Here is a 63,541-nt window from a genome sequence, read left to right on the forward strand (position 1 = left end):
CTGATTTTCAGTGGCACTCACACTGTCTGGGTCCTGGCCACTGGTTCAGGGGCTCTGCATTTTATTTAATTTTAAATGAAGCTTCTTAAACATTTTAAAAACCTTATTTACTTCACATACAACAATAGTTTAGTTATATATTATAGACTTATAGAAAGAGACCCTCTAAGAACGTTAAAATGTATTACTGGCACGCGAAACCTTAAATTAGAGTGAATGAATGAAGACTTGGCACACCACTTCTTAAGGGTTGCCAACCCCTGGTCTAACTCATGATTTTTGAGCGTTTGGGGTTGGCAGTAGGTGTCTATAGCAGCACAAGGAATAGGAGGCAACAGGATGGTACATGTCTGGCACGGTGTCCACACATAAGGCCATCTGCACTGCCTGCCATAAGCTCATACACATGGCATAGAGCATCTGCCCAGGGGCCACAGCTCTGCAGCACAGCGGCCAAACACGGACAACCCCATTGTGCCCGGTGATAGCTGCCTGCCAGGTCATTCTTGAGCTGCATGAGGCGCAGGGCTGCACCCATGCCAGAGCAAGGAAGAGAGGGCTGAGAAACGAACCCCTCATTACCTCGGCTGTAGCAGGTGCGATGCCCCTGCTGTGCCAAGGCCATTCCGGGACCCCCAGGCAGGGCTCGCAGCCCTGGCTATAGACAGATAATCGGGCTGAGGCGCGCACATTAAGCACAAAGCTTCCAGATCAAGACAGACCCTCCACTTTATTCAGCGCACTTTAAGCACCGCCCCCATGTATCTTCTGGGAGACCCCTCCCCTCGCTCCAGGGCAGGCGAGCAGCCCTGCCCCCGCCCCCGTCAGAGGAGGAGAGCGCGCGCCCCGCGGGGAGGGACACCGCGAGTCCCTAACGGTTTCCAGCGCGCCCCGAAGGGGTGTGTCCCGCTCCGTGCCCCGCCCACTGCTCCCGGCGAAGTGCAGAGCGGGGAAGCCCGGCCGCACTGGGAAGCTGCTCCTGCCCCGAGTGTGAGGCTGAGCTGCCCGAGGCTGGGGCTCCGCGCGTTCTCCGGGCTCCCAGGCGGCGCTGCGCGATGGCGGAACAGGGAATCCAGGCGCGCCGCGTCCTCTCCCCCGGCAGCCGCCTCCTGTTCCTCCTCACCTGCCTCTTCGTGCCCCTCCTCGGGGTGCCCGGTCCGGCCGGCAGAGCCACCGCCGCCAGGGGCAGCGCCCGGACCCCCTACACGGGTAAAGGGACCACGGCTGCACCCTCCCCCATGTGGGCGAGCGGGCGGGGGTGTCGAGGAGGCAGTCGAGTGCATGTTAGGAGGGAAGGTGAAGTGGGGCTGAGGAGGGGGATAGCGGGTATGTTGGAGCTCGTGGAGCGGTTTGGGGGAGGGGGATGTAGGAGAGGGGGCCGTGGAGGGGTTTGGAGAACGGGGATGTAGGAGAGGGGGTCGTGGTAGCGTTTGGGCGGGGGTCTCAATGGGGAATCACGAATTATGATACTTTTTTAACATTGGGTTTCAAATAACACAAGCTGTGTGCAGGGGTAATTTGCTTCCAATAGATAAAAGTCTGAAACCTACAAGGGGTGGTATCAGGGTTATGCTCCTCGTTCTCTTAGCTCATCTTCTCTCCTCACTCTTTATTCTCCCCTGCCTTTAATCCCACATCTCTGAATAGTTCAGTTTGGGATTTTGTGAGATAACAGTGGTGCAGCATGGTGCACGGCTGCCAGTACAAACGCTGTTCAAGAAATGACAACGGATTTTGGAGTTAAACACAGTTTGCTTGGAAAATCCTGCAGGGATTTAAATAGCAACACATTTTATTTATTTTGCATGCTATGTCAACTTTTTGAAAGACCAGACTCAAACATTTAAAATCTGATTTGAAGGACAAGTCAAGGCTTGAGCACTAGCTTTGCAATCCTTAGGGACAGTGCAGAGGTAGCTCAGAGGAATTTTTTATCTGATTTTTAATTAAAGGACTCTAGAGAGACCATGATTAAACAGACACAGCTTTATTTAACAGAAGAGAGAGGGGGAAAAAACCCACTAACAACCTTGTTTAGAAGTTTTTCTTTGCCTTTGTCAAGCAAAAGTTCTCTGGGCGCACACATACGTATTTACAAATACTGACCACAGTGTCTCATTAGGTGGTTGTACAAACTACTCCAACTACTACAAATAACGAAGAATGCTATTGTCATTATATCAGACCTTAGGGTGTTTTTGTTTTGTGTTGTTTTTCTTCTCTGTAAGGTGTATTGCATTTATTCACAACTGATGTTGTCATGGATTTGTGATGTATTTGCTTTGTGTGTTTATCTATATGCCAGAGGCAAACAATATATTTTAGTAATTCTTATGATGCATGACAATTATTTCTTATTGTTGAAATACCATTCTTATGGATTTATGATAAAATTCTGCTTGACTTATTCATTGAGTTAACCCTGTTGAAGTCCCAGGGGCTAATCTCAAAGTAAGGATTTGATTTGTACAGTTTAAATGTATAAAACACTCCACAAAATAAAAATGTGTTGATAAAATTATGCAAATTTGAAAGAGTACAGTCAGCTCAAGCTTGTCCTAAAATACAAATGTTGTAAAATATTGCTTTCACAGAATGTAAGAGCAGCAGAATGTGCAAGTCTTCCAGACAGTTGGTTTTAGATAAATATTCTATCCATGGCAGTATTAAAAGCCTGAAAGTTAAACTCACTTGAAGCAAAAGTGAAATTGACTTAATTGATTTTCATTTTCTATACTGGGATGCAAAAAATAAACGAACAGTGCAAATAGTGAAATTTAAACTGGATTAAAACTGTGAATTGTAGTTTGAAACGTAACAAATCCTTACCTATGTTACTATCATGCTAAAAGTGATTTTTAAAAAAGTTACTGTGAATTATAGTAGTTGGAAGAATATGTTTTCACTAAATGAGTCTCATCACAATAGAAAGAATAATTATATAGAGCTGTTAAAAAAGGTCATAGTCAAGTACTTGTGTGGAGCCAAATCTTGCCCTTGGGTAGAAGCATGCAACTTTGTCTTCAGTGAGAACTGTCTGTTTGTATCTGAGGGGAGATTTTTTCTCTATTGGCCATTTTAACTACAATAAAATTGTAATTTACAAAAAAATAGAAATTGGTGGTAGATATTTAATTGTTTGAAAAATGTGGTGAATTGGGACAGTAAACTATATTATAGTATTGGTTTAGAATAGTATATTAAAATTGTGGGGGAAATCCTTGACAAGTTATTTAGTAAACTTTACAAGTTATTTATCAGATGTAGGTGAACTAAATTCCATATGACTCGGTTATTATGTATGCTTTCCAAACCTTTGAAAATTAAACTTCAGTTTTCTATTCATTACAATGCAGCTGTGTGAGTGTGTATGTTGTAACTTTCTTCCTGGAGTATCCCAGTTTTACAAACCTTAGTTGTTTGTTGCAAAACAAAATCAATGAAGTATTTTGTAATATAGAAGAATTTCAACCTAAAGGATAAGAATTAGTTTTCTGAAGTGAATTCTGAGAGAAGTTGCATCTATTAGAATTGTAGAACTAAGTTTCTTATATTTATCAGGTTACTTATATCATGATTCTCCTTTAAATGATTTTACTTTTTTTTTTTGAGAATATAAAAAAAATGAATCTTCCAGTAGATTGTAGAGAAATTCGGGATGGGAGCTCTTGTATAGTTCCACTCTGTCCAGAAATGAAAACCTTAATTTTGATATTCTGGCAAAAACATATGGAAAACATACTGGCATATCTTCTAAAATCTACTACTGTTCTTGCATACTGAAGAAGAGTACCTGATTTGTAAAAGCCATGGGAACAATACATACCTATGTATCTGAGATTAGAATCTAGTTGCATGAGCAGAATTTTGCTGTCGACAGATGATGTACCAGTGCACAACATCAAGGGCTGTACTGGCAACTTGCCAGGAGCCTGAGGACTGTACCTTATTTGTATAAGTATTTACAAAATTGTCAGTTTAATTCCATGATGCATACAGAAAAAATGAAACTTGTATAATAAAATGTTTCTAACCTTAAAATCCTTCATTATGGCTTTTCCTTTCACTCCTTCCACTTCCCACTTTACTTCGTTTGTATGCTTTTCCTACTTTTCCTCTCTCCTTCAACCTTTCAGATGTTTTTTTCCTTCCAGATTTCCCCATCAGTTGTTTAGTTGCAGCCTGCCCCAACATTCTGCATGTCCCTTCTTCTGTCCTCACTGCCAGGTCCCTGGTCAGCAAGAATTATGCCTTTTCCCCCATACTGTTCCTAGGCTATCCCATTGACTTCAGTGAAGCCAGGATTGCCACAGTGGCTCTGCCTTCTACTCCCAGGCTGCCTGCCAGCCAGCATCTGGCATTTGGTTTCTTCATCTACTGTAGCTGTTTAGCAGGAAGTAGACATCACTTCTGCTCCCCACTGAATTTATCACTGAGCAGAAGCAACTAATGCTAAACCAAAAAAGAATGTTGCTAGGGCTCTGCAAGGCAGTGCATTTTATCATATGCACAGCAGTGCTGCTGGTATTCAGCAACCCTGGAGATTGGTGGAGCAATAAACCTCTTGGCAAGCCATAGGTTGAGACATTGTTTATCATTTAATATTTACAGTAGTGCCCATGCTATGCTAAGCACATTACAGGCATTCAAGAAGGGGGGCAGTATAAGGTCTGAGGAGCTCTTAATCTAAGGACTGACACACATGGGCCAGGGAAAGAATAGGCACTCTATATACAAGTCATTCTCTGTAAGCAGCATGGCCATATACTATGATGATGCTGGTTATCAGCAAGGCTTGCAAAATCCACTAACCAGTGGTAAATAGTAAGCTTTCCCTGGTGCCAAGCCATTAGTAGATATTTTGCAGAAGTTTAGATTTAAAAGTTCTTTGCTTTTCTGACTGCAATAATAACCTTCTAAATGTGAACATCAAAAAAAATAAGTGTTGCCTTCTTTACTCCACAAACACAGCTCTGTTCCTCTGCTCATGTTCATAACTTTGCCAAGCAGTACCAGGATGAAACAAACCTAAAAAATCTGGTCAGTCACACAGCTGCCATTCAAACTTTTGCAGTTGGCAGTGTGAAACTGTCAAGTACATCCATTTCTCTCTGCTGCTGCCTGGGAAAAAGGAGTAGTAGAAGTATGCTCTGGAGTTATTCGCTAGGATTGAGGATAAATCTGTTCCCGCAATAGCTAGAAGGCTTGATGGTGGGAGAAGAAACAGAAGGCTCTTCCATTCCAGAAGCTAGAGAGGGTGAAGCTTCGTACTCATAAGACATTTACTGGCCAGAGACTGATACAAAAAACAAAGCCTCCCCCCCTGCATCCCATCCCAAAAAAGGAAAATAGAAATAGTAGCACCCTTTTATATCAGTTAGGCATGAAGGGGGGAAATCACCCCCCCTAGCCAATGTAGCCATACTAGCAAAAGCCCAGTATAAACAAAGTTATACTGAGGAAAAAGTCCTTTTGCTGGTACAGCTTATTTCATTTTGGGATCTGTTAGCTGGCAAAAACATTCTTACCGGTTCAGAGCAAGTCTACACTACAAAATTAAGTCGACCTAAATTATGTCACCGTACAGCTGCTACAGTAATTAAATCTCTTTTGCATGTCTGCACTATGCTCCTTGTGTTGGCAGTGTGCATCCTCACTGGCAATGCTTGCATCAATGCAGACAGCAGTGCACCCTGGGTAGTAATCCAACTGTGGAACTCACAACCATCTAGCGCAGGGTGTTTTGGGAAGGGTTTACAATGCCCCATTGGGGCAAACAAGTCATGCAGGGGTGATTGGGAACATCGTTTCAATGTTCCGTGATGTAGTTATCTGCATCCCATAATGTTTCGCACATTTTTTCAAAAGCCGTGCAAACCCGTGGCATCCGCCATCTCTCTGAGAAGCATGCACAGTTCTGCACTATTGTGATGAGCATTGCAAGCACAGCACACCTGATCCTGCAATATCTGCAGAGGAGCCATGGGGAACATGACAGTTCTTTGGAGATCAGCTTGCTGTGGGATATGGAAATCAGTCGGGAATCAATTTGAAGTTGGGAAATCCACCCTATGGGTTGCTGTGATGCAAATGTGCGGGGCCATTAATGGAGTCCTGCTACGAAGGACTGGGCAATGTGCAGGACATACTGGATGGTTTTGCAGCAATGGGGTTCCTGAACTGCGGTGAGGTGATAGATGGCACACATATCCCTATTTTGGCATCAGACCACCTTGCTACAGAGTACATCAATAGAAAGGGCTACTTTTCTATGGTATTGCAAGTGCTGGGTGATCACTGGGAACGTTTTACCTAGATCAGTGCGGGATGGTCAGGGAAGGTGCATGATGCACACATCTTTAAGAACACAGGTCTGTTCAGAAAGCTGCAAGCAGGGACTTTCTTTCCAGACCAGAGGATCACCACTGGGGATGTTGAAATGCCAATAGTGATCCTGGGAGACACAGCCTATCCATTACTGCTGTGATTCATGAAGCTATACGTTGGCCACCTTGACAGCAGCAAGGAGCACTTCAACCACAGGCTCAGCAGAAGCAAAATGACATTGGCACTGTCTACTCAGGAGATCAGCCCTCAGTGAAAAAAATATTGCAATGGTTATAGCTGCCTGCTGTGTGCTTCATAATATCTGTGAGGCAATGGGGGGGGGGAGTTTTTGCCGGGGGAAGAGGTGGAATGGCTGTCTGCTGACTTTGGACTGCCAGATACCAGGGCTATAAGAAGAGCTCAATGGGGAGCTATAGGGCTCAGGGAGGCTTTAAAGACCATTTTAATTGTGAGCCACAGTAACGTGTGTTGCTGTACTGTGCTCTGTGCCTGGCATTGTTTTTTTTGCATCCCGGTATGAACCTTGTAATGAATGCTGTGTGTGCAGTAATATAACATTGCCAATGCACCTATTGCTATTATCTGTGAATGATGTCAGCCCAAGCCAGCATATGTTGTGAACTAATAAAGATTAACTAAATTTCCATAAATAGGCTTTTATTCCAAACCCATGCTAACAGACATATTTATAATTGAATGAAACTATAAATGCAGAGAAAAGAACCTTTGAAGGGGGAAAGAACAGTCATTTTCATTTCACAAACACATATACCAACCGTGTCTCTCACAGGTCAGTGAATGTGCGGCTGTTACTGTCTGTACTCTCCCCCGGAGTGGAGTGGTAGGGGTAGTGCAGCAGCCCCAGATACCATGTGGGAATGAGGGGTGTAGGGAGGTCCTGGAATGCAGCTCTCTACAGGTTGCAGAGGGAGGCGAGCACAAGTCTGTTGAACTTGAAGATCAACAATAGTCTCCAGCATGTCTGTTTGCCGCTTGAGAAGTGCTAGTATATCCTGCTGCACATCTCTCCCTGTTCTGTTTTGCAGGGCCCTCTCTGCCTAACTCTACAGGGGAATGAGAAGCAGATAACTAATAGAATTGCTATTTCACTACCTCTTCTAACATGGTTAAAAAGGAGTAAATGAACAGATATGTCCCTGCAATATCAAAGCAAATTACATACTTACCAGAGGTTCTTTCTCCTGCATCAGACTTGCCCGCGCTGGCTCTAAGGACTGGCTCAACTGCTCTGGAGTCAAACACAGATCCTTGCTCACTTTGCTACTGAATCCCTGGTTGCCTGTCCCCCATACTCCTCCTCCTGCTCTTCCTCATCCAACAATTCCTCCTCACTGTTCACTCTGGGGTCTGTGACTCTGACTCCTCTGAAGTATTCATGGGGCTTTTGGGGGTGGTCGTGGTGTCTCCGCTGAGGATGACATGCAGCTTTTTGTAAAAGTGGCAAGTCTGTGGCTCCTCACCAGAGTGACTGTCAGACACCATTGCCTTCTGTTATGCCTGCTGCAGCTCCTTGGCTTTCATGTGGCACTCCTGCAGGCAGGGCCGGCTTTAGGCCTATTCCACCAATTCCCCCAAATCGGGCCCTGCTGCCGAAGTGCTGCCGAAGACTCGGAACACCGCCCGGTGAGTACAAGCCCCACGTGTTTTTTTTACATGTGGGCTTTTTTTTAATAAAGTCATCCCTGCCGGGGCCCCGTCAAAACTGTTTGAATTGGGCCCCGCACTTCCTAAAGCCGTCCCTGCCTTTGGGTCCCTCTTGTAGCCCTTCTCACCCATGCCCCAAGCGATTTGTTCGTAGATATTAAACTTTCTATGGCTGTATTGGAGCTGTGCCTGCACAGCCTCTTCTCACAGACTCAGGTCACCCACCATCTCCTGTGTATGCCAGGCAGGAGCACATCTGCAGCATGTAGCCAGCACTGTCAGCTGGGCAGTTGCTAGGTGAGCTCTCCACACCAAGCAAACAAGAAATGAACTTCAAAAATTCACAATGATTTAAAGGAGAGGGGCATATACTTGTGTGCCTGGTAGGGATGTAAAATAGTAACCAGTTAACCAGTAAGCATTAGTCTTACTGGTTAACCCACCCTAACTGTTAACCCCAGCCATGTCAGCCAGCCGCCGGCCAACCAGCCAGAGCAACCCCAGCCAAAGCCACGCCAGCTGGCCGGAGCGACTTCAGCCGCACGGGCCGGCCAGAGCAGCCCCAGCCACGCCAGCTGGCCAGATGGAGTGACCCCAGCCCTGCTGGCTGGCCGGCAGAAGCAGCCCTAGCTGTGCTGGCTGGCTGGCGGGAGCAGCCCAGCCCCAGCCGTGACAGCCGGCGGTGGGAGCAGCTGCACCGGCCAGCCAACGGGAGCAAACCAGCTCCAGCGGTTAACTGGTTAAACGATAGAATTTTAATTGTTTAAATGGTTAACTTTTTAAAACAATATTTACATCTCTGGTGCCTGGCCACCAGGCAGCGGAGTTCAAAACGATGACCAGAGCAGTCATGGTGGGGCACTGTCGGACACCTTCTGGAGACCATTAAAGTTTGACATAAATAACACAGTGTCTCCACTGACACTGCATTGATCTAACTACGTTGACCTAAGCGCTACGTCTCTTGCAGAGGTAATTATTAAGTCGGCATAGTGGGCGAGTTACATTGGGGGGAGCAACATTTTAGTGTAGAGGCTTACAGAGTTAGGGTGACATAAGACTTACAGGCCATAAACTCTCTCTCCACTAGGATTGGCAAACCCTTTCTAGTGTAGGTAAGGCCCGAGTAACTGTGGGGATGGCAGGAATGCCTGACTTTTTCACTGCCTTCCAAGTGTATCAATAGTCCAGGAACACGCACTCAACATTGTTTATTTCCATTAGAACATGTTATAAAAATTACAAATTACCATTCTGAGTCGTCGTCTTCTGCTTTCCCTAGTGTAATTATTTCATGGCATAGAATTTTTTGTTTGTGTTGTTTTGTTTCTAGTTTGTAACTTTTGTTTCTTCTTCGAGTGATTGCTCCTATGCATTCCATGTAGGTGTGTGCGCTGCGCGTGCACGGGTCTCCGGAACTTTTTTACCCCAGCAACTCCGGCGGGCCGGCTGGCGCCCCCTGGAGTGGCGCCGCTATGGCGCCTGTTATATACCCCAGCCGGCCCGTCCGCTCCTCAGTTCCTTCTTCCCGCCCGTGACGGCCAGTTGGAACTGTGGAGTGCTCCCTTAGTCCTCCACACCCCTAGCGTTTTCTCCGAATTTGTGTATATAGTTAGTGAGTTTATTCATAGTTTAGACAGTTAGTTAGTGTTTAAGGAATTAGGGGGGGTTCGCCCCTCTTTTTTCCTCACCCGGTGTGGGCTCATGCCCCAGACACTGGGATTCAAGCCGTGCTCGGCTTGTCAGCGGCTGATGCCCATTGGGGACGCTCACGACTCCTGCCTTCGCTGCCTCGGGGAGTCCCATCGCCCGGATAAGTGCCCCATTTGTGTGGCGTTTAAGCCGCGGACTCGGAAGGAGCGGGACTCCAGGTTGAAGCAGCTCCTCATGGAGTCGGTGCTTCGCCCAGCGGCGCCGACCCCAGAGGCGCCGAAACCGTCCTCGGTCCGCAGCGCACCGGCGGCACCGAGTCGGCCCGGCACGGATGCGTCCCGTCCTCCAAAACCGGCACCAGCGTCCCAGCACCGCTCCCCTTCTCCGGCGCGCAGAAAGAAAGCTGCGCCGGCGGCTGCGAAGACTCCGACCCTGGGACCGGTCACCCAGCCACTGCCAACACCTCCGGCACCGGCTGTGGTAGTGCACGCGCAGTGCACGGGCCTGGCAGCTCCGGCACCTGAAGAGCCATTGAGCCCGGCGCCCCCTTGCTCCCCGGCACCGTCCGAGGTCGAACTCGGTCTCCCAACTACGCCCGAGACGTACTCGCAGGCGAGGGAGCTCATCTCCATGACAGAGGCGCCGAGCCTCCGGCCCCCGGCACCGCCGGTGTGGGCTGTGCCCTCCGCGGGGAAGCCGGCCATGATGAGGCGCCCCGGCACCGACGAGCGGCGTGAAAGGGAATTCAGGTCTCGGTCCCGTTCCCGCAGCCAGTCACCGTCCCGCCAAGCCAGGTCCCGACGTCGATCAACGCCTCGGGACCGTTCACTATCTCGGCACCGGTCTCAGTCACGGTACCGCTCAGCATCGCGGTACCGATCCCGAAGCCCCAGTCGGCGGTACCGAAGGAGGTCTGCCTCTCGGGACCGTTCACGGCACCACAGCGACCGTAGCTCCTCTCGGCACCGCGGCGACCGTAGCTCCTCTCGGCACCGCGACCGTAGCTCCTCTCGGCACCGTGACCGCAGCCGCTCCAGGCACCGTGACCGCAGCCCTTCCCGACACCGAAACCACAGTCGTTCGCCTTCCCGGCACCAATGCGACCGATGGTCCCGGTCGTGCTCCCGATACCACGACGACCGGCACCGACCCATGGCGCTGCCAGAGGACAAGCGAGGGCCTTCGACAGGGCACTCATTCAGCGCCTCTGCCCCCCAGTGGTCGCGCCAGCCCTCCGTCGCTTCGCAGGTCTGCAGTGGCACGGATCTCAGGGCTGACCCCCGGGGACAAAACTATGGTCCACAGCAGTGGGGATTCTGGGTTCCGTGGGTGCAGTACGAGGCACAGGGCCTGCCCTTGACTCCACGGCCGCCGGGCTCCGAACGTCGGGTGCCGGAAGCAACCATCAGTAGGCCTCCCCCGTTGCCAGCGGCTGGGGCCTCTCTACCGGTCCCTGCGGAGCAGCCGGACACTGACGCGGCTGCTCAACCGATGGACGAGCCACCGCCGGAGCCGGCGGTCCCAGGTCTCTCTTCGTCGTCGTCGCCAGACGAGGCTGTAGCGGGGTCGTCTACGGCAGACCCCCCGCCGATCGACTTGAGAGCTCATCAGGACCTGCTCCGTCGGATCGCGCAGGCGATAGACCTCCCGGTGGCAGAGGTCGTGGAAAACGATGACCCGGTTACCAATGTGATCGGGTCAGAGGCTCCCGTGCGAGTGGCCCTTCCGTTCATACGCACGATCCAACGTAACGCCGCTACCATCTGGCAAACGCCGGCGTCCATCCCGCCCGCGGCGTAGAGCGCAAGTACTCGGTCCCCCCCACGGGATACGAGTACTTGTATACTCATCCGGCTCCGGACTCCCTAGTTGTGCAGTCGGTAAATGACCGGGAGCGGCACGGTCAACCTGCGGCGGCGCCCAAGTCCAAGGACGCACGGCGCATGGACCTCTTGGGCCGCAAGGTCTATTCGGCAGGGGGCCTGCAACTCCGCATTGCCAATCAGATGGCTCTGCTAGCCCAGTACACTTATGAGATGCTGCTCTCTCTCTCTAAATTTGCCGAACTCGTCCCATCGGCCTCCCGCCAGGAGTTCAACATCCTCCTCGAGGACGGTAAAAAGTCCGCGCGCTCCTCCATCCAGGCCGCGCTGGACTCGGCTGACTCTGGAGCCCGGACTCTGGCCTCCGGGGTGACCATGCGGCGCATCTCCTGGCTGCAGTCGTCCACCTTGTCCCCGGAGGTGCAGTACATCCTCCAAGACCTGCCATTCGACACACTCGGTCTGTTTTCCGAGAAGACTGACTCCCGGATACAGACCCTCAAGGACGGTCGTGTTGCTATCCGCAACCTTGGAATGCACACGCCAGCGACCCAGAGGCAGTCGTTCCGGCGGCAGCCGTTCCGGCCGTTTACCCAGGCCAGGTCTCGGCCCTATAATACTCGTCGGAACAACCTGACTCGCCGCCGACCATCAGGCAGCAGGCGCAACCAGTCCCAGGCGCCTTCTAAGGCCCCTCAAGGGCCTAAGCAGTCCTTTTGATGGGACGCCCGAGGACGGCTCATCAGTCTCTCCACCGGATCCTTCCCCATTATTTTCCGACCGCCTCTCCCACTTCCTCCCGGCATGGTCCCGCATAACGTCGGACAGCTGGGTCCTGCGTACGGTCCAATCCGGGTACCGCCTTCAGTTTGTTTCGCTCCCTCCCTCCCATCCACCCTCCCTGTCCCTCTTCAGGGACCCCTCTCACGAGCAAGTCCTCTTACAAGAGGTCGAGACTCTGTTGAGTTTGGGTGCCATAGAGGAGGTACCGCTCGACCGACGGGGCAGGGGTTTTTATTCCCAATATTTCCTCATCCCCAAGGCGAAGGGAGGTCTTCGTCCGATCCTAGACCTCCGGGAGCTCAACCGGTACCTGCTAAAACTCAAATTCCGCATGGTAACCCTGGGGACCATCATTCCCTCCTTGGATCCGGGAGACTGGTTTGCCGCCCTCGACATGAAGGACGCATATTTCCATGTCGCGATCTATCCTCCGCATCGACGGTATCTCCGCTTCATGGTCAACAACATGCACTACCAGTTTGTGGTGCTTCCCTTCGGCCTCTCCACCGCCCCGAGGGTCTTCACCAAATGCATGGCAGTTGTTGCCGCAGCCCTCCGTCGTCGTCGTGTACACGTTTATCCATACCTCGACGATTGGTTGATTCGCGGCCCATCACAACAGCTGGTAGCAGGCCAAGTGACTGATATCTTGGCCCTATTTCGAGACCTGGGCCTTCTCGTGAACGTCGAGAAGTCCATTTTAACTCCGTCTCAAAAGGTGGAGTTCATCGGAGCAGTCCTGGATTCTCAATTGGCCAGGGCCTGCCTCCCGCACACTCGGCACCAGGCGCTGGTGGCCTGTATCCGGGATCTCCAATCCTTTCCCGCAACGACGGCGCGGTCCTGCCTTCGACTCCTGGGCCACATGGCGTCTTGCACATTCGTGACCGCGTACGCCAGGTTACACCTTCGCCCGTTCCAGACTTGGCTGGCCTCCGTATACCGCCCGCATCGCGACCCCATCGATGTGATCGTCACTGTCCCGAGGCCTACCCTCGATACACTCAGTTGGTGGCTAGCCCCTCAGGTCGTGTGTGCAGGAGTCCCATTTCGCCCGCCGTGCCCCTCCGTCACCTTGACCACGGACGCCTCGGGCCTGGGATGGGGTGCACACCTTGGCGACCTTCACACCCAGGGCCTCTGGTCGCCTCCAGAGCTCTCCCTGCACATCAACGTCCGGGAGCTCCGAGCGATATGGTTGGCGTGCCAAGCTTTTCAGGCCCACCTCCGCGGGCGCTGTGTCACAGTGCTAACGGACAATACGACGGCGATGTTCTACGTCAACAAGCAGGGCGGGGCCCGCTCCTCCCTGCTTTGCACAGAAGCGCTACGCCTGTGGGACTTTTGTGTAGCCCACTCAATTCACCTGGCAGCGTCCTTTCTTCCAGGCGTACAGAACACGCTAGCCGACCGCCTCAGCAGGTCGTTCCTTACCCACGAGTGGTCCCTTCACCCAGACGTGGCGCATACGATCTTCCGGAGGTGGGGATTTCCCCAACTAGACCTATTTGCCTCCAAGGAGAACAGGAAGTGCCACCGGTTCTGCTCCTACCAGGGGCGCTCCCGCGGCTCCCTGTCGGACGTGTTCCTCTGCTCCTGGACGGATCACCTCCTCTACGCCTTCCCTCCGTTCCCGCTCGTTCATCGGGTGCTACTCAAGCTTCGGATGGACAAGGCCCGCCTCATCCTAGTCGCTCCGGCCTGGCCGAGACAGCACTGGTACACCCTGCTGCTCGAGCTCTCCGTCCAAGAATCCATTCCTCTTCCGTTGTGGCCGGATCTTATCACGCAAGACTTCGGCCGGCTTCGCCACCCGGACCTCCGCTCCCTACATCTTACAGCCTGGTACCTGACTGGTTGACCATTGCGGAGCGTGACTGTTCGCAGGCGGTGCAGCGAGTCCTAACTGAAAGCAGGAAGCCTTCCACACGCTCCACCTACCTCGCGAAATGGAAGCGTTTCGCTATCTGGTGCGACCAGAAAGACCTTAATCCCTTTCTCGTCCCTATTCCTATTATCCTGGACTACCTCTGGTCCCTTAAGGAGCAAGGCCTCGCAGTCTCCTCCTTGAAGGTGCACCTGGCAGCCGTGTCTGCGTTTCATCCACCAGTAGAAGGCCGCTCCATTTTCTCCACCCAGATGGTCTCTCGCTTCCTCAAGGGCCTGGACCGGTTGTACCCGCCAATACGGCGCCCTACCCCGGTCTGGGATTTGAACCTGGTTCTGGCCAGGTTTATGGGACCGCCGTTTGAGCCTCTGGCGACTTGCTCCCTGCTCTATCTATCATGGAAGACGGCCTTCCTCGTCGCTATAACATCTGCGAGACAAGTATCCGAACTCAGTGCCTTAACCATTGGCCCCCCGTATACCGTCTTCCACGCAGACAAGGTGCAGCTTTGACCGCACCCAGCCTTCCTCCCTAAGGTGGTATCGGCCTTCCATATTAACCAGGACATCTTCCTCCCAGCCTTCTACCTAAGGCCGCACGCCTCGCCTCGGGAGCAACAGCTTCACACCCTGGACGTCCGCAGGGCCCTCGCCTTTTATATAGAGCGCACGAAGCCCTTCCGGCGTTCGACCCAGCTCTTCGTAGCGGTTGCGGAGCGCATGAGGGGCGAGCCGGTCTCCTCTCAAAGGATTTCCTCCTGGGTGACGGCATGTATTCGAACATGCTATGAGCTTGCTCGTGTACCACCTAGCCGCCTGACGGCCCACTCTACAAGAGCGCAAGCCTCGTCTGCCGCCTTCCTGGCCCATGTCCCCATCCAGGACATCTGTAGAGCGGCCACCTGGTCCTCTGTCCACACTTTCGCTTCCCACTACGCGTTGGTGCAGCAATCGAGAGACGATGCAGCCTTCGGCTCCGCAGTCTTACACTCTGCCACGTCTCACTCCGACCCCACCGCCTAGGTAAGGCTTGGGAATCACCTACATGGAATGCATAGGAGCAATCACTCGAAGAAGAAAAGACGGTTACTCACCGTAGTAACTGGTGTTCTTCGAGATGTGTTGCTCCTATCCATTCCAGACCCGCCCTCCTTCCCCACTGTCGGAGTAGCCGGCAAGAAGGAACTGAGGAGCGGACGGGCCGGCTGGGGTATATAACAGGCGCCATAGCGGCGCCACTCCAGGGGGCGCCAGCCGGCCCGCCGGAGTTGCTGGGGTAAAAAAGTTCCGGAGAGCCGTGCACGCGCGGCGCGCACACCTACATGGAATGGATAGGAGCAACACATCTCGAAGAACACCAGTTACTACGGTGAGTAACCGTCTTTTTTATAGAGAAAGGAATTAATGATCTACTGATAAATGGTACATGGATTACCAAAGATCTCTTGCCAAAAAAAAAAATAAGGCAAAAATGTCTTTATAAAAAGACGGGCAGCAAGGATTGTCTGAAACAATTCTATAGTTTTCACTGGAAAGGAATTTTCTTTTAGAAATTGAAGAATTGAGTTTCAATCTACCTTCAGTTTTTGATTAAATACTTCTGATTTTGGCATGAATGGAGGGAATTCAGCATTCAGGACCTCGTTAGGTGGGGACAATGAGTTTTGTTAAGAATGTCTGTTTATGTGGTTATATAGTCTAAAGTAGTTTAGGGCTCCTGGCCTTGAACAAAACAATTTTTTCAATCAGATTACATTTGTGATTGGAACAAATTTACAGGCATCAATTGAATATTAAATTCATTGCCAGTCATGCTCCTTTATTCAGGAGCTTGAATCTGATGCAGTGGAATGAATATTCCATCGCTCAATGGAGAGACAAAAAAACTACAGAGATTTCTCTCTGGGCAAAGCATGGTAAACTGCTTCATGCATTGTACCCAATAGTGAGATGTAAATTCTTTCAGGCACCTCTTCTACCAAGATTTGAGTTATCTTTGAAAAACTCATCAAGAAATAAAAGTGGAAATTCAGTTTAACCCAAAGTTACATTTGGGGGTTGTAATGAAAGTGTTTGTGTAACCCTAAAAATACTTTTATCAACAATTGAAGTTTTTCTGAAATAAGGGGATACAAGTTGGACTGAATCTCTAAATAAGTAACTAAATTACTATGTTAAAATTAGGGCAAAAGTGGTACAGTAGAAGGAAGTTAGAAAGAGGTGTAATGATTGTTTACTATAACTTTTTCCATTCCATGACCAGGCAAGGATGCTGGAACAATTTGTATAGTGAGGGTGCTCAGAGCCATTGAACCAAACCGTAAACCCTGTATATGATGGGAACCACTTCAAGCCAGAGGCTAGTGCCACACCCCCAGCACCCCTAGTTCCAGCATCTATGTGACCAGGAAATCATCAAATCTGTCTGAAGATGTATCTATTATACTTACAGTTATATAGCCTCTGTTCCCCTTTCACTGCTGCTTTACCAAATATGCCCATAGATTTAGTATTTATAATCTACATATTCTGCCTGTTTGCATTGATGGCAACTATAAAGCTTTTTACTCTTTTTTATGAGTTGCAGTACAGAAATTGTGTAATTGAGTTTCTCATTCATTGGCACCGGTGAAACACTTTCTTAAATATTTAATTTTAACAATTGAGGTAAGGGCATGCAAATTTCAGTATATTTTCTTAATACTAAGACGTACAACATTTGCAAAGAGGCTTTATTCTAATTAAGTTTCATGACCAAACCTTTATATGTTATCAAATTTTGATATGCAGTAAGGTATTACCGGTAGCAATTTTCTTTAAACATCATTTTACTTTAGTTTCTTTAAGTTAGTATTAACACTAGTTATTGGAAGACTGGATGACATGGTGTTTTTCACCTCTGGCAGTTTGTGGAGCAGTCAGAGATTGAAATAAATGTACAGAGTAAACTCTTCTTGCCACTACAGGCTTTTTCTGAAGAACTGGATTGTCCCAGTAGTGTGGGGAAACTTGTGCTGCTTCACCATGTGTCATATCTATTCTGTGGCTAAAGGAGGGACTTTGTTCTTTGGGACTGACAGTCCATCACTGCATTCTGAGACACTTCAGGATGTGAGTTTATGATGAATAAGATATCACAGATCTATATAAAGTTTGCTGTGCTATAGTTGATTATACCATTATTCCTGCCTCATGTGAGTTCTCACAGTGAGCAATACATTGTCCCTTTTTGTTGAAAATATTGTGCTCAACATCTCTGAATCTCAAGGAAAAAAATCATTAGTCAAAAGTTTGTTCTTCAGACTTGCTGTTATCTACCCACTTAAAGCACAAAAATGAATCTTTGCAATATTTAAATGTGTTCATAGCTACTTCATAAATACACTTATTCCTGAGTTGTTGCTTATGTTTGCAAATACTGAAAATAAGATGTGTATACCACTTCAATATGGTCTAATAGGATCAGAAAGTTTAATTTTAGGTTTTTTTAAATTATATTTCTTGAAAATATAAATACCTGTCAGAAAAACAAATAGGGTAAAATTTTCAAAAATGCCTAAATTCCATTTTCAAAAGTGACTTAAGTACTTAGGGGTTCAAGCCTCAAAGTAAGTAAGTGGGAATTAAACTCCTAAGTCACTTAGGAATTAAAAAACTATTCGGTGTTTGTGCCTTGGTACAAAACAGACATCTCTAATCATAAGGATTTTTAATAAAGTGTTACTGTTAATTATTCTTAGCTTTGTTTTTTTTTAACTTTGTACTGTTTAAAGTATAGCTTTTAGATTCTAGAACTTTTTCACCCTTTTTAAAATATGACTCTTGCTTGATATGGAGCAGAAGTAAACATTTTTTTTTTAAATTTAACATTCTTGATTCTTTATATGCCAGTATCAATAAAATCAGAACAGTTTTCAAATACAAAACCATGTCAGGCCTCTGTCAACACTGACTACCTTGTCGCTGGCAGTAGTGGATGAACAAAATAGGTAGATTTTAAAAGTGTAGAGCATATGTCATCCCAGGCATCAGTTTTAAAGGTGAACTACAATGGACTTGTTTTCAAAATTGGGGTTGTGCCCTGTTCTCAGCCCATATGTGCTCCAAATTCAGTAAAGGTTTTTTCCTGATAGTTTGGTAGTTTTATAAGTATATTTATACAACTTAGAACAGCATCAAACATCCATTGCATTTGGAAAATGAATGTTAAAAAGGAAATGGCAAACAGATACTTTACTCAGTGACCAGAAAAATTTGCTCATTCATACTCTTGTTTGCAAATATTTGAAGTGGTGGCAATAGAAAGCTGATGAAAATAATCTTGCTTCTCACTTCCTTAGTACAGAGTTGTTGACAGTAGGCGAGATTTTAAATAATGTCTTGATCAGCTTTGAACTAAACTGGATATAATAAACAATTGACACAACATTATCACTAGGCACTTGAGCAATTAGATCCTTCAGAAATAGCGTCAAGTTTAACTAGAAGCAGGAAAATTATCTTTTAACTGAGAATTGAAATATCCCAGTTATAGACATTATGCCTTAATTAGTAGCACACTCATATCCTAACTAAAAAAAAAATCAGCATGAGATTGGCAGCTGTGGATACTGACAGCTTCTTTCTACAGAATAGGTGTCATGTACTTATGTATCAGATATGGATTAGAGTTGCCAAATTTGATTGGACCTATTCCTGGAGGTTTCATCACATGACATAATCTTTAATTAAAGATTAATCTTTAATTCATAGAGACTCCAGGATAAACGCCCTACTATTACTCACACCTTCTTGTCAACTGTTTGAAATGGGCCATCCTGATTATCCCTGCAAAAGTTTTTTTTTCTCCTGCTGATAATAGCCCACCTTAATTGATTAGTCTCATTAGTGTTGGTATAGCAACACCCATTTTTTCATGTTCTCTGTGTATATATATCTTCCTACTGTATTTTACACTGCATGCATCTGATGAAGCAGGTTTTAGCCCATGAAAGCTTATGCCCAAATAAATTTGTTAGTCTCTAAGGTGCCACAAGTACTCCTCGTTCTTGTTTCTGATACAGACTAACACAGCTACCACTCTGAAACCAGTATAATACAGTTTAGCATTCCATTACAATAGGTATGGTACAGGCAGGGCCGCCCAGAGGGGGGGCAAGTGGGGCAATTTGCCCTGGGCCCCACAGGGGCCCCCATGAGAATATAGTATTATATAGTATTACAACTTTTTTTTTTTATGGAAGGGGCCCCCGAAATTGCTTTGCTCCAGGCCCCCTGAATCCTCTGGGCGGCCCTGGGTACAGGCATCGCAATCTTTCTCACGCTGCTCTGCCTATCTGCCTGAGCATTGATTTTCAGTAGAGGTCAGAGGATTTTTCAGTCTGCATTGTGCTGTCCTTTCAATTCTTTGCCTTTCTGTTGAGACTTGAAGAAATCAAGCTAATCAGGTGCTAATTTTAAGATGTGGATTCTTGCCTTTTAGAAACCAAATTATTCATTTCACACAATCTTCCAAACTGCTCTGGACTCTCCCAGCCTTTAATGGTCTGGGCTGAATTTGAATGAGCAGCCTGGACCAGCCTCATTACTAGCTCTACGTGTCATCCAGTCCAGCTTGATTTAGAAAAAGAAACAACAACAAAAAAGGAGTATTGGCAAAATGATACGGAGTGTTATCTAAGTTACTATCTGGAGGGTATTTAAAATATTTTGTACAAGCTGCTACCCATACAACCTGTATGAGTACAAAAGAGGGCCAGCATAAAGTTTGTAGATTTGGGGGTTTATCATATTGCAAAAAATGTTCATACTGAAGCTCAAGGTATTGCATATAAATATGAGTAGCCGATAACTTGAAAAAGTACTGATCCGTGTTCTTGAAAGAGGAAAGCAATTAAGAGGCATCATAGAAACTATTTGCTTATATGCTCCCCCAATGAAATAAATTAGATCTTTGGAAAATTTTGCACACCTTTGTTTAAAATGGAATTGAATGCCAAATAAACAGTTAAAAACATAAAAAATCCCATCTACAATAGTGAATTAAATTTCATGTTTAATAGGAGTTCCATGTGAACATTTAGAGGCATGTGTAGCCTGAAGATTACAAATTTCTGTTCAAGATATCTCTTTACAGAAATGTAGAGGGTAATGTGAAATACCAAGCACCACCAATGCACAACTTTCTATGTCCCTGCTCCAAGGTCAGTTCATGAAGAAAGAATGTTCAACTGCATGATCACTCAAATTGTATGACAAATTCAGCAGATAATTGTCAATGATAGAAAAGTAAGTTGTATTATTCGTAACACAAAAAAGGATATTTCATGTATTTTCAAAGGATTAGGCTCAAATGTAGAAAACACTACACGATTCAATGAAAAATATGAAGACAGAGGAATAGTTCTCTCAGTATATTGTGTCTTCAAGTGGTGTAATTTTAAACTGCTGTATAAACTGCTGCAGGGTTTGACAAATTCACTTGTCCACTTACCAGCCACAAATAGGAAACATTCCCTGGCTAGTGAGGGTTACATTCAGCTTCTGCAGAATATAGGATTTCACTTTGAAAAACAACAACAGCAAAATTTCCAGCCCTTAGGGCATCTGCAAAGATAACTTTCTGAATATGAATTAAATTAACTTTAAACTGATAGAGTTGTATTCTGAAACTGAGGTGTTACCTGCCTTAAAGCCCTAATCCTGAGAGCAGCACACAACATGAGGCATTAAAGTACTGCTGGAGTTGGTGAAAGAAAGAGTCCTTTCCTCTAAACTACTCCCTGGCAGCAGACCTACACCGTAGCTGCTACTCCAGCTCTGAGACTATAGTAGCATTGTTGCTGCTTGTGCTCCTGCTGAGGTCTAAAGAAGAGCTAGTTAATAGCCATAGTGGCAAATCTGCCCCAAACCTGCACTGTGCGGAAGAATGCAGGGTATCCCCCTGGAGCTGGGCTCTGTAGTGCACAGGTTGTGTGCCTTCTCTTCACAAGTTCCTCAGATCCCACCTCCCATTCCTACACTGCGGAATATCACTGATTTTGCCACAGGAGGACCCTCCACTGTTGAGTAGAAGGGGACAGAATTATTTGCCTCTAAGTGTTTAAACTATTCCATTCAGATGAACGGGGTGTTAATGCTGAAACCTTGCTCTTTTTTATTTAGTTTTACCCCTCAAATTGATATGTCTGGAACTTGGGGTGAACTTAACCCAAACCTTTACATGCTGTTGACAAATAGGGTAAAACTTCTGTATTTAATGAATACCGAATGGATTGTTGGAGTTTAGGCTCAGTGAGATCTCATACCTGCTTACTAAAAGAGAATTTATGGCTTAGGGGAAGACTTCTGAAAGGTATTCGATCTAAGGCTCCATTTCATATCCATTTTTTGTACATGTCCATTCATACAGGGGGGTTTGGAAGGAAATTCAGATTTAAATACAAAATATTACTGATGTTACAGTGAACTACAACTGAATTTGTTAACACTATTTCTAGGATTTCCAGGATACAGTCTATGATCTACAAGGCAAAAATAATTGTTGCTTTCTCCTGTTGGTGGCAACAATATTTTCCATAGCCTGTTGTTGAAAGAAGAAGATCCTCCATCACTGATACTTGTATTTTCCAAGGTTTATATATTAACAATGGAAAAGCCTGTGTACTCTATCAAAGAAACAAAATTCAAAGGGATTACTGATAGTAACAGTATGGCTGCCTGCCATAGAGTATAGAGAGGTAGATGACTCTTAACCAGTCAAACCCACTTATCTTTTCATTCGTTGTGTATTAGTTTTTATAAGATCATAAAAATTGCAGCATTGATCAGATCAGTGGTCAGTTTAGTCCAATAGTCAAACCTGGCCAGTAACAACTGCACCAAAGGAAAGTGAAAAAATGCTATTATGGGCTTAATCCAAGGGAGTTAGTGATTGTCTTATGTCCTGAAGCACAAGTGTTACTAACATGTATATTTTTTCATCCTGGTTAGTGTAACCGAGGCCAGCATATTCATATGAACAGCTAATCATCTTTTAAATCCTACTAATCTCTGCCTCACTAATAGTTTGTCACAATGAGTGTTGTATGCTAATTTTTGTATTAAAATATTTGTAATTGGTTTTAAGTATTACTTTAATTGCACTTATTGTCCCCTTTTGCTTCTATTACGAGATAGGGTATATAGGAATATCTGAGTGACTTTCTCTGTAGCATTCACTATTTTATTTACTTCTGTATGTTGGCTAGATTCAACTCCTCTCTAAACTAAATAGTCCTAATCTTTTCAATCTCTCCTCAAATGGAAATCTTTCCACGTCTTTAATCCTTTTTGTTGCCCTTCTCTGGACCCTTTCTATTTCTGCAATATCCTTTTTAGATGGGTACCAATACGGAGCACAGAATTTCAGGTGAGGACAAGCCATGAATTTATGTAATGACAGTATAATATTTTTAGGCTATATTAGGAAAGGAATAGAGAATAATACTAATATCTTACTTGGGTTTTTTGATTGTTTGTTTGTTTTTACTCCATTTGCCTTGAGCAGGCCACAGTGATGCCTAACTATTTTTCCTAAGTGGTTTCAGTCAATCTAGAACCCCATTGGTGTATATGAGCATTTACATTTTTTTCCAGTGCATATGTTCAGTTTCTTAACCACAAACCACATTACCCTCCCCTGCACAGTGCCGAGGTTGGCATAATAGAAACCAAACCAGCAGAGTTGAGGGTGAGAGGGAAGAATTGCTGCTCTACTTTCTTCCTGGCCCTTCCATGCTGGTATAGGAGTTTGTGGTTGGGAGGGATGGCGAAGAGCCAGAGCCAGGCAGCATTTACTTTCTGCTGCCAGTTTCCTTGAGTTTGGGTGTCTTTCCAAGTTATTGCTGGGTTATTTTCAAGCCAGTAGTTCCTTTCCCCCTCCAAACAACTGCAACTCCTGCATTCCAAATGAGTTAATTAAGTAAACATTAGGGATGTAAAATGTTAACCAGTTAACCGGTAAGTATTAGTTTTACTGGTTAACCTGCCTTAACCGTTAATCCCCGGGCAGGCCGGCCTGTCAACCCCAGCCGGATCAGGATCAGACCCAGCTCCTCTCCCTTTAATTGGTTAACCGTTTAAACAAAATATTTTTAATCGTTTAAATGGCTAACTTTTAAACAATATTTACATCCCTAGTAAACATGAGTTCTTAAATAACCAAGAAATACAGGAACAGTTTTAAAACTTGACCTTACTTCATGTTAAGAAGAAAAATACACAATAGTCTTTCATTTTGCTCAGATTTGAAACAATTACACCCAAGGTTCAGTAGACTAGGACTTGTACAAGCACATTAGTGAATGTTTTATATGATGCTGTTCTGACCACTAGATGAAAGTATTCCTTTTGTCTGAATCCCTTCCACCTTACTCCACTGAAGCAAGAATGCAAAAAACAAACAAAAAAACCTGTCAGTCACCTCACCTATAAAGGATGTTGCCATTCTTTTCTGACTTGTTTTTTATGTTTGCGCCATGGGAGGATGAGACTTGCGTTGATTGGTGCCCATTTTGAGGAGGGCATTGTTAATATGGTTAAGAGGTGTTTGAAACCACACTATTATGAATGAGCAGCTGTAGTTAGGTTAGTGGCATTATCTAGTTTAAAAAACACTCTCTGTAGGATTTTTAGTTACCTGGTACCTGGATGATTTGTAAAAATGGCACAAGAAATTTTTGACTGTTTCACTTTTTCCAGTGTTACTCATAGATGGTGAGATAAGGGTCCTCTGTTCTTGGGCTTCAGATTTGGAAAGTATGATGGTGCTAACAAGAGTAATGAATAATAAAATCAGTGAATTTTATCAAGCTAACCCTAGGTGGCTTAACCTCCACCACCCTCACAGACAAAAATGGGGATTAGATGAGAAATAAATTTCTACATGTACATACCTGAATTGATATACCGTAATTAAATATCAAGTTGTACCAATGTTCGTGAAAATGAGTACATTGTATTTCACTATATATGTATATTAAACATATTTCTTTTGTTGTGTAGGTATATCAGAGCCTTCTTTTATTGCTAAAAGTGAAGATCGTTTGTTTAAACACTTATTTCAAGACTATCAAAAATGGGTTCGCCCAGTCCAACGCTTGAATGACACAATAAAAATAAAGTTTGGTCTTGCGATCTCTCAGTTAGTGGATGTGGTATGTATGGTAAATAATATTAAAACTAAAAACTGATCAAAGCTTTTAGATTAGGAAAGTGTTTATGAAAAATAACTTGATATTCTATTGTTAAATAATTGTGCATATTTTATATATAATATATATAAAATATATAAATAAAATAAATGAAACATTTTAAAAGGAGGCTCATATAGATAAGGGTGCAATGAGGAGGGAAGCCCCAGAAAGAGAGCACCTCAGAGAAGTGAAGATGAAGGAAGAAAAATAGAATTGTCAGAGGCCACAGAGAGAGTGATGAAAATAAGGGGCCCTTGGACATATTTTTGTTTTCTGTAAAATTTGTTACCTAAAGCTTTTAGTATATGTAGAGTTATTGGGTTTTCTATTGTTTAAAATTCATTTCAATGAATAAATACAAAAATATATGTTTTTAAATTGTAGCAATCTGTTCTCTTGTTGGTTCTATAAACATAAAATATAGAGACGTTATTGCACAAAAAAAAGAAGAAATAAAGATAATGTCCTTGAACATGTCAGTTCCATAAAAGAGGAGATAATCTACTGGCATGGCATAGCTTAGAACATTAAAGATTTCAACTTGATTTTTTTAAATTTACTTATTTTAAAAATGTTTCCTAATTGAGCACTTTTGAAAAGTATATTCTGAATTTAAACAGGAAAAAAAAATCTGTAAGGCTTTATCTGTTCCCCTAATGGTTTTAAAGAGTATTTTCCATTAGCCATTTTGTTCCTTGATGACTCTACAGGGAAACAGTAGTACTATACCTGAAATGCTGTAAAATATACAAAGTAAATCAAAGCTGGATGTGAGGGGGAGGGGAAATCACTTTTTTGTTAACTTATTTTGGTTACTGTAATCTTAGCTGGTGGCTGTAAAAATAGTAGTTAGAAAAAATAGACAAACGGGCTTTTCAAATGGAGTCCTTCTCAATTAATATATTTGTATTGCAACTTAATGAGCCTCCTTTGAACAAAATCACAGTTGGTTACAGTCAATAAGCAGTGTAAAATCATTGTTCCCATTAAAAACATGATGTTTAAATTTTTTATAGGATGAGAAAAATCAGCTGATGACAACAAATGTTTGGCTGAAACAGGTATGTGCAAATGTCAACTGAAGAGTCCACTGAGTGACTAAAATGTAAAGTTGTAAGCAGATTTTTAGGTGGTTGTATATTTATAGGATCTTCATCTAAAAACTATATTAACCTTTAGTTTATATAGCATGTTTAACACAAAAGGCACATCATAATGCTCGAAAGAATTAATAGCCACAAAATTCAATTAAATAATTAAAAAATAAATCTAAAAGCTTTTTCAAAAAAGAAAATTTCTAATAAAAGTGACATTTTAGATACATTTATTAAATGAAGATACGTATATTCAGACATATATTTTGAATTTCCTATAATGAAGCATCCAGTTTTTAGTCAGAAACTGTCACAAGCACAAGATAATATAGCTTTGTATAATTGCTTTTAAAATTATTTTAAAATTATACTGTTAAGATATTTTTTATCCTATTTTGATTAACAAAGCTCAGGACTTTTAATTTCATGGCCAGTAATCTACCTGGAGGTCAAGGAGGAGGGGCTTGCTATAAACACCTAGTTGGTTTATTCTGCCCTAGGTATAGGTATTAGATCATAAGCAGGAAGTGCCCTCAAGTTATAATCACAATCCAGAACTAAACTTTGACGCAGTTATTATCTTTAGATATATTTGTCACTGAGTTACCCTTAAATGGTTACAAAGTGTTTCCTCATTTCATCCCACTTACCATCTTCAGTCCTCTAACTCTCCCCTGCACCTTTATTGACTTTGAGAAAAGTTTAGGGCCCCTACCTGCAGTGAGCACACGGTTTACGAAATTATATTTGTAGAACTTTCTCAATTTTTCTCTTTCCCATAATAACTGCCATATATACTCAGTTGTTTTCAGTGTTGTTGCAGTTGTGTTGGTCACAGGATATGAGTGAGACAATGTAGATGAGGTAATATCTTTTATTGGACCATCTTCTGATGATGGAAAGTATAAACTTTTTAGCTACACAGAGCTGCTCTTTCCTTCTACAGACTAGACCAGGGGTAGGCAACCTATGACACGGGTGCCGAAGGCGGCACACAAGCTGGTTTTCAGTGGCACTCACACTGCCCAGGTCCTAGCCACTGGTCCAGGGGGCTCTGCATTTTAATTTAATTTTAAATGAAGCTTCTTAAACATTTTAAAAACCTTATTTACTTTACATACAAAAATAGTTTAGTTGTATATTATAGACTTATAGAAAGAGACCTTCTAAAAACGTTAAAATGTATTACTGGCGTGCAAAACCTTAAATTAGAGTGAATAAATGAAGACTCGGTACACCACTTCTGAAAGGTTGCCAATCCCTGGACTAGACGAAGAGCTCTATGTAGGTTAAAAGTTTGTACCTTCCACCAATAGAAGTTGGTTCAGTAAAAGATATTACCTCACCTTTCTTGTCTCTTATTTATACTCAAGCATTTCGTTTTAGATTAGCTATTAAATAGTTGACTGAGGTGGGGGAGTATGTGGAACTCCCTTACACTGGTTCTTGAAGCAGCAGCCTGCCCTTACCAACACCTGCTACTACTTCAGAATAGCAAGAAAGTTTGGTGAAATCCACTTATGCCCTCCCCAACTATCACTGTTCAGTACTTTAACTAGATGAACCAGTTCAGTTAAAATAAGTGGCCTAAACTGACATTTAAAGCTCTAACCAAATAGTGAATCTTTTGAGATCCTATTTTTTCTTGCACTTCTACATTTTCTAGTTCAGAAATAAAAGTACCAAAACGGTAAGGTGGAGTTCTATTATTTCTAGTGCTGACAGATCCAGAAAGCACTGGCAATCTCCTGAGACAGCAGAATCTTCTTTTCTGACCCTAAAGTTCAGATCAGCTTTAGATAAGCTTCCAAACTTTTGGATGCTTATCCAAACCAAACTTTTTTCAAGTTTGCCCATCCTTATTTTGTAACTGCTTTAATGTATGTGACTACATTGTTAAAGAGGCTTTTAATATTTTTAAAAACTCCATACAGAAGTACTGTGGAACTAAATGGCTCTTAAAATTGAAGAAAGACAAATTGGACCAGGTGGATAATGACTAACTGGGTCACCATGTTCATTTTAATATGTGAGATGTGGAAGCAAAAAGTCTGATATCTTTTACATCCCTTCTACTTCTTTTTCATCCTAAAACTATCTATCTATATATTGCCTGTTTTAAGTCAGTTTTAAAGATACTATAACATTTATCATGTATTTATAGGAATGGATAGATGTAAAATTAAGGTGGAAACCTGAAGACTATGCTGGAATAACATCTATTCGTGTCCCATCAGAGTCTATCTGGATTCCAGATATTGTGTTGTATGACAAGTAAGATTTGAATCTTATTCTATAAAATAAATCTACCCCTGCCACATTGACCATCCACTCTCCACATAGCATGAGGCATGGGTTCTGCAGATAAATAGTGTGTGATCACATAATTAGACTGTATTATAATACATGCACATAAGGTGTCAGAATTACCGTATATTCCGGCGTATAAGACGACTTTCTATATTAAAAAACAACCCCCAAAAATCGGGGGTCGTCTTATACGCCGGGTATAAACAGCGGGCGGCTGGGATTTAAAAGGCTCTGGGCTCCCCGCCGCAGCGGGCAGCCCAAAGCCCTCTGATTCCCGGCTGCGGCTGGGATTTAAAAGGCTCTGGGCTCCCCCCCTCGGAAGGGGGGGTCGTCTTATAGGGCAAATATAGGCCAAAACCTATATTTTAACTGTAAAATTAGGGGGTCGTCTTATACGCCCCGTCGCCTTATACGCCGGAAAATACGGTAAAAATGCATGGACTGCCTTACCTTTGGCATTTCCAGACTTCTGAGTGCTTTGCTTTACAATCTTAATGTTTTTTAACATTCCATTTTTCTATGGAATTTTCTAGTATTTAAAAAAAATAGTTAAATTCCTTCATATGAAATGATTTGCTAGTCAGAAGTAGAACACTGTCCTGCACAAACATGCATTCATTTATGCTAGGGCTCCTGCAGAGTCCTACCAGAGTGCACAGTTCTGAATACAAACTAATAGGCTTAGGCCATCAATATACATCCTCATATATATATAATACTCAATATACAATGATGCTAAATGAAACTTTACTCACCTTTCTTATACATCTATGCAGAGAGGTAATAGAACTTGGAGAGACTGAATTTTGAATTAAAGTTTCTGCTCAACATATATTTGCATAGACAGTGCCTGTAGAACACTGGTTGATTGTTTAGTAAAAAAAAAAACCCTGTTATTGTATTTATAAAACAAAAAAGTTTGGAAGTGCTAAGTGTGTTTGTTTTTTGCATACATAATTAAGTTAAAGTAAAATCGATTTTCACCAGCCCACAAATATGCTCATCTGTTAAGCAAGGGTGATTCCTATCACAAGTCAAGTTTTGACCCCGTCTTCTGAGGCACTAGAGCTGTTCGGAAAAGTTGCACAAATATTATTATAATGGGAAAAATGTTTTTTTCATGGTTTGCTTTTCCTCAATCAGCTTAAACTTAAAAAAATAGAGTCCTGATCTGAGGACAAAAGTGCAAAATTTCCACTCTAAAGGTAAAAATCTGAGAGTGATAAAGCATCTGAAATGACACTTTGGAATGGTGACACTTAATAGGAAACCTTAACTAAAAGCATCTGGTTGTAATGTGTGTAATAACATAGCCAAATATGCATATTTTTTCCTTTCAGTGCAGATGGTCGTTTTGAAGGAACAGCTACAAAAACAGTAGTAAAATATGATGGGACCGTTGCTTGGACTCCCCCAGCAAACTACAAAAGTTCTTGTACCATAGATGTTACATTCTTTCCATTTGACCTCCAAAACTGCTCCATGAAATTTGGTTCCTGGACCTATGATGGCTCACAGGTTGATATTATTCTAGAAGATTATGATGTTGACAAGAGAAATTTCTTTGATAATGGAGAATGGGAAATAGTAACGGCAACAGGGAGAAAAGGGAAGAGAACTGATGGATGCTGCTGGTACCCATTTATTACATATTCATTTGTAATTAGACGGATGCCTCTTTTTTACACACTGTTTCTCATTATTCCGTGTATAGGACTTTCATTTTTAACTGTCCTTGTCTTTTATCTCCCTTCAAATGAAGGTGAAAAAATTGCTCTCTGCACTTCGGTACTGGTGTCGTTGACTGTCTTTCTTCTTGTTATTGAAGAGATTATACCATCATCTTCTAAAGTTATACCACTTATTGGAGAGTACTTGGTGTTTACTATGATTTTTGTGACATTGTCCATTGTGATAACTGTCTTTGCTATTAATATTCATCATCGTTCCTCTTCTACTCACAATGCTATGGCACCTTGGGTCCGCAAGATATTTCTTCATAAACTTCCAAAGATACTTTGCATGAGAAGTCATGTAGATAGATACTTTGCTCAGAAAGAAGAAACTAGCAATATCAGTGGATCAGAATCATCTAGGAACACCTTGGAAGCAGCTCTAGATTCTATCCGATACATTACAAGACATATCATGAAGGAGAATGACGTTCGCGAGGTGTGTGTATTGGTGATGTTGCACTCATTTGTTCAGATTAGAAATTAGAATAGAAATCTAAACAATGGCTTAGAGTACCTGTCTCTGTTCTTATCTAGTATAGCAGTGACCAATTATTTCCTGAAATAGCTAGAAATGCTAGCCTTGTTTCAGGATGTCCTGCTTTTGGGAAGCGATAAAAAGGCCTTCCAGTAAACAAGTACATTTTTGATAGACTCCATATGGGTACTGTATGCTTTCTGCAATGGTGATCAAAATCTGCCTGGCTCCCTTTTACAGTTAAGCCTTTTGTGGTCTTTCTGAAAATATTTTCTTATAATTATAAATCCCTTAGAGATGTTTGGTCAATTACAACAGTAGAGTGAATGAATATTCTAAATCTTATTTTGCCTGTAGGGTTGCTACTGGACTGTTTCATTATCACATTATTGTTGGGGAGTATGTATTCTTAATTTTAACACATGACAAGATATCTTTGTCATTTTAATTTTAATTGATTTTTATAATTTAAAAAATACACATTAAAGCTATCTTATGTGCAGTTCAGCAAAAATAGAACTAAACTTAATTTTGCAGTCTTAAATCCAAACCAGAACAATTCTTGTTATGAACTATAATAGTCCTTCTCTAAGTATTACCATAAGTTATAGTTTGATTAAATTTAAGTGGTAACCAATGTGTATTTTGTATGAAAGTATGCTAAGGCAGAGCATTTAAAAAGATTTATTTTAATCAATATGTTTAATCAACCAAAAATATATTTCTTAATAGACAGTAATGACACTTCAACATCAGTTGAATGAATCTTAAATGTGCTGTTTTAGTTTTCCCTTTTCCAAAAACCCCTGGTTCTTCTAAGACCTAAGCACCATTTTCAGGGCACTATTGAAGTGTCTGGGAATATGAGCGCATCCACTTTGCTGTCTGGCCATATGGGACAATCATGCAGTGTTTTCTGGCAGCATGGGAGTTTCTCCATCCAGGGGTGACCTGTGGGGAAAACTGGCCTGCTTGCCTCCTCTCCCATGTCTGGCCCTAGTTGCTAGCTGGCTTATTTCCTTGTGCCCCAGACATTTGCTCTCATGGGAGACTTATGCGAATAACTCAGTGCATATGTATTATTATTAATTATTTGTGTTACTGTGGTGCCTAGGAGATGTAGTCAGAGACCAGAGGCCCATTGTGCTAGGCACTGTACTGGTATCTTATCTTTGTGCATTTTATATATAGTATCTCTGTATGTACAGTATTTCCTATATGTATTATGGCTACTATATTGTTACTCTCAGAACCACAATGTTGAATTTTATGTGTCTGATTCTTCTCTCACTTTCACTGGTGTAACTTTGTTGATTTAGATTTACACTAGAATAAGTGAGTGGAGAATTATTTTTCAACTGTGATGTTGCACCAACATACGTTTTTTGCATTGAACTACAAGTGAAGGGGTATTTGTAAGGAAAAAATGTGCAGGTGTATTTATGCATCAAGCAACCACACATTCAAATAACTGCATATCTGAATGTGTGCTAGGGATACAACAGTTGCTCCGGGTCAATTTCCTTTTTATCACTTGCATTCTTTGCCATAGTGTTGCAATATCTTGATTTTAAATATATATATTTATAAATATAGTCTATATATTGTGAGGGAAAACACTAATAAGAGAAAAAAATCATAATCTAAGGTCTTGATCCTACAATGAGCTTCCCCTAGGTAGGCCCCAGTGCCTGCAGGATCAGGGCCTTGGTCTAGTAGCTGGATCAGTTGTAAATATTTTACTTATCTTTCAATAAGTGGAAACAAAAAAACAGAACTAATTTGATTTCTCGTTGTGGGTCCAATCCTGCTAACAGTTGCTACGGGTGGAATTTTTGCTACTGTGACTATTGCTATTGAAGTATGTTAGTAAGTACTATGGTAATACAAATAATGAACAGTAATAAGGCCCAAACCTGAAAACAGTTACTACCTTAGGAAAACACTTCTTGACTGTGGTCAACAGTAGCATACCTCTTCAGTTTTAAAGATATACATAACTTGTTTAATTTTAATAAAGTATGACAATATAGGAATAATACAGAATTATTAGATTTCACGTCTGTCATCTCTGATTTACCTTAATATAAGGAAGTATAAATTTAAATTTTTGGTCTTGCCTTTAAAATTGGACCAGGCCCCAAAAGTTTGTTCAGTTTAGGGTTGTGTGGTGAAGATTACTTGCACAAAGAAATTACAAACATCAGATATGACAGAAACCAATTTCTGTATAACACCCGTACTTAGAGATTTCTGATAATTTCTCAGCTTGAACTATTGGCTAATTGTCCAAAACCTTCCAGATTAACCATATTGGACTTTCTCTTTGATATAGATATAGAATAATGACAGTGTCTTCTGGGAGATAATTTCCATTAGTTGTTGGCAAAACTGCTGTTTAAAAATAATGCGGATTAATTTAGTGCTCATCAAAAAAAACCTGAGGTACACAACTTAGTTCCCACAACTCTGCAAATATATCTCTCTCTTAAACTGCAAAACCCATTCCATTCCAGTTATAATCTTCTTGAGAAATGTCTACTGTGGTAGTTTAGTGACATGGACAAATGTCCATTTAAGGCAGAGGTGAAGGTAATAATAAATTCTTACTGGTACAGGGGCAACTCCAGCTGCTGGAAGGGGTGGGGCTAGGGGGATCAGCCTCCCCCAGCCAGCCCATCCACGCTGCCTGGCCTCTGCCGCCCAGGGCTCTGGCAGCAATTTAAAAGGGCCCAGACTCCGGCCGCTGCTGTGGTAGTGGTGTCAGAGGCTGGGAGCCGCGGGCCTTTTAAATCACCAGCACTGGGGCAGCAGCCCTTTTGCCTCCCCTATTGGCAGCCCTGCCAGTAGGGTCCCTACCAGCAGGGCCGCTGATGTGGGGGCGGGGGAAAGGGGCAGCAACATTAAAGTGCTGCTGCAGCAGTGCTTTGAGGGTCCTTAAAGTGCTGCTGCGGCAAAGGACCCTCCTTAAAGTGCTGCCGCGGCAGCACTTTAATGTGGACTGCAAATGGGCCGGTACCGGCTTCTTACCAGTACGCTGTACCGGCCCATACCAGCTCACTTTCACCCCTGATTTAAGGCCTCTGCTATTAGACCATCAAACTCATTTGTCATGTATCCTGAACTGGAACTCAAACCTAGATCTCAAGAGATGCATTACTGCTTTGGACCTCTAGAGCTTAGTTTTTGTTTCTTCTTCCCAGCAGGAATTGCTTGGGCCATGGATTGCCACTCAGATATAAGGGTGGAGTACTCTACTGGATATCACATACTAAATGGAAAGTCTTATTTGCTGACTTATGTGTTGATAGATGATTGAAGAGTTGATAAAACACAATTCTCTCACTCTTTGGTTTCAGCCTCAAAAAACATTATTTACTAAATAAAAAACAATAGGCTGATTTAGTTTAAAAAGAGTACAAAATCAAGGCAAAATTATGGTTTTATGGAACTTTGGGGAAAAGAGTATTTTTCTAAAATGAAATGCTATCAAAACAACAAAAAATACTATTACTTATCAAAATGTTCACTGTTGTTGCAGAGTCACTCTAAAGTAATAAGGTACTTCAAAAAGACTCTGTAGTCAGTTAGCAGATCTTAAAGTTGTTTTTAAAAGGACATATTTTATTGAATCTGTATTGATAACTATCATATAATTCTGTAGAAATAGCCATTAATGTACCAAACTAACTTATTTCTATGCATCAAATATTAGTATAGCATACTTAAGTTTGTTTCCATGCTTGGATAGAGTCTTACTACAGAGGAACACAGAAAAAGACACTATTACTAACCACGGTTTTAAAAAAAAGTCCTCATTTTTATATTGAAAAATTCCAACCCTGGGTGTTGAATTCTGAGTCTGTCTGATGTAGTTTTCTGGCTCCCTTCTGAAGAATGCTTCTATTTATTTATTTATTTTTTAGCCCTTATGGTTGCAAAGAAAACCTTGCCTAATGGGAACTTATGTAACATTGCCTTTTTCTGAACCTGTAGGCCTACTGCCACAGGTAATTTTAATGACATGTCAACTCTGAAATCTAATAACCACCTTGAAAATGTTTAGTTGTGTGCTTAATTTGCATGCACCACTACAGCAGTTGTGTGCGCAAAACTGATAGACTGCATGTACAAATAATCATATTAAAAATGGCAAAGAAATGGTAGTCCTGAAAATGCCTTGCACATTTTTTCCCTGATGTGATACTCAGTGCAACAATAACGTTACTCACAAGTAGGTATAGCTACTATAGAAGAGCCATATTCTACCCTGAATATTTGTATAAGCCTCTGACTGATCTCTGGGAATTGTGCTGTAGATTGAAGTTAGCATGTTGCCCAAAAGGTCCAGTCCTCTGAGGTGTTGAATACTTTCATCTCCCAGGAAATTGAAAGTGTTCAGCACCTTGCAGGGTCAGGCCCTGATTCTTTGGCTGTAACTAAAGTATTCGGCCCTCTTCCCAAAATGAGTTTGACACCTTTGCTCTAACTCAAAGTGTAACAATAGAAAGGTCTTGAATGTTTATGGAACTGGCATAATAGAAAAATTTATACTATGTGCTAGCTTCTTCAGTCCTTATTCGGGCAGAAGTCCCATTGACATCACAATATCAATAGGACTTCTGCTTGAATCAGGACTATAGGACTTGGCCCTGTATTTGTAAATGTTCTAGAATATTGAGCAATTCTTGTTTGTTTGTCTTTTAGGTTGTTGAAGACTGGAAATTTATAGCTCAGGTGCTTGATCGAATGTTTTTATGGACTTTTCTTCTGGCTTCAATAATTGGATCAATTGGGTTGTTTATTCCTGTTATTTATAAATGGGCAAATATAATAGTACCAGTCCACATTGGAAATACACACACATAAAATATTTGTGGGGTACCACTTCTGCTATGAACATGATTCTTAAAAGGTACATGGTAGTTCTATGTTCATGCAAATAGTGTGTATGGCACACTTTTACTAGAATTATAATCTTAAGTATAAGGAATCATGCCTATATTTAAGCATGGCATTTTAGGACATGTGCAATACCTACTGCTTAGCTGTTAGCCTACTAATTCATTTCTAAATCTGGACAAAATCAAACACACTTGCATGTATTGTATTGCCCCCCCCCAAATACAGTACATAGATAACTTCTGAGAACTAGAGGGATTTTAAAAACTTTTTAGATTCTAGTTGTTTTAGAATTGGCAAAACACTATATAAATTATACAGTGTACTACTGAGTGTTAAAAGTGTGTAGATGTTTATGTATTAGAGCATTGTGGTTGGTTACTTAACTTACCACAATGAGCGGAAGAGGATTTTAAGAGAATAAATTCTTTTGAGTGTTCTGAAAATTTGAGTTTTTAGAGTAAATTACAAATATTAACCATCTATTCTAACACACTAGGTGTAATATGTACATTAAAATAATCTATGGTTCCATATTTGTCTTTATTTATACATTGTCAATGAAAAATACTATTAACTTTAAAGACATATCTCAATTATCAGTTTAAGTTTGGAATTAATACTTTTTTACACTTCTGTAATTTACCAAAAATAAACCTCGCAACAGGTATATAGTATTGTTTCAGATAGGGAAAAAGAGACAAAGAATGAAATGACTTGTCCAAAGTTGCACATGAATTCTGAAATAATTCTGATTCCCAGACCTGTGCTATAACCACAAGACTATACTACCTCTCTAACATTCTTTGTTTTTCAAAATGCCGTTTGTAAGCACTTATACAAAACAAGAATTTGAGTCCTGGTTTCTGAAGAAAACCTCACTGAAAGCTGTACATGCCTTTATAACCAAATTCAGTTAATTCAATTCTTCACTTTTGGACTCATGCATAAATCTGAATTATAAGAATTAAGCTTAGGTGGGAACACATTCTTTGGTTTTTTATCGATATTGGCAACTAAATATATTTGCATAATAAAGCATCTTTTTTAGTTTTTTAAAAAAAATAAAACTGTATTTATTTGGCATCTATTCAGTGTACAGCCATCTGGTCTGAAGCAAAGTTCTGTCTCTGGATTTAATTTTCTTTTAATGTAATTCATAGATTACAAAGCCAGAAGGGACCATTGTGATAGTGTAATCCAGTGGACACAGCAGACTGTGGGCCACGGGCTGCACGCAGCTCGTCAGGGTAATATGCTGGCGGGCTGCGAGACAGTTTGTTTACATAGACTGTCCACAGGCATGGCCGCCTGCAGCTCCCAGTGGCCGCGGTTTGCTGTTCCCAGCCAATGGGAGCTGCAGGAAGAGCCGTTGCTTCCTGCAGCTGATATTGGCCAGGAATGGCAAACCACAGTCACTGGAAGCTGTGGGCGGCTGTGCCTGCGGATGGTCAACATCAGCAAAATGTCTCACGGCCAGTGATGAGCTGCCAAAATCTTAACAACCGGTTCCCTATAAAAAGTTCTGATTTAAGGGTGCGGGAGTGGGGGAGGGCCAGAGCCAGAAGAGAAGGGATCAGACCAGAGCCTCTTTCAGCCATGCTGTATCAGAGGGGTAGCCGTGTTAGTCTGTATCCACAAAAACAACGAGGAGTCCAGTGGCATTTTAAAGACTAACAGATTTATTTGGGCATAAGTTTTTGTGAGTAAAAAACCCACTTCTTCAGATGCATGGAGTGAAAATTATAGATACAGGTATACATATATATTGGCACATGAAGATAAGGGAGTTACTTTACAAGTGGAGAACCAGTGTTGAAGGCCAATTCAGTCAGGGTGGATGTGGTCCACTTCCAATAATTGATGATGAGGTGTCAAAACAGACTTCAAAGAAAAACTGCAGAGCTACAAGTCATTTGCAAACTTAACACCATCACTTTGGGCTTGAATAGGGACTGGGAGTGGCTGGCTCACTACAAAAGCAATTTTCCCTTTCTTGGTATTGATACCATCCCTGCCCAGCCAGGCTCTCACTGCTGAACCCAGAACATGCCAGGGTGTGGGGGGCTGGGCTCTAGCTCGCTCAGCTGCTGTCCCAGAAGCCAAGCCCGGAGGCAGCCCACCACCACCACCGCCACTGCCAGGCGCTCTACCAGACAGCTGCTGCGCTGCCCTGGGCAGCATCTGGTAGCAGCTCGGTCCCGCTCCCTGCCTGTGTCTGGCTGCCAGGGAGAGCAGCCAAACAACCGGGAGAGGGGGAGGTCATGCGTCCTCCCCTTTAGCAGGTATCCCCCAGTATGGAGGGCACCCGTCGTCTACTTGAGCTTCCCCTATTTATGCCTCCACTGATTGGATTAGCCTTTTTGGCCACAGCATCTCACTGGGAGCTCATGTTCACCAGATTATCCATCCCCCTTCCTCCAAATCTTCAGAGATCCTGTTTCCCAGGATAGAGTTCGCCATCGTGTAAGTATGGCCTACATTCTTTGTTCCTAGATGTATACATTCACATTTAGCCATATTAAAATGTATATTGTTCCCACATACCCAGCTTTTATCAAGTGATCCAGATAACTGCTTCAGTGACTTGTCCTTTACATTATTTATCACTCCTCCTATTTTTGTCTTTTACAAACTTTCAGTGATGATTTTTCTTTTACAAACTTCCAGTGATGAACTTTCAGATCATTGATAAAAATGTTAAATAGCGTAGGAACAAGAACAGATCTGTGCAGGACACCAGTAGAAACACACCTTCTCAATGATTCTCTGTTTATAACTACATCTGGAGACCTATTTGTTAGCCAGTTTTAAATCCTTTTAATATGTGCCATGTTAGTTTTATATAGATCAAGTTTTGTAATCATAATGTGTGATTCCAAGACAAACATCTTACAAAAGTCTAAGTCTGTTACTTCAATGCTATTACCTTTAACAACTGAACTTGTAATTTCATCTAAAAATATCAAGTTAGTTTGACAGGATCTATTTTCCATAAACCCAGGATGATTGATATTAATTATATTATCCTCTTTTAATTCTATATTAATAGACTCCCGAATCAGCTGCTCCATTATTCTTCCTGGGATCATTGTCAGACTGAAAAGTATATAATTACTGGGGTCATCCAGTCTATTATACTGATACAACATTAGCTTTCTTCCAGTCTCCTGGAGCTTTCCTGAAGTTTCAGTACTTACTAAAAATCAGTATTAATGGTCAAGCTATTTCTTTAGAAACTCTTAGATGCAAGTTATCTAGACCTGCTGATTTTAAAAATGACTAACTTTAGTAGCTGCTGTTTAACATCCTCCTGAAATACTAGTGGAATGGAAAGTGTTATAATATGATATGACTACATTATCTGTTTTTTCATCTAAATATAAAACAGAAAAGTTTATTGAACTCTTCTGCCTTTTCTGATGTTATTTTTAATGATTCTACCATTTCCATCTAGTAATGGACCAAAATCATTGTCAGGATTCTTTGTGTAAACAAAACTGTTGTCCTTAACTCCGCTGTCCATGGATTGCGCCTTGTGTCCCTTTGCTTCCCTTATCAATCCTTCTACAATTCCTAGCTCTTGATTTATATTCATTACTGTCAACTTCCCCTTTCTTCCATTTGTTATATATTAGTTTTATATAGCTCCCTTCACTTCCCCTCTCAATTTCAGGTCAGTTTTTGCCAGTATGTTCTTCTTCGATTGTGGAATTGTGGCTTTTTGGGCATCTAGTAAAGTGTCCTTAAATGATTCCCAATGATCATTCGTGTTTTTCTGATTAAATTTGTCCAGCTGATTTGGCTCATAATTGTTTTCAGCTTTGTGAAATTGCCCCTTTAAAGCACCGAATATAAATATTACTGGTCTGGACTTTATTCTGTTTACACATTATGAGTGTGATCATGTTCTATGATCACTTCCTCTTTATCAGTCAAGATGCGGTCTAATATAGAATTCCCCCGTGGTGGATGCAACACTTACTGAGTTAGGAAATTATTATCTATAATATTTAGAAATTCCAAGGATGTCTGAGTACTGGCAGCATGAGACTTCCAGCATGTGTCACTCAAACTGAAGTCCACTATGATCATGCAGCTTTTCCCTCTGCATATTAAAAATAGGTGCAAAAGGAGACAGTAATCCTGTTCCCTCATGTGATTGGGTGGTCTGTAGAAGACACCAACTAATAGCCCATCTTGTGCTTTATCTGTTAGGACATTGACCCTTATGCATTTGAAATCATTTTCTTCTGAATGATCAATGACTTAGGCCTGGTCTACACTGGGGGGGGGGGGGGGAGGCGTCGATCTAAGGTACGCAACTTCAGCTACGTGAATAGCGTAGCTGAAGTCGAAGTACCTTAGCTCAAATTACTTACCATCCTCACAGCGCAGGATCAACGTCCGCGGCTCCCCATGTCGACTCCGTACCGCCATTCGCGTTAGTGGAGTTCCAGAGTTGACAGGAGCACGTTCGGGGTTCGATATATTGTGTCTAGATGAGACGCGATATATCGAACTCCGAGAAATCGATTGCTACCCGCCGATCCGGCGAGTAGTGAAGACGTACCCTTGGAAACAAGGTAATGCCACTACCTTTCCTCTTTTGCCCACTCAGTTCTTTCTAAGAGGTTATAACCATTGATTGTCATATTCCAATCTTACAACCCCTCCCATCAGGTTTCAGTAACACCAATTAGATTGAATTTATGCTCATACTGTGCCCTGGAATCTAAGATCTCCCTGTGTATTCTACACTGCTGTTTTTAACATGAGTATGTCACACTATAGCAGCACCCCCATATGCAGGTTTAATTCAGTAAGCCAAACAACATTTTAGAGAATAACTTTCTTTAATACTTGTTTAAATAGCTAGAAAAAATACTGATTTTGCTATTTAGCTACTGTGAAGGTGTTTCTTTTGTGAAAATTACAACCTTCTGTCCTTTGATGTTAATGGTACATAGTAGTGGCTGCAGCGTTGGGGAATTAGATTTTTCTCATTTTTTTTTCTATTTGGATGTGGTGTCATGCTGATTTTCATACTGGCTGGAATTACTTCATATTTAGTATTTATAAAAGTTATTTTGTGAATATTTTCAATATAGTTGCTCATTATTTCAGATCCTATGTCATCTGTGGAGTAACTTTCTAGGCTTTACAGAGTGAATAAATTCCGCTCATGCTCAGGAAAAAAAAATGCACATTGACATTTTCTGGCCTTCAATTTACAGGTACATGTGACTGAAAAGATTCTAACTTATCTCCTTTGTGTGTTACAGGTAATCAGACATTAACTTGTTTTACTTTGTTATAGTTCATTTGAAAAGTTGACGTTTAATAAGGTATCTGATTTGACCTGTGCTATGATTCAACTTTTATCTTTTTTAGTATTAAGGTGCATCAGCACCCTAGTCCATTTCCTGTGAGTGGTGACACAGAACTTGTTTTGGATCTCCTCTCACATTCTTATTTTCTTCATTGCTTCTGCTTACAGTTGCAGTGGGCACATTGTTTAGTTAGTGTAGTCATGTTATATGAAAATGAGAGCAACACTATAGACTGGATACCTGGTTCTAACCTCGCTGCTAATGTTTATTCCCGCTCTTGCTTCAATACAAAATGAAAATGATGCTGTATTTACATTTGAGCTGATTGTCAGGTTCTAATACAACAGGGCCCCAACCCCAGTCCTGATTTAAGTAACATTTTTTTCAAAATGGGGAAAAGCTTTCAGTCACTTCCATAATTTTTATGTATTACATAAAGACAAAATTGCTCACACCACAATTTATTGGGCTCTACAGTTCATCCTCAAATTGCTAGTCTTAGTGTTTTAAAAACCAAATAATTTCTAATAGATCCCCTATTCCTGGGTCTGTGCTTCTGTGAATTATTGGGGTCTGAGTGCACCAAACAGTAGCTAATATTACCCTATACAGAGTGTCATGCAACCAGAATAACACATACGTTTTGCAACTACATAATTCTCTTTATTTTTCAAAAATTTTATATAACTACTTCCACATTTCCATAAAATTTCCAATTTTGCACAGAGAGAATAATTCACATTTTTACCAAGCACCTTCCCCAACCCTTTTAGTGTACGATATTTATCTTCATGCTCCTGTTTAAGTATCTCTACAGTTATTGGTAAAAACATATGGGATGTATGTATGAGAAGAAGTTCTATTATACTTGACAGGAAAATTTTATATCTACCTACCTTTTATTAAAGTACTTGTCTATAGCATGTGAAACAAAACTATCCTGTAGTATCTTAATTCCTTCATGTGAGCTGTTTGTCTCCTGTGTGTGTGTGTGTGTGTGTGTGTGTAATGATATTATTAGGTCTGAATAACCTGACATTTTGCTAGCAATTTTGTTCCGTTTCCAAAATGGGAGGTGAGCAGAATCATGTGATGGCCACTTTGCTACCTTAACATATTATGCAGCTATGAATGAGTTGGCCTTGTTCTAAAGTAACTTACTCACTAATTGTTCCCCTCAAAACCTGGCATAATAATGGGTACATCATATACCAACGAGTTACATATTAGTACAGCAATTCAAGAGCTACAGTTTCTAAATGGCTGTGCACTGGAGTGGCTTTATGGCACTAGCTGTGATCTTGCTCCCAGAAGAATTGTACTGAAGCATGTCCCATCCTGGAGGATGTAGCACTGGACATGAGTGTTGGAAGTAGGTCAGGTAACCCAAATTCTTCAGCCTTCCATCAGTCCTCTAAACATTCCTGTGGAAATGCTGTGATTTCCAATTTCTGTTGGACATGTCTATATCATAAATGCTGTTTCACAAACACTTCTGTGAATTTTTATATGCTACTTGCATTTTCTCCAGCTCTTGTAAGGGACATCTGGCAATAGTCCTGAGAATATTACCTTCAGATTGGCTGTCATGACATTTTAATATCAGTTAAAGCTTTTCACATTTATAATGAAGCTTTGGTGGGTGAAGCTTAATAAGCCTAGAGACATCTTTTATTCTACTAATAAAACAGTATATACAAAAGCAGCTAAAGTAACAAAAAGAGCATAACATGTTTGGTCAGCAAACAAATTTCTTTGTTACAACAGAGTATTTTGAATTTCTACATTTCATCTCCAGCCATCAATGGTTGTAAGAACAATCCTGCTGTTCCTAGAATACATACCAGAATAAAAACCCAAAGAAAAATGCGATCAATTACCATGGCAACATACTTCCAATCATCCTGAATCTGAAAAATATAAACACAGACAAATAAGACATGAAGCAGGCGTGTTCTGATAAAGGTAAAGTTTACTGATCAGTAAATGGGTTGGTAATATCAGAACTCTTTTCTGTGTTCAGCAAAAATGTACATGGGAGCTCTTCCATGTACAGAATGTTTCTTCTTTCATAAGAACACAACTTCCAACCTGGCTTTTGAGGTAGCAGAAATTCATCCATCTGTAGTAAGGCCAAAAAACAGTGCAGAATTAACTACTATCTCTTCGTCCCCCCCATTGGTTTGATTCATTATGGCTGAAACTTGCTTTGCATGAGTTGCAGAAGCTATCTTTCTAAATTAATCCCAACTTGGTAACACTATTTTAAGATAATAGAACTGTCCCTTTCACTAAACACACAGGGGGACATATGGCCCCTCTTCTGTGGGCACAGAAATTTGAAGGTGAAAGAGACTCTACAGAGGGAGCACTTTCAAAAGTCACTTGGGCACCTAGGAACCTAAGTCCCATTGAAACGCACCGTTCCTGTTAAGTGGTAAGTGCATGGGTGGATGCAACTTAATTCATATATTGATGACTTTAAAAACTTATCCTGACACTTCTTACAGTTTTTAATACTGTATTAGAAAGCGAGATGCTTATGTATAACGTAAAAACTTTTCTCCTTCATATACCAAGACTGGAAAAAATGCTTTCCAGCAGAAGTGGTTTTACATTGAATGATTATAACAAGAAATAAAATGATAAATGGCTTTTAAATAGTGCATAACTTTAAGTTAATGTTGGAAATAAATATTAAATAAGTATCCTAAGTAAAGATAAGCTTGATACATTTCAATCTTTACTTCAACTTTCCTAGATGACCACAGCATAAGTGCATACTTCATTCTTGAATGCTGTTATGAAAATGAGAACAATGCATTTTACTTTTGATGTAGAAAATATATTTTTCTAGAAAAGAACCATCATTTTTAAAGCTGAGGGAGACCAAAAGAGCACACAGAACACACCAGTCCTGAATAAGGCCCAGATTCAACAAAATACATAGGCCCAAACTTCATTTAAGCAGATGCTCGAGTGCTTTGCTGAACATGACCTGCAAGTGGTAAAGATAATGGTAGAGTGGCTGCATATGAGTTACTTGTATCTGCTCACTGTATGACTGAGAAGTAGTAATAACCATCAGAAGCTCCCCTGGCTTATTGAAACAGAAAAACTGTGTCAATTTAACACTTGAAAAAAATGCCAAATTGAGAGCCCTGAACTTCACTGTTCTGTATTTATCCACAGAAGGAGTTCAGCATGAGTATTATTATCAGGGAAAGCCCAGAGGTGAAAGTAAACTGGTATGGTCCAGCTTCCCTGGCGGTGATTTAAAGGGCCCAGGGCTCCAGCCACTGCAGGGAGCCCTGTGCCCTTTAAATCCCCGCCGGAGCTCTGGCAGCCAGGCTTGGGTGGGGATTTAAAGGGGCCAGAATTCCAGCCACTGCTGGGAGCCCCGGGCCCTTTAAAGCGCCACCCGAGCCCTGCTGCCGGAACTCCGGCAGCACTTTAAAGGGCCTGGGGCTTCCCGCAGCGGCCGAAGCTCCAGCCCCTTTAAATCCTTGCCTGAGCCCTGCCACTGCTACCCCAGCAGCAGCAGGGCTCCGGTGGCAATTTAAAGGGCGCGGGGCTCCCCGCAGTGTCCAGAGCACTGGGCCCTTGCTCCAGCAGCCGGGCTTGGGTGGGGATTTAAAGGGCCAGGGGCTCCAGCTGCTGCAGAGAGCCCCGGGCCCTTTAAAGTGCCGCCAGAGCCCCGCTGCCAGAGCTCCGGCTACCCCAGGGGTGGCAGGGCTTCAGTGCAACTTTAAAGGGCCTGGGGCTCCCCGCAGTGGCAGGAGCACTGGGCCCAGCTGTTGGAGCCCCGGGACAGCAGCGGCCGGGCTCCGGCGGTGATTTAAAGGGCCTGGGGTTCCTTTCAGTGGCCAGAGCCCTGGGCCCTTTAAATCACCGCCGGAGCCTTGCCACCCCAGGGTAGCATCAGCAGGGGTCCCGCAGTGGTTTAAAGGGCCTGGAGCTCTGCAGCGGCTGGATCCCTAGGCTCTTTAATTCGCCCCTGAGCCCTGGGGCTCCCAGCTACCTCTGCAGCTGGTAGCTCAGGGTGATTTAAAGGCCCTGGGGCTTCCAGCCACAGCCAGAGCCCCAGGGCCTTTAAATATTGAAAGCCTCACCTCTTCTGGTTGAGGCCACGCCCCCACAGAGGACTCCAGTGTACTGGTAAATCCTTTAAGTTACTTTCACCCCTGGGAAAGCCTCACTACTTCTGTGAGCCAGGGAAGTAAATATGCATTTTATGGCAGTGGTGATTTGCCTAAGGGTACACACTGAGCTAACTGCAGTGCTAGGATTTCCCAAACTCTCATTCTGACTGCTAATCTTTTGCTTGTTCCTCCCCCACAAAAAAGTTAATGTAATAGATTCCACTTTAGCAGATGGGTTGGCATTGGCAGTAAAAGGAGTTCAGTGCAACACCGTGTTTCCCCAATATGAATTTCAATCCACTGGTTGATTCATGGCCCCATACACCTACAATGTAAACAATGTGGGTTATTTGTATCAAGAAATTGTGAATTGTTCTGCAATGTTTTTATGAAAGGCATCTGGATGTTTACTCCTACAAACAAAAAACACATTCCAACACTCATGGTAAAAAGTGCCTTTAGCCTCAGTAACTAATGCTGAAAATTGTTCTTACCTCTTTAGCTTCATTCTGCATTTTCATATTCTCTGCAATGTATTTGACACTTTCAATGGCATCTCTCATTTCTGGTGACAAAGCTGAAAATGAAAGCAGAGCATCTACCGAGTCATAGCTTGTACTCCTTGTAAGATTGCCACTGAAGTCAGAAAACTTTATTCGTTGATACCGACAACAGCTGCATGTTATATCTTGACATATGAAGCCATCTTTGCAGCATTTGGTTTCAGAGCTGCTGAAGCAATTTAAGTCTGAGAGCTCAGCACTGTAAAGTGGCTTTGGCTTCTGATTATTCTCTTCATCACTGGCAGGCCTGGTCATAAACATGATCTTGGGAAGTAAGTTCAAGAAAATGGTCTTCACCCACTCAGGCATCGTGTGTGTCTTGGGTGTTCTATAGTGTACATTAAGTACAAACACAGTAATGACAATGGAAAGAGTTACAAATATCATGGTGAAGAGGAGGTATTCTCCAATAAGTGGGATCACCAAAGAGGTAGAAGGGATGGTCTCTGTGATCACTAGGAGAAATACAGTTAAGGATAAAAGGACTGATATGCATAGTGTCACCTTCTCACCACAGTCTGAAGGCAAGTAGAACACCAAGACAGTTAAGAAAGAAATCAACAGACATGGGATAATCATGTTGATGGTATAAAATAAAGGCAGGCGCCTAATATAAAGAGAATAGGTGATATCTGGATATATCTCTTCACAACAGTTGTACTTAATGTCATGTTTATATCCAGGAGCTTTAATAATAGCCCATTCTCCACTCTCCCAGTAGTCTTTGAGGTTCATTGTAGAGCCAATTAAAACTAAGTCAATTTTAGCTTTATCGTAAGACCAGGAACCAAACTTCATGGTGCAGTTTTGGTAGTCAAATGGAAAGTAGGTTACATCTATTTTACATGAACTTTTAAAAATAGCTGGAGGTATCCAGGTCACTTCTCCTGTGTATTTCAATAAGGCCTTTGTCTTGTCATCAACTTGGAAGTCCCCAACTGCACTGCAAAAATAAACCAGGGTGGGAAAAAAAAGATAGGCAGTTCAACTAATTAAATTACTTTCATATAATAAGAGGTTAAGAACATAGGTATACTTATATACAGTGACTCTGGATTCAGGCACTGGAAGTCAGCAAATGCACACTTCAGCATTCCAGCAGTAATATTAACTGTGCTGAATTGCATGTGTAGTACTAGCTCCATGGCTGGCGTAAATAAGAGTGGTTCCATTGACATCAGTGGAGCTACATGGACTTACAACTGCTGAAGATTGAAATGGTAGTATTTTCTGCTCCTGTAACCTGGCTAAATATGATCCATACCCAAGGCAGCAAACATGAGCTCCTTTGTGTCAGAACAAAGTGATGGACAAGCTGATCTTCCTTACTGTGCCTGGTCCACTCTCTCTCTTCTCTCCATCCCCAGAGTAGCTTGCAGTATCGCTCCTCTATGAAAGCAGGAATTCAGGGCTCCTGCTGCAGCTTGTCACTGCGGATGCATGGATCAGAGCAGGGCCACCTCCCCACCCTGTTCACAGTCACAATTTCAGCTGTTGTCTACATGGAAAAGTAAGACTGGGGAAGCATTTTTAGCTATTTATGTGATTAGCAAACTGTAGAAGAGAAGGAGTCAGCATCACATGACCAGCCAGCTCTTCATGGACCTACCAGCGCGTGCTCTACAGACCACAGTTTGGGAACTCCTGTATTGGAGAGTACTTCAAGTATGTTTCACTGAGGCCAGCTTCCTTATATAGTGTATAATCAACATATCACCTCAGTAATACATTTGGTCTCCTATTGACTCATTGGAAGCAAAAGTCCTAGGAGTGTACCTAGGAGGGGCTTTTATATAGTTATACTTAATGCTGTGTTGATGTCAGATGGGTAGCAATTTTAACTGCAAAAATGTCTGGATCTAGTAGTCCCTTTCAATGAAAGGTCAGAATTACTGGAGACTCTCTCATCTGTAAATGAGAGAAAAGTTGTGTAGCAGAACTATGTACTCCTTCTTACTGCCAGCCTTGCATATTGTGCAGAAAACATTTATAGAAAGACTGGGAAGCAGAAGGAGCACAGGGATGCAGAATCTGAAGTTTCCTGTCTTTCTCTTATTAAAATGTGTGTGTTTTGAATTTTTAATACTTATTAGCTCAACAGACTCCAAAAGTATTGATGTTCAAAAGAAGCAGTGATTGCGGGGAGTTCTACCACTAGAGAAGTAACAGTTTGCAATACATACCATAGTCGCTGTGTGTTAGTACCTGAGTTTGATCAAAATCTTAGGTCTTTTGTAATATTCATGTGAATATTCATTTTTTTTAAATTAATGATACAAAACCAAAACAAATTAAGAGTAAAGGCACTTGATATGGCATATTCTTACTTGTTATATAAGACAATGTCTGGCTTCCAGATCCTATCAGATGGGACTCGAATAAACTCAGCACCTCCATATTCCTCTGGATTCCACTTAAGTTTGTAATCATTCCAGATCTAATCATGGAAGAAACCAAAGTGCATTACAATTACAAAAAGACCCATCTGAAATTGTGGACTACTGCCTATTCTTTCCATTAAAACAAATTGCTGGAATGTCACTTTTATAAAGTTGGTGTTTGTTTTTTCAGAGGCTCTAATGACTAGATGTATCACCTTTTAAGAACATGCTATTTATTTGTATTCATTAGCACATACATTAGGAACCCATTGTGCCAGGTGCTGTATACACACGAGAGAATCTCCTATCCCAAAGAGAATACATTTTAAATAGACAAGACAGACCGAGGGTGACATGGGAAACAGACACAATTAGGTGAAGTGACTTGACTAAAGTCACACAGCAGGTCAGTTGCAGAGCTAGGAATACATCTCAGGTCTCCTCATGCCCCTTTACACTAGACCAGGCTGCCTCCTCTTCCTCTCAGCCCCCAATTATATTAGAATGTGATTGCTCCTGCTATTTTCATGCTATGATCCCAACTCATAAGGTAAAGCAATCTTACAATATCTCTAGAGCAACCAGAGAGATTTCTGAGATCGTAAACTAGTTCCCTGCGAGATCCCTCCAGCTAAGGCAGCACAGGAGGGTAGGGCTTGGTTAATGCTTGAATAGGAGAAATCAAAGGAATGCCTAAGTACTATAAGAAACAGTGATGATAATTCAATAGGTGACACAGTTCCCTCTGAGACACAATATGGATGAAGTAATATCTTTTATTGGACCAACTTCTGTTGGTGAGAGAGAAACTTTTAAGTTTACACAGAGCTCTTCTTCATCTCTGGGAAGCTAAGGCTATGTCTACACTGCACTTTCGTTGGTAAAACTTTTGTCAGTCGGCGCTGTGAAAAAAAAAACATACCCGTGACCGACAAAAGTTTTACCAATGAAAAGCGACGGTGTGGACACTGCTTTGTTGGCGGGAGAGCGTCTCCCCCGGACAAAGCTACTGCCCCTCATTGGGTGTGGTTTTATTTTGTTGTCAGGAGAGCTCTCTTCTGCCGACAAAGAGCGACTACCCTGCGTACCTTACAGCAACACAGCAGTGCGCAGTGTAGACACAGCCAAGTTATGTACCTTGCAGCGGTGTGCCGCCATAAAGTCTCCTGTGTAGCCGCTCTATGCCCGCTGGCATAATTAAACCACCGCCAACAAGCAGCGGTAGTTATGTCGGTGGGGGATGCTCTCCTGCCAACATAGCGCTGTCCACACCAGAACTTCTGTCGGTGAAACTTATGTCGGTCAGGGGTGTTTTTTTATTCATACACATAAGTTTTACCAACAAAAGTGCTAGTGTAGATATAGTCTGAGTAAGTTTCTCAGAGCTGAAGAAGAGCTCTGTGTAAGCTGAAAAGCTTGTCTTTCTCACCAAAAGAAGTGGTCCAATAAAAGATATTACCTCACCCACCTTTTGTCTCCAATATCCTGGGTCTGACATGGCTACTGCATACTGCATACCGAGTCAGTACTGAACAAAGAATCCAGCATATTTTAAGGAGAGTGGCAGGTACCATTGTCTTGGCCAATTTGGTCATTAAAATGCCATGGTTCTTTTTCAGAGTCAGGGTGTTAATGCCGTTGTCTGGGACAAGCTGTTGTATAGGTAATTACATTGTCTCTACATGAAGTTCCCTGTAGCCAGTGTAATTACTCTCCACAAGATGAGCTTCACAGAGTTTCCTTGGCCTCCTGTGCTGATCTAGTGGGTTTTAACCAGGGGAGGCTCCATAATTATTCAATGCAAATAAATAGCCTACCACTAGGTGTCAGCAATGGATTAAGGTAAGTGTGACCAACCCAGATCTCTGCACCAAAGCAGCATAGTACTCTACCCGGCCAGCATCTCTGATGCTGTAATCTTTCCTTTCCTTAAATGCAAGTCAATCAATACAAATGCTGGCTAGAAAGAATGTCCCAGTATCGTTGAGCATTGGCTTATTTAAGTTTTTGTTTACTAATACTGAGGCATTTTGGTGTTGTGCTGTTTTTCATGACTGGAGGGACATTTTATTTACTTTACATAATAGTTACACTTACATAGTAGAAACAGTTTGTATTTAGCAAAATGTTAACGATTTTCCTCCTCTGTTCCTTCCAAAATATTCCTAGGCCAGTTTATGTAGCTGGTGTTCCTTGCTTTTGACCTATATATTCCTGTTTACAAATCTTTAATGTTAGCAGTTTACATTTTTAATTAATGAGATTGAATGGAAATATGGGGATTCAGGATGACCTAATGGTTAGAGTCCTACCATGGGACCTAATGGTTACAGGGAAGAACCCAATGTAGTTGAATGGCTAGAGCATGGAATCAGCAGATCTGGATTCTGTTTTTTGACTTGCTATGGGACCTTCTCCAAATTATTTAACCTTTTTGTTCAGTTCACCCAATTATAATTTTGCAATAATAATGCTTTCCCACCTATCTACAGTGCTGTGAGATGTCTGGATGAAAAGTGCTATATAAATATAATGTGCAATGTCACTTTTATACTAGTTAGCTAAATGCTGATACTAATGAACATTACACAAACCCTGGTCAGTAGAACATATTGCTTCTCAAATTGTGGGTGAAGGACGCAACAAGAAACCTCACATATTGACATTAAAAGAAAAATTAACCGAGCTGCTATTATCAGTGCTGGGATTATATTTACTTACATGTTTCAGCCACAAGTTGGTCTCCATTATCTGGTTCACTTCATCCTGAAAAACACAGCCATGTTGAAAAAGGAGTGGGCCTTTCTTTGGGCTAATCCTGTAACACTTACTAGGTTAAGAAAGAAGCCAGTACTCACCACCTTCACTAGCTGGGACATGGACACCTCAAACTGAATGATGGCAGGGTCTGACACGTTCTCCACTGGTCTGATAAACTGATTGTAGTTGGCAAACAAGGCTGCGAACAGCCTGTGCTCTGCTTCTGAACAACTGCAACCTGAAAAGAGATCATGTTGGCTTCGGATTTTGAAACAACCCACGAACCTTCATGCGACCAAACGCTGTTTCCTTTCAAAATTAAATAACCAGCCATTAAATCTGCCTGATGTTAATTTGGCATTCATTTAAGGTTAAAATAGAAGAATAAATGTAATGGGAGATGGAGATTTTCATATGTCTCCGCAAGTGGAGTTTAAAGGATAATTTAATAACATCATAGAAACTGGAGCTGAAAAAGCCCTTTTCCCTGGCTCACCTTGTCCCTCAACACTACAAAAAGGAGTTGGGGTTGAGTGGGGTCAGAGGGAAAAAAATTCTTACAAACTTAGGCCCATGAGGAGCTAAAACTACATTTTCTAATATGACCAGTTCCTGGGAAATTTTACTGTCCCAGGAGACCGTGGCTCATTATAGTATGGTTGCAATGATGCTAACAGCTTGTTCATTATAAATAAGGAAACAAGGATTAAAAATTGATTCACCATTTCAAAGGGAACTCATTCTCTTTGCAATTGTCCCTTTTTGATGCTGGTTTTGCTATCTGTGGTACCTTATGGCTATAAACTGAAGGTCTCAAAGCACAACTGGGAATCTTCTGTCCCCTAAACTATGATTCCATTCTCATAGGCAACAGATAAACACAGTGGGAGGCAGACCCTGCCTGGAATTTAGGGGCCTTGTCTTAAAGAGACTCTCTTCTGGTACTTGGATGTGATATGCCCAAATCCTTTTATTTAAAAAATTAGATCTCTTCTCCATTTATGGATAATTTTATATTTAAACATGGCTGGTGAGACAAACTAACAGTTATGGCTAAATTCTGCTTTCAGCAACACTTGTGTAAATCTGGAATCGCTACACAGTCTGTCGATCTTTTAAAATATGACAGTCTGACTGAATATAGATTTACATGCAGTTGCTAGGATATGTTTAAGGTTTTTTCCCCCCAGTCATACTAGATTAGTATTATCCAGCAAACAGAAGGGAAGCAGAAATACCATATGCACAATAACTGATCTATAAAGTTTCACAAACAAAATATCTACCTTCTGACCTATCCTAGAAGTTCTGCTGATATCTAGTCTGAGAATGGCACGATGTCAGACCACATACAGTCAAACATCCCCACTCTCTATTCATTTTGAAGGCTATTTTTTTCAAGGGTAGTAAAGTCATTCAAACCAACACAACAGATTAAAAAAGATAGCTTTATATTTTCCTATTTCTGGAAAATTAACTTTTTAGCCGGTAGACTTGCTCTAATCATTTAGTGATATCTGACCTACAATTATTAGCAAGTCAAGATTTCCCTGGATTAAATATGCCTGAGTCCTTTATGAGGGTGGGTTTTAAGATTCCTATTCAGCCTTTTGCCAGCTCCTTCCCAAATGCTGTTGACTAATTTACATTTCCACAACATGGGAATTAAATCTCTGTGTTTACCACACATCCAGCATCCATCACATTGTAGACAATAACTACACATATATAAATCAGTGTTTCAACATTCTGGTTAAAGTTGCTGTCATCCCAGAGCACCAGTAACAGCAAGAAAGAGATCTTTGCTCTGCAGAGATAAGGTGCACTGTTCAGATCCACCTTTAAGGCTATCTCAAGCAGCTGTTTGGCATCACCTATTTCTGCTGATGCCCCAGCACTTGAGAGCACATAGCCACTGTGAGCTAAACCTTAAAACCATATTGAAGTTTTTCAACTCTTTGATTAACATTTAAATGGCTTTGTGGGAGCATGGGACCCATTTGGCATGCCAAATCAGGGCTGCTATTTGTCACGGCAAGATTTAAAAATTGTTTAACAAAAGAAGCTGGGATTCATACTAATCCTGCAGCATGCCACTTATTAGTGCTGAACCTAAGTCCACACCAATTAGAAACAATTGTACAAAGCTATATCCCGTCCTCCTCCTTCCCCCTCCTTTTAAAAAAAAAGTCAAGGACCACTCACCTTTAAAGAAAAAGAAAGCAGCAGCTAGAAATAGCGTGAATGTGCTCCCCATGGCGTTATGAATTACTGCTCATCAACAGAGACTGCTGGCGACAAGCTCAGCTGCTAGGATTGCACAAGCATGGGAAATACAGACAGCTCCAATCTTCCAATGTATAAAATCCTTGTATAAGGCAGACGGCAGGACCCTGGAGAACAGTTCTGCACCATGGAGATCCCATTAGCAACGCTGTGCTGCCCCTTTTTCAGCTGTTCATATTGTCATAAACAGAGAGCACTGGAAAGACAAAATAAATCGTAGACAAAATAGATGTAGTTACAGTAGGCAAGTCATCATCGATTCATCGGGCAACAAGGGTAGGCAAGAAGCCATTAGTGGATGCATAAATGAGCCCAGTAATTGGATAATGCTAAGAGTTTTTCCAATCAGCTCCTGTACAGGAGATGAATCTTTATGCCAAGCCATTGAAACAGGTTTAATTAATAAAAATCTTATAACTGAACTGTGCTGAAATGGATATTGACATTAGAGACACTCAAATTAGCAGTAAACTGAGCCCAAGAGACCGAAACTGCCAAAAGGTGGGTGAGGTAATATCTTTTATTGAACCAGCTTCTATGGGTGCAAGAGACAAGCTTTCAAGCTTACACAAAACTCTTCTTCAGCTGCACAGTTAATTAATGGACACAGGTAAAAATTTGTACCTGTTTGAGGCTTTGTAGTGAGGAGAGCCCCAATCCTGCAGGCACGAGTGGAAGTATTTACTTCTTCATCCTGACTTTGCATTTCATCTACTTTAGCTTCACTTTCAGCTTACTGATGGGAGTGCTCTGTGAAGGCAGTAGTAGACTTGCTCCCCTACTTTGAAATCAATGGCACTACTCACAGTAGGAAAATTAAGCAAATGCATAAGTGTTTGCAAGATTGGGGCCCAGAGACTGACATAAGGTACAGTGACCACGGTTAGGCCAAGAGCTCAAGTTTAAGGTTAAACTAGTTTGGGTTTAACAGCACTGAACTCTCCTGAGAACAGCTGTGCTTGCAAGAATCCTGCCATCTTGGGTCAGGAAAATCAAATCTTGGTACCAAATTCAAAAGGGAAGGGAAGGATGCAGCAATTCCAGACTGATTCTTCTGAAACCAGACATTGAGGGAGAGGGGTTGGGTTTGAGGTTCTGGCTGAGGCCCAGCTCTAGCAAAGATAGTGGCTTGAAAGCTCACTGGCGCCTCTCCTTGGAATTTAAAAAGAGACTGTTGCAAATTCCTGTGGGCATCAAATGTTCTGATTTTTTTTTAATTGCTAGGGTTTTTCTTGGTATGCAGTGTTGTAACAGCTGTGTTGGTCCCAGGATATTAGAGAGATAAGGTGGGTGCGGTAATGTCTTTTATTGGATCAACTTCTGTTCATGAGAAAGACAAGCTTTCAAGCTTTCACTGAGCTCTTCTTCAGGTCTGGGAAACTAACTCAGAACGTGACAGCTAAATAGAAGGTGGAACAGATTGTTTGGCATAAGTAGTTACCACATATTTCAAGGGACGATTCAAGGTGAAGTGGTCCGTTAACACACCTCCAGGTATAGGGAGGAAATGAAGGGAGGTGGAAAGCAGCTGGGGGGCGGATGATGTTTAAGGGCTTGTTTGCTGAGAGCTTTTCTTTTTAATTTCAGGAATAATTCTCAGGCCTAGGATCTTGCTCCAGCAAAGAACTCTCTCTCCAGGCCGAGAGGGGAGCACACCAATGGAGTGCCTTCCTCATGACTGTCAGCTCTCCTCACTGTGGGTTGGGGATGGGGGTGGGGATGGGGATGGGGGTGGAGGTTCTTGCCATAGCTTTTTCCCCTGCATGACTTTCTCAGCTGGTTCTTTAAATTTGGCTGAGCCAAGCAGCTGCCACTCTAATGACTGTAGTTAGTAGTTGGCTGTATCGCCCTCTCTTCCAGCTGGTAAATACCTGTTCTGTTTCTTCTTTTCTGACATCCCTAATTTCCATGGACATCAATGCTTTTTTCTTTAATCATAGGCCAGTGATGGTCAAAGAAGCTAATCTATAGGGGCCAAAGCAATTTTTCAATGCAGATCTTGCTTTGCAAAGGTAAAAGTAATGCTGAGTGATACTGAGAAGAATTTATGGAGTAACTGTGTGCTGGACACATAAGAGAGGGCAGCAGGGACTGAGGGAGGGTAAGGAAAGAGTCAAAATTCAGTCCCCCGCTGCCTGCTAGGCAATGGCGGGAGGGCAGTCCAAAGGGAAGTAAGTGAGGCCCAGCCCAGCTGGTGTTAACCTTCTTCCTATTTAGGGAACCACCAAACCATATTAACAGTGAGCATTTGGAGAATGGTAGGGAAGGGCAGGATGGTCTTGTGTCACAGTCCAGTGGAATGACACGAGAGACCTGGGTCAATTCCCAGCTCTGTCACAGACTCCCTGTGTGACCTGGGAAAAGCGCCTCTGTCAGGGTTCCCTCCCCACTCTGAACTCTGGGGTACTGATGTGGGGACCAGAGCCGAGTCAGAGGGGAATCCTCTGTGGTTTAAATCTTTTTATTTACCCTGTAAAGTTACCTTCCATCCTGATTTTGCAGGTGTGATTCTTTTACTTTAAAAAAAATTCTTCTTTTAAGAACTTGATTGATTTTCAGTGTCCTAAAAAAACAGGAGTTTGGTCTATGCTTGCATTGTAATCAATTGGTTAGTATATTATTCTCAAGCTTTCCCAGGAAAGCGGGTGAAGGGGCTTGGGGGAATATTTTGGTGAAACAGGGACGCCAAGTGACCTTTCTTCCTGAATTTTTGGCTAAATCACTTGGTGGTGGCAGCAATACCGTCCAAGGACAAGGAAAGGATTTGTGCCTTGGGGAAGTTTTTAACCTAAGCTGGTAGAAATAAGCTTAGGGGGTCTTTCATGTGGGTCCCCACATCTGTACTGCAGAGTTCAGAGTGAGGCAGGAACCCTGACAGTTTCAATTTCCCATCTGTAACTGGGACAAACAATGCTTCCCTCACAAGGGTGGTGGGGAGACCTTCTTTGTGTTTGAAGTGCTTGGATGCAGGGGTGGTGGCCATGTTAGTACCTAGACCAGGGGTAGGCAACCTTTCCGAAGTGGTGTGCCAAGTCTTCATTTATTCACTCTGATTTAAGGTTTTGCGTGCCAGTAATTCATTTTAATGTTTTTAGAAGGTCTCTTTCTATAAGTCTATAATGTATAACTAAACTATTGTTGTATGTAAAGTAAATAAGGTTTTTAAAATGTTTAAGAAGCTTCATTTAAAATTAAATAAAAATGCAGAGCCCCCTGGACCGGTGGCCAGGACCCGGACAGTGTGAGTGCCACTGAAAATCAGCTCGCGTGCTGCCTTTGGCACGTGTGCCATAGATTGCCTACCCCGACCTAGAAAGACAAGATTGTTTTGAGCCACAGAGTGTAACCCCAAATGGAACAGGAAATGAGATGGCAATGCCATCATTTCCTGCTGAGACGGGCATTAATAGCGACAGATGTTCACCAGTGGGGCCCATAGATAGTAGACTCATTGTTGCCAACTCTCATGATCTTGTGGTGACAGTTTGCCTAGCGCTGAAGCCAGTTGGACCATAAAGGGAGAAGTTCCAGCTGTCTACCAAATTTGAGCCTTGCCTGAGGGAAAGCTCCCTCTGATTGGCTAGTTGTCCCATTTGCCTGTGTCACAGGGATGAGTAACCAATCAGAACTGCTTCAGGCATAGCTCCCTCCCCATAGCAACCGAAAGTCATTTATATAGGAGGGGAGGAGGGCAAAGGAGACCAACAGCTCAGGACGGCTCTGTTCCATCCTCCCTCTTCCCCTCCTGTGAGAAATGGCTCCGTTTGTTCCCTGCTTCCTGCTCTGCTGTGAGCAATGAGTCATTCTGCTCCCCCTCCCCTCCGCAACACCTGGCTTGGAAAGATGCAGAAGGGGTAAAGGGGGGGTGGTGAAGAGCCCCTGGAGCTGCCCCACTCAGCCTGGAAGTGAGAGATGGGGCTCTATTGCAGCCCCTTACACTGGGCGGGGGGTGAAGAACACCAGGAGGAGCAGAGGTTAGACTTGGTGGGCACTGAATTGATGTGAGGACAGGACAGTATTGATTTGGAAGTTTGGGGCAGCATTAATTGCTGGGCAGGGGACAGGAGATGGGGCAGTGAGAGCTCCTGTAGCAGGGGCCAAAATCTTCTTACTCAATACATATGGTAGAGTAGGGGGCATGAACTGTCACTCAGAGATGCAGGGGTTGGGAAGGGAAAGTTCAAAAATCAAGAGTGACCAAAAAACACAATATAATCCTTTTTAAAAAAAGTCATGATTTTGGGGGGCCAATCTCATGAATTTTTTTGGGGGGTGGGCTACTCAGGATTTTTCATCTCTTGAGTTTGGCAATTTTGAGTAGTCCAGATTCTGCTCTCAGTTACATTGAAGTCAGTGTCTTTATTCCATATTTACACACGTATCTGAGAACAGAATTTGGCCCACTAGAATTATACCAGGCATGTATTTGACCCAATGAGCCTGTGTTAGATCATATTTCCAGGATAAATTGAAAAATTGATTGGAGATAAAGCTATGTAGAAGGAATTCTTAAAATAACCCAGAAATATAAGGCCAGTGTCTGAGATGCCTTATGCACCTAAAGAAAAGCCTAAAACATGTTAGGGACTGTAGATTTGTGGGGCAGAGGAGACTTTTCTCAAAGAGATGCCACACCTCCCCAGAGCACTGTGACTTTCTCTTTGGTGGGTTGTGACAATTCACCCTGGAATGAATCTCAATTCCTACCAATGAAGTTTACGAATAAACATCTCTGAGACCTCCCAAAGGTTCTCCAACAAAGACAGGGAAGGTCTCTTTACATGCCTGATTTGTCCCGAAAGTAAAAGCCAAGCAGAGAAAAAAATATCCTTCTAAGCCATCATCTTACATACGTTATAATGAAACAAAAAAAGGGTAGATGGCCAATTTAAGAACTCTCTTTCCAGGTCACTTTTAAGGTATTGAGAATCCTAACTGCCCTGTAAATTACCATCCTGATTTGCAGCCAAGTAAACTGGAATAGAAATGCTCATAAATATCTGAGTTAAGTGTTTTGAGGGATTCTTGAAACTGGCTTTTCATTCTATGTGGATTTTAGAAAAGGCTATTTGTAGAGGCAAGATGGATCAGTGGGTAGGGCTTAGCCTGGGACTCAGGAGACTGTGATTCAATTCCCTGCTGTACCCAGGGGCGGCTCTAGACACCAGCGCGCCAAGCAGGCGCTTGGGGCGGCCGTTTCCCGGGGGGCGGCATTTGGCTCCGGTGGAGCTCCCGCCGGCATGCCTGTGGCAGGTCCACCGGAGCCCGGGACGAGCGGACCTGCCGCAGGCATGACTGCGGCGGGTCCCGTCTTCCCGCGGCTCTGGTTGAGCTCCCGCAGGCATGACTGCGGCAGGTCCACTCGTCCCGGGCTCCGGTGACCTGCCGCGGGCATGCCGGCAGGAGCTCAACCGGAGCCGCGGGAAGACGGGACCCGCCGCGGGACCGGGGAAGGGCGGCGCAGCGCTCCGCGCTGCTTGGGGCAGCGTCATTTCTAGAGCCGCCCCTGGCTGTACCACTGACTTCCTGTATGACTCTGGCCAAGTCATCCTCTGCAGTAAGACAATTAGGCTGCCTAAAGAAGTGGGGACTGAAAAAACTGCAATGGTGACGTATGCTGATGAAAGCCACCAAGATTTTATTTGAGGGTGTGTGTCTATATTGCAAAAAAACCCCACAGCACCATGTCTCAGAGCCCAGGTCAGTTGACTTGGGCTCATGAGGCTTAAGCTGTGGGGCTAAAAATAGCAGTGCAGATGCTCGGGCCCGGGCTCTGAGATCCTCCCCCACCACAGGGTTTAGAGTCCAGCCCAAGCCCAAACGTCTAGACTGCCATTTTTAGCCCTGCAGCCCAAGCCTTGTGAGCTCAAATCAGCTCACCGGGCCAGCTTCAGTTGTGCTGCAGGTCTTTTATTGCAGTGTAGATATACACCAGTGGTTCCCAAACTGGGGTTCGTGAACCCCTGGGGGTTCACGAAATGTTACAAGGGGTTCTCGGGAAAAAAATGCCCTAATGGCGGACAGAGCAGTCCCTAGGGACCCCGGACAGCAGGGAGCCAGCAGCCCAGAGCCCCTGGGCTGCCAAGAGCTAAGCAGATCAAAACAAGCATATCTATTACACTGAGGAGATTTAAACTGCAAGACTCCTTATAAGAAATGGAAAGGGAGGCGGATATTTTTTGCTGTTTTTAAAATTAAATAGGCAGCTAGTATTGTTTAAAAAATTATTATAAAGAACAAGTTTAAGCTTTGTTGTAACATGCGTTGTTTGCCTGGACTGCTCAAGACCTGAATGCTGTGTAGGAGGAATGATTTGAGCTGGCTTCTTAAATACCTTCCTGCTGTTTCACATCTGATGCTCCCTGATGAAACTTAGCAGTCTTGTCTTATAGCAGGCTTATTCAAAGTGATACAGAGTACAAAAGTGAGATTTTGGAAGAGTGTTGCTGTTTTCATAATGTAATAAAAATACTGCAATAAATAATAAAAAATAGTGTATAATAAGCATGTAATAAAAACAAATTTTATATTTCCAAGATCACTGCTTTTATAATTTATACTCAGATAAAGGAGAAAATCCCTGGAAACATTCATTTTTAGGAGGGGGTTCGCGAGACTGGACATTTCAGTGAAAGGAGTTCACAGGTTGTTAAAGTTTGGGAACCACTGATATACACCCAAGTTGCTATCTTGCTGGTTTGCTGCCAAATGTCGAGGAATCCTTTTTCTATGCTCTCAGCATGGAGTTTATTTACTCTGCTTATCTGTCTCAGAGCATCATTCAATCCATCCCAGACACACACTCTTCTGATAATTTGTATAATTCTATTAGGCTGGAGGAAATGGGCCATATGTCCCTTTGATTTTTCAGCAGGATTTCAGCCTTTTTAGTCCTGCAGCTTAACTCTTTGTGGATGTGTTTGTTTCTCAGCCTTTCTAGTATTTTTACTAGGTTTTTCTCTCCACCCTCCTTCCTCTTCATTTTCATTAACGAGCAGCTTCTGCACTACGAACAAATAAATTATAGCAGCTAGACATGAGCTAAAGCTTCAAAGCTCAGATCTGAATCCAGATTCCCCCAAAGGTCAAGGGGTGTTTGTCTAATAGCAGCTACAAACCATTCTAAACTTCAGATGTTTTGCCTTAATTTGGCTTGTTGCAAATTCTCAGTGATATTTGTATTCCAAGGCAAGATCTTCTTCCTGATCCACCTGCTGGAGCTCATGATGAAATCAGCTGGATCAGCGATAAGGTTATTTTCATGGCAACAGATGGTGATGTGATATAAAGATGTGATTAGGACAACTGCAGGACTATGTAGAAAAAGGGTTTGTGCAGACAGGGGAAAAGCTCATCCAACCACGAATATCTGCAGTAACAGAAGCTGCAGTTATACAGAACTGCACAGCATTTGCTCTTCATAACCAAGTGTTTTATAAAAATGCTTCTCGAAATGAAGCCCTATCCAGCTCAGATTATGAGGCAGAGGAAAAGGGATTCTTCTGCCCCACACCATGATATTGGTGCTACCCCTGCAACAAGCCAACATTCAGCTGTTGTCCACTGCTCTTGCTCGTCCTGCTTGTTTGCCTTTTGCTACCACAGTCCCAGACAAATTGATCAGGAGCTGTGTCATGTGTGCAGCATCTCATAAAAATGTTACATGTGATTTCCTAACAGGGGCCCTTGGACCAGTCCTGGTCAATCCAGGCTGAAGTAGCTCTGAAAAGAAAAGGGAACAGTCTCCAAGTCTCCTGGGCAGGGACTTTCCCCACTAGGATGGGAGCAAGGACTGGTTGAAAATTTTCTATTGAAACTGTTTTTTAACAGAATTTTTGACTAAACACATTTTTGTGAGAGGTGCCAGTTTAATTCAGATTATTTCAATTGTCAGTGGAAATATTTTGATTTTTGATGAAAAGTCAACATTTTCCATTAAAAATTAAAATTAATTTTTTTATTGATACTTTCCATGGGGGAGCAGGGGAGGAAATATTTTCTGACCAGCTCTAGTGGGAATAGCTAGGAGCATTGCCTTACATTCTTTTATAACAGCCTGCTTAAAACTTTGCCAGACCTTAACTGTTTGGGCTGAAATTTTCTATGCTAGCTCTTATCACAAGCTGAATTATTTTTGAAAGTTTCAGCAAAAATGGGTCAGCCATTACTGAGAATAAGATTAGGGGAAAGTACATTGTTTTGTCCATGATAAAAAATTCTTACAGCTGTTAAATTGAGAATCTCTAGTGCCTTCATTTTTTGGAGCAGGGAAGTCATCTGGTGCCAAAGATATATTTTGTACCATCCCTGTGAAAATCCACCAAAATCTGGCCGAATTATAAACCTCTGTGACTTTGCAGTGTGCACATGCTCAGTAGTGACTGTTAGTTGACTTCTAAGTTTGCTGAAGATTTTATCTGCCCTGAGCATGCTCCAGCTCAGGCCTCAGGGGGACTGAGCAGGCCTTTCCCTGCAACTGCTAGCTGGGAGTGAGGGCTGTGGTGGCTCCAGGTGCCAGAACTGAGAGCAAAGAGACTCTCCTGCCCTCTCAGTCACCCACCCCTGTGTTGGCACCCGGCAGCATGGCGGGAAAGGAGGAAGCAGTCTGATGTGGAGGCAGAGAGGTGAGGACCGGTGTGTGTTGTGTGTGAGCAGAGACAAGCGTTGGCAGAGCTGGTGGTGGGCATAAACAGACTAAGCAATTGCTTAGGGCCCTGAGCCCCCACCTGTTACTTATGTGTTGGTGGGGGAGAAGGCAAAAATATTCCTATTTAGGGCCCCCAGTGGGCTAATACCGGCACTGGCTTTAGGGGCAATGGGATAGTGCACATGGAGACTGGCTGTAGACTGCAGGGGCAGGGCAGTGGTATAGACAGGCTGTGCAGGGGTGATGGGATCAGATGGGGAACATATTTGCCATGGTGCCTATATTGCTGTTCTTAGGTTTCATGCTGTGTGTCCTGGTGTATGCTGGGGGAGGCTGGAGCTGGATTCTGCAGGAAAGGTGCCCTAGTTTCTGTGCCCTTCTAGAGGGCAGACTGGAGAGTCTGAGCCAGCTCTAGTGTGACATCCCTTGTGTTGTTTGTTTTTTATACTAATCTAATTTGATTTTATTCTGCTCTTAAGCTGTCAAGGCCAGATCCCTGGGTCTGGTCAGGCTTTGTTGGGGGGATCTTCTTCTCTGCTGCCCTATTAGGGTATAGCTCTCTGTCCCCTTTACACTGCCAGAGTGGTGCAAAACAGATGGAGTCTGTCCAGTTCTTAATTTGTAATGAAAGAGGCGCTGGGACTCAAGCAAATTTTTTTACACTCATAACTGGTGCAGCAAGCCTAGAGGTGCTGGGGCTATGAACTGCCAAACCTAGAGATGCCAGGGCTATGAACTGCCAAGCTCTGGCATAACTTAAGCCCTGAGTCTGTCCCTGGATCTCCATTGTGGTGCAGAATTTTTACTGAAAACATTTCACTGCATGAGAGAGAATGTAAGGGGAGAAACTGGAGGTTTTGGCTGCTGGGAAGGGGACAGTTAGGGCTTTTGGGACCCAGAAAAGCCCGGGAAGTGGTTTGGGATTGTGGGATAAGCAGATTAGCTGAATGTTTTTGCTAAAATGGGTGAAAGAATTTGATAGTTAATATTGGCATTTATACTGTCATTGTTCGGTTTCAGCATTAGCCCCTATTGAGATGGTTGGGGACTGTTGACACTTCACAGCTTTTGGTTTGGGTTGTCAGCAGAACTAGGCAAACATCATGGCATCTGGTTACACTCGTAAGGTTTTTCCACAACCATAAGGGCTAGAATAACATTTTTTATATGAAAGCTTGGATTGTAGAGCACAGTTCTGTGAAAACCCTGCAGCTGCAGAATCCTGGAGTACAGGGAGGCTTGCCCGTCTTACTGTACGTATGCATTCTCTCCAGGTGGTGTAAGCAGGCCTGACCCTTTCACAAATTGTCCTGACCACAAACTGTCACAAGGACATGGCCACAACATCTCCTGTTGGGAAACCTGAGGTACCACCACCCTCAGAAAAAGGAGAACATTGCAATTCATATTGAATATAGCTGCCTTCACGCTGCTTCTCTACACCACTCACAGTGGTTTCCTGAAAGTACATTATTTAGTAGGTTGCATGTAGTGGGGTAATTGGTTTTTGATACAGAAACCAAGTCTGGTAAAGCTAATGGTGTCTTCATCTGTGAATTATCTACTAGGTTTAAACTTTTACAGTAGAACCATAGAATAACGAACACCTCAGGAATGGAGGTTGGTTGTAACTCTGTCTCTGAAATGTTTGTAACTTGAACAAAACATTATGGCGGTTCTTTCAAAAGTTTACAGCTGAACGTTGACTTAATACAGATTTGAAACTCTTCCATGAGAAAGGAAAATGCTGCTTTCCCTTTATTTTTTAGTAGTTTACGTTTAACACTGTACTGTACTGCATTTGCTCGCTCTCTTTTTTTTTCTTTTGGTCTCTGCTGCTGCCTGATTGTGTACTTCTGGTTCCAAATGAGGTGTGTGGTTGAATGGTCAGTTCATAACTCTGAAGTTCTACTGTATTCTGTTAAGCTCACATAGAAACAACAGTTTAGAGCTTCTCCTATGGAAACACTGATGCACCTTAGTGATTTGTTTCAGTGGTGTTGCTTACTGGTGCTCAAGTGACTACATATGATATTGACAGATGAAGCTGAGACTGCTCCAGCACAAAAAAATGCAGTTCTCCTGCAGCAGGGTGAGTAACAGCTAATAAAGACAGTAGGTGGTAAGTCCTATCCTGTAGTAGGAGAATCAGGCCCCCAAATCTCCAGTCCCTAAGACATGTTTATGTACTTTCTCAGCTATTTTCTGAGGATTGCATTGTAAAATACCTTAATCCACACTCATGCCCAAAAATAATTTACTCCAGTAAAACAGGATGGTCAATCTGGATTGATTCTTCTTTGCTGTTTCTTCCCCATTTTAGCACTGCTCTCCTTTCCATAGATGGTGACTCAAGAGAGGTTGGACTGCAAGTTCCATTTGCCTCTGCTCCTTATACACTTCCCTCTTGAGCTTCAGATTTGTGGTTTTAAATTTAAGTAATTGGAGATATACCAATCTCCTAGAACTGGAAGGGACCTTGAAAGGTCATCGAGTCCAGCCCCCTGCCTTCACTAGC

General features: G+C 42.7%; 2 protein-coding genes across 3 annotated transcripts; one reads left to right on the forward strand and one right to left on the reverse strand.

Annotated features, from left to right (window-relative positions):
• The first annotated feature begins 890 nt into the window (after positions 1 to 890).
• CHRNA5 (cholinergic receptor nicotinic alpha 5 subunit) lies at positions 891 to 35,500 on the forward strand. 2 transcript variants are annotated; one of them, XM_039490110.1, is made up of 6 exons: positions 891 to 1,209; positions 24,204 to 24,355; positions 25,411 to 25,455; positions 27,653 to 27,762; positions 29,139 to 29,970; positions 34,717 to 35,500. In XM_039490110.1, the coding sequence occupies exons 1-6, from the start codon at positions 1,056 to 1,058 to the stop codon at positions 34,876 to 34,878; spliced, it is 1,455 nt and encodes a 484-aa protein (XP_039346044.1). In that variant the 5' UTR covers positions 891 to 1,055; the 3' UTR covers positions 34,879 to 35,500. The 2 variants fall into 2 exon arrangements, with proteins under 2 accessions (XP_039346044.1, XP_039346045.1); XM_039490111.1 differs by lacking the exon at positions 891 to 1,209 and adding an exon at positions 22,329 to 22,569.
• Positions 35,501 to 42,025: 6,525 nt separating this feature from the next.
• Positions 42,026 to 52,350, reverse strand: CHRNA3 (cholinergic receptor nicotinic alpha 3 subunit). The gene is made up of 6 exons (XM_039492049.1): positions 52,296 to 52,350; positions 50,189 to 50,328; positions 50,052 to 50,096; positions 47,277 to 47,386; positions 44,881 to 45,892; positions 42,026 to 42,154 (listed from the first exon to the last, which is right to left on the reverse strand). Exons 1-6 carry the CDS (start codon positions 52,345 to 52,347, stop codon positions 42,026 to 42,028), a joined length of 1,488 nt encoding a protein of 495 aa, XP_039347983.1. The 5' UTR covers positions 52,348 to 52,350.
• Positions 52,351 to 63,541: the final 11,191 nt, after the last annotated feature.

Source organism: Mauremys reevesii, linkage group 10, assembly GCF_016161935.1.
Source record: "Mauremys reevesii isolate NIE-2019 linkage group 10, ASM1616193v1, whole genome shotgun sequence".
Taxonomy (NCBI): Eukaryota; Metazoa; Chordata; order Testudines; family Geoemydidae; genus Mauremys; species Mauremys reevesii.

Excerpts from the sequence above, each read along its gene's own strand:
- CHRNA3 (XM_039492049.1), bottom strand. The coding sequence starts at position 52,347 with ATGGGGAGCACATTCACGCTATTTCTAGCTGCTGCTTTCTTTTTCTTT. Across the intron at positions 50,329-52,295 it reads TGCTTTCTTTTTCTTTAAAG|GTTGCAGTTGTTCAGAAGCA; the intron begins GTGAGTGGTCCT and ends ATCTCTTTTCAG. Across the intron at positions 42,155-44,880 it reads TGCAGAATGAAGCTAAAGAG|ATTCAGGATGATTGGAAGTA; the intron begins GTAAGAACAATT and ends TATATTTTTCAG.
- CHRNA5 (XM_039490110.1), top strand. The coding sequence starts at position 1,056 with ATGGCGGAACAGGGAATCCAGGCGCGCCGCGTCCTCTCCCCCGGCAGC. Across the intron at positions 1,210-24,203 it reads CGCCCGGACCCCCTACACGG|GTATATCAGAGCCTTCTTTT; the intron begins GTAAAGGGACCA and ends TTTGTTGTGTAG. Across the intron at positions 24,356-25,410 it reads TCTCTCAGTTAGTGGATGTG|GATGAGAAAAATCAGCTGAT; the intron begins GTATGTATGGTA and ends AATTTTTTATAG.